The sequence below is a fragment of the Chenopodium album genome, chromosome 1 (genome assembly GCF_948465745.1).
Source record: "Chenopodium album chromosome 1, dcCheAlbu1.1, whole genome shotgun sequence".
NCBI lineage: Eukaryota > Viridiplantae > Streptophyta > Magnoliopsida > Caryophyllales > Amaranthaceae > Chenopodium > Chenopodium album.
In genome coordinates, this window is record NC_137834.1 from 43,320,940 (window position 1) to 43,393,028 (window position 72,089).

The window sequence follows — 72,089 nt, forward strand, 5'->3', positions numbered from 1 at the left end:
TCTTGAAGGTTCTTGATGAACAACCTCACAGATTCTTTCTCGCTTGGTACTTCAATCATCTTAGCAGAGGTTTCTCTCCATTTTTTAAAGAAAGAGGTAAAAACTTCATTCTCCTTCTGCTTGAATGTTACACTTGTACCTATCAATGAAAGCGTTCACTATTGACTCCCAAGTAGAGGTTCTTTCTTTCTCAAGGGAGAAGAACCATTGTTGGCAAACAGTTTCAAGAGATAGAGAAAACAAAGAGGGAAACACTTTCTTATCGATACCCTTAATGCTCATTATTGTTTAAAAAGCTCTTAAATGAAAGTAAGGGTTGTCAGTTGCTTTGAATTTCGGGATGTCGTTGACATTGAACTTCTGTGGAAGAAGATCCTTGTCCACCGAGACCCCTTGTGAACTAATGCCTTGAAACTTGTAGTCACTAGACAACTTGTTCAAGCTTTCTTGCATGAGGTACATCTGTTGCTGTTTCACAGGGTCATTGATTTTGAGGGTTAAAACCTTCAACGCCTTAGTCACAGTAATCAATTGGTTCCTGAGTTCACTAACTTCCTCTTGAGTTGCCATTATCTTCTTAGCTTTCCTTTTTCGAGCGATTGGCTTGTCGAAAAGTTGAACTTGAATGAAAAGGTTGTCTTTAATCAAACGCCCTTCCTTTCTTGACCACGCGCTGTAAATTAAACCATTTTTGTTTTAATGACTTGACTCAAATTGACTTTGACTTTACGGGTTTATAAAAAAGCAAAAATAAGGTGTATATTTTTGGGAATCAAGTATAGGGTTCAAACAAGTGGTTTAATTGGAGGATTAATATCCGACTTACCCCCCTAAAAAATGATGGAAAAACACGCGCGTACAAGACTTTCTTAGACATGGTCAAAGTGTGCATACATATTATGTGTGCTTTATATGGTGAGTGCAAGTGACATGCTTTGAATCTTGTGTAAGACCATGGAACTTAATGCCTAGACTCGATTAAGGACTTAACAAGGTATTATTATTAATAAAAATTAATCGAATTTATTAGCAAACTATTCAATTAGATACAAAGTGATGACTCGAGCAATATACTGAACTGTCGTCAAAATGATAGGACTGGCGCCGCACTTTGAAGTGTAGCGCCAGACGACAGAACTTTCGCCAGGCGCTGCAGTCCAAATATCGGCGCCATTGCTGGAAAGTTAATCTGGGACTGCTTTCGGTATTATTACTCTACAAGGTATGCCTAAAGTCGTACTAATTCAACTCTGATTAAATTATTAGACTTTAATTACTCAAATTAATTAATTAGGCAAAGTTCTTTTAGTCATTAATCAGTTTATTTAGTCTTAACATAAGTCAAACAAACAGTTAGGAAAAACACATAGAGTATGCACAACAAATAATGCACAATTAGTCATGTAGGCACAATATGATGCAATGAGTTTGCAACCTAACCATGGCTCTAGTTCTCTAAAGTTCAGGATATGGGTTAGTCAAAGAGGGTCCATGGTTAATTGTCAGGATGCGCCGCGCGGAAGCCTTACCGTGAAGGGTTGGCACGAGTTGATGGGACACCGCGAGTTAAAAACTCGCTTCCATGGTTTGGTGAATTCAACATTCTCGGATGTACCCTTTGTTGCATAGAGCGTTCAATCGGGTAGATGGAGCATGAATTCCCAGAGGATTATGTCCATATGTTGAACACGTATGGGTTTTAGAAAAGTGAGAAAAACTCAATCAGGAAGTAGGATCAAGCAAATAGTGATAAAAACTGGTCAAAATTAGAACACATATTTTTGGCTCGGTATTGGAAAAACTTGGAGCCAGCGAACAGAGGTCGGCGCTGCGATTTGGCTTTGGCGCCTGACGACAGAAGATGTCGCCTGGCGCCAGAGTCAAATCATCGACGCTAGACTCTGTTTTCTGACGCTAGTTCATACATGCCTCAGCAGCTTTCTGTGCTCGATAAAATTTTCTAGTTGTGAAAGATATTCCTCAAATTTCCTACGTGTAAAAATCCTATGTTTTAACTCATTACGGATGGTCTTTCCAATGAGATCTTTTTATGCATATGACAATAATATTAATCAAAATTACGCACATGAAATACTTAGAATTTTTTTAGTCTCATCCACTCATTCTAAATCATTGCCAAAATAAATTTAAGGAATTAAAATAGAAATCCTCCCCAGTGGAGTCGCCAAAAACTGTAGGGAATATTTCAAGCATTACCCCTAGCTTGAACCCCACTGTGATCATACACTAAAATACGGTGGCGTCCAAAGGAATAGAAGCTAGAGCAAAAGATTCGCCAACAAGTTTTAGGAACTTGTAAACCGTTCACGAGGTGAAGGTTACACCCCTTAACGATCCAGGAGATCGTCAACTCCAATAGGTCTGGAACCGTGACTGGTAGTTCGGGGATGAAGGTACAAATCCAACCTAACAGAGATTGAACCTGCCCTAATAAGAGGCCTCTACTTTATTCTGATCATTTTCATGTGCGATTTCTGACTAACATGCAATCAATAGGATTAACCCTAAACCTGTTTATCTATGTTGGTTGAATTTAATGCACAAATTAAACTATTATTGGTGATTACTTGAATTATAATCATATTAACCCTAAACAAGATTATTAAATATCTTATTAAGCGTGATTACAAGTACCAATTCCCTTTAAACATGCATAAAAGGTGTGATCAAGCAATAACAATAAATATCAAGCAACATAATCATAATAATAATAATAATAACAATTATAATCATAATTATCATAATAATTAAATTTATCATGTTAAAGCATAATAATAGCAAGATCCTAGGCATGATACTAACATGATTAATAACAAACCCTAGCATCTCACTAAACATCAAAGATCAAATATATAGCCCTAACATGATACTAACAAGAATATTAGAAAGAAAATAGGAAGCATCGCAAGAATCATAATAAGCATATTTGATATTAGAAATTATGGTTATTACCCTAAACATGATACTAGGAATCATTATTGTCATTCAAAACATCAAGCATCCTAACATGATACTAGGAATCATAATAACAACCTAGACATGATTTCTATATCATAATATCAATAAAATCAATTAAAGCACTTACTTGGATGCCTCGTATCTCTTTCTAATAACAAAATACACACAATAGTAACTTCAAGGAAAATAATAAAATCAAAACAAACAATTAAATTAAATAATTGAAATAGAGATTTGGGACCAAACCCTTAGAAATTAAAACCTTTCACGTCTAGGGCGAAGGCAACTTCGAACTTGGCTAGGTGTTTCTAAATCTTGTGAATGCGGAATTTTGTATGGAAAAGCTAGAGAGAGAGAGAAATCTTTAAAACTAGAGAGAATAAGAAAATTAATAGTTGATGATGATGATAATTGATGATTGAAAACGGAGGTTTTAGGAGGCTATTTATAGAGAAAATCAGCCGGACGGATAGAAAAACGAATCAGAGTTTCGAAAAGAATAAAACAGATTAGCGTCAGACGCCAGACATTAGCGCTAGGTGCTAAGGCTAGCGCCAGACGCCAAGCATTAGCGCCAGGCGCTAATCCTGTCGTCAGGCACTAGAAACCAGCTTCACGCGTTTTCTTAATTTTGATAAAATTTAGCCGTACAGAAGGGCAAAATCGTATTTTCCTTAAAAACACTTCTTTTATTCTGATTAAAACTCTAAAAAGTCAACTAAAGTCAATTTATCAATGCTAATTAAATTAGGAATGAGAAGAACCTTCTAGAAGAATCTAGAAGACTAAAATAAATTGTAATTGCATTAGGAATGATAAATCAATATTAGGCCCTCCACTAGATCATTGGGCCGCACATAAAAATCAAACCGGGCCCAGTTTAGTAATTTGGCCATAACTTCCTCATTATTCATCGAAATTGGGATTATAATATATCGTTGGAAAGCTCTTTTCGAACCCGACCCAACTACACTATTATTGGCCCCTTGGCATGGACCAAACCAAACTGGATTGGCTGTTTTCTTAAAATAGGTTTTCAAAAACAGAGAGAAAGAAAAGAAATAAAAACTAACCGCAACACTAGACTTTCCACAGTTTCACTTCATTCGATTATGATTCGACATGAAAGGTACTCATCACTGAGTTTGGTTTTGGGGAGACACAAATCGGTGTCTACATTATGCTTTAAATATTTGTGATCATTTATATATGAATTATATGTTCGATGCATGTTTAGGATTTCGAATGTTGTGATGATTAATTAAGTTCACTTAAATCAACCAATAAAGAGACCCTAGGTCCCTAAATATTGAGTAAAATTGTCATTCCAAAACAACACTTATCGACCTATTGAGAGTAGCGATGGGCTACGCCAAAGCGAGGCATCACTACTACTCCCTAGACTCATAAGGCATACCGAGTATGCAAGTTGGTTTTGGTTGTACTCAACGATATGAGTGATGGAGTCTGACAGGGGAATAAACGCGTCGTCAATTGTCTATCCCTAGATCAAATACAATTTATACAACCTAAACAAACCTAATACGAGTATAAGGCAAGCATAGGGGTCGAACCACAGAGAACGGTAAACACCACCAAATGTTATCAACAATTAAGCTAGTCCGGAATAGGGGATAAATAAACTAAAGTCTAAAAATGCTAAAACAAGAAATAAAACATTAAGGGAAATGGTTTAGGTATAGCATTCACTTGAACATAAACAAAGGCATAGAAATTGAATTAATTATGAACTAAACATGCTCGAATATCGAAATTAAGAATCCAATCTAGCCGCCTTCCGGGGTCAATTGGCTTCTCCTAACATAGCCTCTATGTTTCCACATTAGAACCATATACTAGGAGGTACTATTAAATAACAATCGATAGTAATGAACCTTAACTAAGTCAACTTCCGTTTCTTGTTAGCAAAGATTCACCTTTAATCAACCAACAATGTGCACTTGCAAGAAGATTAAAGAATATCAAGCATATAAAGACTTTAATCACAAATAAATCAATTCTAAACCCTAGAACATGCTCAAGGTCCAACTACACCACAACCATCCCCTTAATGGGGAAATTACTCACTAATCATGATAATAACAAGATTAATCAACAAATAATCAAGAATCAACATGATCAACAAGCAATACCAACAACTAAAATAATAATCAAAATAAACAAATAAAAATAGAGGAGAGAGAGTAAGAAATTGCTCATTAATTGAAGATGAAGGTCTACAAAGGATTGAACAAGCTCCTTCTTCAAAATCCAAGTTCATTAATGAAGAAAACCTCACTTTCTCTCTCTACCAAAGAAGACTAATCCTAACCTAACCTAAAACTAATTAGAGAGAAGAATAGATAGTTATTCCATGTTTTTCTAATTACCCCAAAATTGGGTATTTATACTAAGCTAATAAAACTAGGAAAAATAGAAAAATAAAAGAAGGAAAATAAAATAATGAAAGAAAAGGAAAATAAAAAGGAAATAAAAATAGAAAAGAAAACAAAAGAGAAAAGAAATAAGAAAAGGAAAAGGAAAAGAAAATAAAAATAAAAGAAAAAGAAAAAAAAACCAAAATCCCCCCAAAACATCAGCTACCCCGATTCCCCTTTTCTTCCAAATTCATGGCTGCTCTATCATCATCAACCATCAGCAAGCAATCATCTCAATCATCACCGCTTATCATCATCATCTTCATCAAGCATCCAAGATCGTGGCCGTCCAATTTTCATTAAAAATCACGCGAAAAGCTCGTGAAATGGTTCGATCGAACCGTGGGTTGGTGCGGCCGAACTACGGGGTTGGTTCGGTCGAACCATGGGTATGTTCGACCACTCCTCTTCGATTAAAGAAACCCACAAAGTCTCTGTCTCGAAGTTCGATCGAACCACAAACGGTATGCTCGAACTTGATTGATTTTCAATTTGTTCTGAATTGCTTAATTGCGGGGCCGAAATGCTTGTGTGAATTGGTGGATTGATGTTGCCGGTTTAGGTGCGGCTGATTGCGTTGGTGGTTTGCGTGGTGCAGGTTGTGTTGCTGTTGGTGTTGGTGGCGTTGCTGTTGGTGTTGGTGGAGCAGGGGATGTGCGTGAATTGGTGGGTGATTGTGGTTGTTGTTGCTGTTGTTGGTGGTTGAGAACGCTGGTGCGGCTGGTGGTAATTGGTGGTTGATTGTGGGCGGTGCAGTGGGTTGTTGGTGCTTGCGGAGCTGCAGGCTGGTTTTGGGGTTGGGGCTGCACGTGAAGGTGGTGTGTGGTGGTTTGTGGGAGGTTGCAATTGGTGGCTGCTGTGTGCGGTGGCATTGATTGGTGGCTGCGGTGCTGTGAGAGTGGGGAGCTAGGAGCAGGGGAGATAAGTATGTGCTTGGTGTGGTGGAGGATAGGTGTGGTGGGGTGAAGGATAGGTGTGGTGGCAGCAAGGGCAGCAGCTTGACTTGATTGACTCGGGTCTCGAACATCCAATGCAAACCACTTGACTTTGAAATCCGTGCTTGAACCCGAAAACATACCTACACAACCAAAAATACACATTGGAGAATCGGGACATAAAATAAGATAAATGAAATAGAAATAAATAAAATGAAAATAGATAAAGGACGAAATAAAATAAAACCAAGACAAATAAAATAAAATAAAATAAATAAAATAGGAATAAATAAAATAAAATAGAAAATAAGAGACATAAAACTAAACTAATAAAAATAAAACAAAAACTATACAAGCAAATAAAGTAAAATAAAATACGAAAATAAACTAAAGCTAATAAAATAAAGAAAATAAACTAAAACGCTCCAAAACTACCAAAAAAACAAGAAACTTTATTAAAGAGAAAACAAGAGAAAGAAAGGGAAAATAAGATAAAATAAACACGAAAATGACTCTAAAACTACTCCCTAAGAGTGACATTTATGTCACTCATCAGAGTCCTAACATGTCGTGGCAAAGTGAATAAATTGTAAATAGAGCATTAGATGCGACGATTTATTCAACCAATAGTAGCTTGGAGCCATTAGAAAAGTGTTGCTTACCTTGGGAGATTGAATGCTAAGACAAGCCAAAGCATGCTTAGTCACTCTTTGTTTCATTGGATCTTGGAATCGACTTATTCTCTCCAAATGGGGACAAATTTAATGCGTGGATAAGACGTTTAATAAGATTGAAAATTTGAATGAATACCTTTTAATTTTTTGAACTTATTATGTTATTTACTTGATAAATGGTTATACTTTGCACTCATATTTGTAGAATTCCAAATCAAACTGTATTGTTTTCCATATTTGGTAAAGGAAATCTTTGAGAATGGTTCTCAAAGAAAAGTAAAGCACTTCTAAATTACAATTCTCATAAATAACTTTTATAACAAAGTCCGAAAGGACGGTTGGACATCATGTATTCAAAATACTAGGTAGTTTTGATAAAACATGAAGTATTGAGTTGCAAACTCAAATTGTCAATATTAACAACCAACATATCTTTTCGCTTAATACATTGATGAGTAGGACTCATTGATGTAGTAATTCAAGCGTGAATTAAAGGAAAAGATAGAATTTTGTTTTACGGCGCATTAGATGCTTAATTATGCCCTACAAAGTATAAAAGTCAAAGACTCTTACAGAAATGGTTCTTAAATATTATGAGATAAAGTATGATAAGAAATATAGGAAACGAGGAACAAAGAAAAGGAATGAAATTCCATTTTACTATAGAATTCATGTTATTGAAGTTAACTTAGCAACTCATTATCTTCACAAAGTATCGGATACTCCTTGAGTGTTCCACTTTGAAAGTGACTTCAAACTATTGAAGATAAGCTAAGTTATCGACTTACAAGCTTAGAATGAAGCAAGTGGTGCTACATCAGTTGTAAGGTCGTATGCTTTGTTTAAAGAACTTTAAGCTAAGGCTGGAACAAATAAATGGTTATTGTGTTCCATAATCAGCAATTGATCCGTTTAAACATGGAAAGACTCACATTCAAAGCAATGAGCAATAGTTGCAAATTTATTTGAATGGCATGGTTTTCTAAACCATGAGTCAAGAATGCTTGATTATAAACAAACATTTTCTTAACATGATAAACTGGCAAAAGCTCAAAGTCATGGGCATGATTTGCGTTCCGAACATCTTTATCAATGTCACATCGACAAGAACGTACTCAAGGCTCTATTAGATAGGCTTTTGATAGTTTATCGATTCGGAATGGTTCTAAGATAAGCAAGTCTTACTTGTTGAAACCGACAAAATAAAGAGTTATTGTTCTTAGTATAGACAATTGACTCCGAAAGCTAAAGAGGATTTATTTACTTCAAAGTTTCACAAAGAATTTGAAAGAATATGGCTATATTCATCAAATGTGAACAAACTTGACCTTGAATAGTTCAAGAGTTCAGCGAAGTACAGAATTGACTTGGCAAGATATCAAAACGTCTAGATTAGATCGAGCAATTATTGCTTGAGCCAAGCGTTGATAGGTTGTCGTACACCTGTTAAAAATAAATTCCTAACAAAACCAACTAACAATGTAGTAGGGTAAGTAGGGTCGAATCTACAGAGAGATGACTATTCAATCTAGCTTTCAAGGTATGGAGAAACTAAACTATGTCACAAAATTGGGATAGACATACATTCTAATTGAAATAGGGAAAAATAAAAAAAAATTAATAAAAAGACCTAGGGTTATGTTTCACCATGTTTATAGTTCAAAATCTATCAAGTATCAATAACAATTCAATCAATCAATTATCTAGAGCAATTGCTAAGCCTACGATCGGTCTTAACGCTCTCAATTCAACATATGTAGTTCGGTCGCTAACATAATCAGATTGCTAATTAATCAAACAATTGATCTTTCGATTCAAACTCTTATTAAAAATAATCAATCGAACAATTGATCAAGTTGCAAGATTAAATTAAAAAAACATTGTAAATTAGTGAACTCAACAATTAAAATATCAAAAACATCAATCAAGATTCATAATGTAAATATGGATTCCCAAACCATAAAAATAAACTACTCTAGCATGAAATAAATAATAAAAACTAGAAATAATAAAGAAAGCATAATTAAAAGTAAAGAAATAAAATTACCTCTATAAATTAAAGTAACAAATTCAAGGACAAATCCATGGAAGGACAAATCCATGGAGGAATCCATGGAGTTGTCCATGAAAAACTAGGGCTAGAGAGAAAATTAAAACAAACGTAAAATAAAAAGTATAAAAAGGCCTAAGGGAAAATAATAATCCCTTCAAGTATTTATATTATCCTAAACCTAAATAAAATAGGAAAATAAAAATAATAACAGAAGTTTAATGATTGGTCGAATTTAAGAGTTGTAGTCCAAGTAGGACTCCTCATCAAATACGCCCACCACCCATCGGGCAATGGGTGGCCGATGGTCGGAACTCCACAGCTAGCTGTAATACTCGACCATCGGGCGATGGAAAACCAGGGCCCCAAGCAGCAGCTTATGCTTGCTCGCACAGTACGGCCATCGCCCGATGGCTGGGCGATGGTTTGGCAGCTTCATAGGGTCGCCTTTAAAGGCTTGTATCTCAAGATCTAGGAAGCGTATAGGAACGTGAGACCCATCAATAGAAAGATCTTCAAGTCTAGTTTCCAATGCAACTTGATTTGCATCAATCTAATATGTAAAACTCAAGATATGATCAAAATAGTGATCAAAGTTCATTTTTGATACTTTGCAAACCTTCGTTTTTCTTTGTTTCTAACACAAATTCATTTCCGTAAAGTGCATAACGACCATTGTGAATGCTATATTCATGTCTCACGCATATTAATCTCATACTAAGCTTCCACAAACGCATATCCTTCATTGAGCGACCTCGATTTATCAACTTTTTATCCTTTCATTGTCCAATTCTCCCAAAACCACTTCAAAAGCGTCTAAATAGTTATACAAACTACCTGAAACATTAAGAAAACACAAACGAAGCGTAATAGAGCACAAAATGGATCACATAGTGTGTCTTCACGGAGACCTCGATGCCATTTAAAAATAACTCGAACAATGATGGATCACATCCCTTCTTATAAAGTTCTTGAGATTTGCACGAAGGACTAATGTTACACTAAACAAAATGTCAAAGCTAAGAAAGGACGCCATATTCAGTTATGAATAGAATTAACTTCTAAATGACTTTTCAAGTATATGTCTAAAACTCTTAGCCACAGTGGGAGTTCACTGGCTTAGTGGGAGCTAAGTGACTCAGTGGGAGCTCACCGGCTTAGCAAGAGCTAGGTGGTTGAGTGGGAGCTTAATGGCTCATTAAAGGCTAAGATAGCTCAAGTGGGAGCTAACTGTTTGTTTTACAACGAACTTTTACCCAAAGACAATATACATGTCTCTTTGTAAGCATTCAACTGAGACCACGGGCATTACCTCCACAACCTAATTGAGAACATAGTGTTTGTTTCTCTAAGTGGTGTCTTTCTTGAAAGTAACACATTTCCAAAACGACAAGTGGGAGGAAAATGAACTCGATGACAATAGAGCTAAGCAACAAACTAGAACTAAGAATCTCGGAAGACCTTAAAAGGGCTTTGTGAGAATACTTGATCAAGAATACTCAAAAGGACTTTACAAGTGCCTTTAAAGAGAATTCATTTCTCGCAAAACTTTTGAAAAGTTGGAATAAGATCAAGAAAATCAAAGGACTTTGGAAGCGCCTTGAAACTCAGTGTTTGATGCAATAACCCCGTATAGGTATAGAATTCACCAAAGCGTTGGATGAATCCTATAAATTTTCTATTAAGTAAGAAATAAACCTAAGACTTACAAGCATACTATTTACTATTAGATAGTAAGGGAATAATGTCTTGTAAAATAGCAACGACAAATCAAAATTCCGAATAATGGTTAGAGGCCATAAAAATCCAAAATAGACTCCATGTTTGAAAATCATGTTTTAAAACTTGATTTATTTGCATAAAGGGTGAAAGACCCATCGATTGTAAATAAGTTTTCAAAGAGAAAACTAACAAATGTGGAAATGTATATGTATACATAGTTAGATTGGTTGAAAAGGATACAATTAAATTCACGGAGTTGATTTTAATAAAAACCTATTCATCAATCGGAATGCTAAAGTCTTTTCGTGATTGTTCTAGTAAAATTGCACATATTAAATATGACAAAATAGATACCAAAATCGCCTTCCTAAAATAGGATTTTGGAAGTGGCTATGAAAATAGTCTAAGGGTTTTGAAAATCTAAATAAATGCTAGATTTGAAAGCAAGCTCAAGGAATCCATTGTGGGATTAAAGAAAGCATTGCATATAGGAATTGGAACGTGTTTTCTCATGAAATTAATAAAAGGATTGACTAATGGAGAAAAATAGAAATTCTTATGAATAAGAAGTTTAGTGGGAACAAAAGTAAATTATATATAAAGGTCCAACAAAAAGTTTACGAACTCTATTGTGAAATAACTGTCAAATACTAAATGCTTATATTTGAAAGTATTTTTGACAATGGACCAAACAAAAAAGATACTTAGTGCGTATTGGGTTTTAAGATCTATTGTATAAACTTAAAAAAAATGTTTGAACGTGTAATGGAATTTAGCGTGTTAAACATGAATTGAAGGACTTTGAAAGACTTTCGACCCGTATGTGTAAAACTAAGTAAATGTTTGAACTAAGTATAAGCCAGGCTAAATACTAAGTCGAACAAGAAAGACTCTAGTAAGAGACTTTCAACCGTATAACATAGAGAACCATTTAAGCAAGACTCTGTGAAACTGAGTGAGCTAAAATGTCACATGGATGGAATAAGATTGAGAATTACTCTGCAACTTAATCCATCATGTATGCTATCATATGGAATCGTCGCAAGACTTACTTGCTTAGAGTATGTGAAGTGTATATGTAGTACCAATCAACCTGAATCTTTGTAATAGATCGTTAGATTATGGCCAAGAACATCCAAGTACTTGGATAAGTAAAAGGATGAGTTCTTGACTTGTGGAAACAAATACAATTTGAGAATTGATGGTGCAAGCACAAACCTTAACAAGGATTAGATCCTTAACAAGGAAGCCGTTTATAAGCACGAGCTAACAAAGAGTCGTGGCTTGAGAATGGTAATATGGATGTGCATCCATGTGTAATGTGCGGGAATTTAAAGTAAATTTCCATGATCACAAGTGATTAGGATATCTCAAATCCCTGTGAGTCGTTTGGTGAGAAACCCAAGCAAAGTGTCATCAGGAAATCTACTAAAATATATGTTGAGAATATTGTTGCCTTAAAGGCGATAATAAAGAAGATGTTCTATGGAATGTTCATTGTTGAACGTTAATGATTGTAGGTTGTCAAGTTGAAGATCTGTAGACACCCAAATGTGTCTCCCCAAAATCAAACCCAGTGATGAATACCTTTCACTTCATTTGATTATCAAACAAAGAGAAAGTGTGAAAAGTCTAGTGATGAGGATGTTTTTATTAAAATAACTCTTCTTTCTGTTTTTGAAAATATTTCTTTTCTAACCTTATTTATAAAAAACGTGCATTCCAGTTTGTCCATGATAAGGGTCCAATAATAGTATAATTCGATGGGGCTTGAAAAGACATTTCCAACGATATATTATAAGCCCAATTCCGATGAATAATGAGGAAGTTATGGCAAAAACACTAAACTGGGCCCGATTTGGTTTTTATATGCGGTTTAATGATCTAGAGAAGGGTCTATTATTAATTATCATTCCTACATCTATTAGGATTGATTATAGTCTTCTAGAATACTCTAGAAGGTTCTCTTAAATCTTAATGGAGTTAGGATTGATAATTATGTTTCAAAGAATTTGAAATTGAATAAAACTACTCCTTTTTAGAATCCTTGTTTTGTACGAAGTGGAATATATTCAGATTTTATTTTTGTGCCTCATAATATTTACCCAAATTTTATATGGTTGGATATATCATCAAATTATCTTTCCAATGATGTATTATAATATTAAATCTGAGCTATAACGAAAAAGATATGAATTAGATATGAAACTCTATCCAAAACTGACACCCTTCCACTATTTCGGCCATATCTTTTTATCTACAAAAGATTTTAATCTGATTACAATTGGGTTATAAAGTATACTTCAATATCTTTCCAACGACATATTATAGCCTTCCGGATCAAAAGATATGATAAAAACAAAAAACGCGTGAAACTGATTATTAGCGCCTGACGACAAGCATTAGCGCCTGGCGCTAACCTTCAGCGCCTGGAGCTAATGACCAGCGTCTGGCGCTAATCACGTTTTATTCTCGTTGAAACTCTTATTCGTTTTTTTTATCCATCTGGCTGATTTTCTCTATAAATAGCCTCTTAAAATTCTGTTTTCAATCATCAATTCTTATTCTTTCTAATTCTTTCTTCTCACCAACTCTCATCAAGAAATTCTTGATTCTCTCTCTCTTTATAACCCTAGCTTTTTACAAACACAATTCCTCATACATTAGCACTAAACACACCTAGCCAAGTTCGAAGTTGCCTTCGCCCTAGACGTGAAAGGTTTTAATATTTCTAAGGGTTTGGTCCCAAATCTTTATTTCAATTATTTAATTTAATTGTCTTGATTATTATTTTCCTTGAAGTTACTAACGCGTGTATTTTGTTATTAGAAAGAGATACGAGGCATCCAAGTAAGTGCTTTATTTGTTTGCATTGTTATTATGATATATAAATCATGTCTAGATTGTTATTTTGATTCCTAGTATCATGTAAGGATGTTTTATTGCTTCCTAGTATCATGTTTAGGATAATAGCTATAATTTCTAATATCAAATATGACAATTATGATTATTATGATGTTTCCTATTCTCTTCCTAATATTCATGTTAGGGCTAAATATTTGATCTTTATTGTTTAGTGACATGCTAGGGTTTGTTATTAATCTTGTTAGTATCATGCCTAGGATCTTGCTATTATTATGCTTTAACATGATTATTTTAATTATTATGATTATGATTATTATAATTAATATTATGATGATTATTGTTTTGATTATTATTATGATAATTATTGTCTTGATTATTATTATGATTATTATGATCATGATTATTATTATAATTATTGTTATGATGATTATTATGTTGCTTGATATTTATTGTTATTGCTTGATCACGCCTTTTATGCATGTTTAAAGGGAATTTGTACTTGTAATCACGCTTAATAAAATAATTAATAATCTTGTTTAGGGTTAATTTGATTATAATACAAGTGATCGCCAATAATAGTTTTATTTGTGCATTAATATTCAACCAACATAGATAAACAGGTTTAGGGTAAACCTATTGATTGCATGTTACTCAGAAAGCGCACATGAATACGATCAGAATAAAGTAGAGGCCTATTATTAGGGCAGGTTCAATCTCTTTTAGGTTGGATTTGTACCTTCATCCCCGAACTACCAGTCATGGTTCCAGACCTATTGGAGTTAACGATCTCCTGGATCGTTAAGGGGTGTATCCTTCACCCTGTGAATGGTTTACATGTTCCTAAAACTTGTTGGCGACTCTTTTGCTCTAGCTTCCTTCCCTTTAGACGCCACCATGCTTAAGTGTATGATCGCAGTGGGGTTCAAGCTAGGGGTAATGCTTGAAATATTCCCTATAAGATCTCAATAATGAAAATGAGTGGGAGCCATCACTTGGACAATAAATCCTAAATCACATATAATCCATGGCACTCTCAAATTTTATCATCTTATTATGAAAGTGATCAGTAATGAAGATGCTAAGATTAGCAAAGTAGTTATAACTAAACCTATACAATAAGTGAACGACAACATTCACAATTGCATGAAAGAAATCAAGCATATTAGATCGATATGGGTGTGATTTCTATAGATGTTTTATAAAGAGAGATACTCTTAAAACATTCGGAAAAACCATTTATCATAAGATGAACCATTCCGATTATGGAGTAATTTAAAATTTCATGCAATTTTTTGTCATTTCGTTTGCTATTTAATTGTGGTTTAGAATTAAATAATTAGTCCATTCGATTCTTGGAATATTCAAAATAGGATATCAAGACCAGTCTTGGTAAGGAAACACCTATTAAGTGAACATTAAATATTATAATCAAACATTATCCCTAATCGAGGTCATTTAAACGATGGACGATTAATGACCATTTGACATTAGTGTGTAGTCTAATTTATAGCACCGTTTCTTGAGCTACAAGGACATGATCGTCATGAATCATTTGCACAAGTATTGGTTTAGAACCATACTGGATTGACCTATGAGAATACTTTAAGTGATTAAAAATTGTCATAAGTATACTTCTCATTAATGCTATCGGAACCTTTTTCCTTGACCATGAGTATTGGGAGCTTTCTTGTTTGAGTACTAGTCCGCTTTGATGATTGTCAAACCGTAATAGGACATTATAACGGCATCACTCGGGCGGCTAGGTCCTCTTAGTAAGAGAAGCTACATTACAAGACTGGAAATGTCCCCCTACTAAAATAGAGAAGATGTCTTTGTTGTTTACAAGGCCTCTCGTAGAGCGAGACAGTAAAATTCATGGATGTGCTCGAATGGAATTTAGAAATCATCTGTTTATTGACAGTCAGACTCGGAATCGAGAAATACTTCTGGACGTAATAAGGATGAAAAATAAATCTTACCTTAAAGTTCATGAAGAGTCATTAAGCGACATAGGAAAAGGGCTATACATTAAAAGCACACTTGTCCTGAAGGACAAGTGGGAGATTGAAAGGAATGGTGTCCTTCGAACAAGTGTATTATTCTGATAGTGGGTTCAGAATTATTATAAATCTAATATATTCAGTAAGGTCAAGTGATTGGAATGCCTGGGTGGAGGCCGCTTCCGATCAGTAATATTAATGCATAATTAATATTACATCTTAATCTTAACTGAACCCTTCGGGTCACACCCAAGCAACTAACGAGCCGAAGCGACGAATTAATTCGAAAGGAATTAATGAGTCGACCAAGTAATTTATATTTAGACGTCGAAAATTCGAGCTTGGAGCGTCGAAACCGAGCATTGGAGAATCTCAAATGTCGAGCAATAATATAAGAATTGGCGAGACGGGAATGAAAATGCTTCAAGTAACAAGCAAAAACCCTAGCCACGCAAAAACAAGGGAAGCGACCAAATAGGAGTGTGCCACGTGGCAGCACGCATGGTAGCATGCCATGTGACAGCGCACGTGGCATCCACGTTAGTAGCCACCAGGTGGCAGCAGCCACCAAGTGGCAGCATGCCACGTTGGCAGAGCGCCATGGTGGCAGCGCTTGTGGCAAAAAGCGGGTCGTGGACCCGGGTGACGGGTCATGGACACAGGCCAAAAGAAAGTGGCCCAACCGAACCCAACTTGGGGCTCATGGTTGGGTGACACATGGTTAGCTCACAATCCATGTGAGTTGCCTTGGAGACCAAGTGAGAAAGTGGTCCTCACCTAACCATGTGACACTTGTTACTTGTTCCTTGGTTTATTTAACTAAGGGTTGAATTCATCAATCTTTCCATGTGGGATCTTTTTGTGAAAAAGTCCCACATTGTAAGATGAGTGGAATTCACACGCAAGCTTCCCTTATAAATAGCTAAGGCATGGCATGGGATTTTTCACTTGAGTAAGAGTTGGAAAAATGATCACTAGTAGTGAAAACATTTGAACTCATGAGTTGAAAAAGGTATCACATTTGTGAAAGCCTTTGAACTCAATTACTCGGGTTTATAGGTCGGGTCCTGCTAACCCAAGACATTGGACCTAGTCGGTGATCGTGTTGCGGGTGGATCATTGTTGGAGGCCTTCGTAATTTCGAGGCTAGCTTTCAATTAAGAGCCCTAGTGGTCGGGCGAAGTACGCTCCAAAGGTAATCTTATTATCTTAATCTTGTCATTAAGTTTATTATGTTTATGGTTTTATTTATTGCGAGTGCGGTTTGTTTTTGGGTTTATTTCTGTGGTGAGTCGAACTCACCAAACCCTAACAGAAGTTTGTTCACCAAGTTTGAGCTGACGGAGCTGCCAGTCCAAAGGTTGGACATTGTATGCTGCCTGACCCCCAAAGAGGGTCGACTTCATGAAATGTAGAGAATACGGATCGTAGACCATAGGGGGTACGTACGGTGCATTCCCAATCATCTAAGGGTCAAAATGGACAGTATTACCGCCTGTATGGCTCTCATGCAAGGATTGAGTATTCCCTGCATATGTGTTTTTGAAGTTGACTGGAAAGCTCGAAGTAGAGGTTGACTCAGACAGCTACTTACTTCTCCTGAGCACGATGATTTCCCGGTGTCAAGGGTAGATATTTTGTTACCCAGCGGTTGATACTCCCAGTAGGGTTTTCTCGGACCCTTCTAAGGCAGAAGGATCTTAATTAGACCAGTCAAGCGTTGAGGCTGCCTTGTCCTTTGGATGTGGAGTTAGCTGCTTGACTGGCTTCCTCCTCTCTTGAGGAGTATTCCTTGCCGACTGACCCTTGCTTAGGCGAGCCTTATTTTTGGTGATCAGATTCTTGATTTCACCCTTGAAACTAGTCATGAATTTCATGAGTTCGTCCCTGGGGAGGATCCGCTTGCCATCTGGGTTTCCCCTTCCGGCTGACCAGGGGGCCTGCTTGTCCCCGCCTGGCTTTCACCCCGTTCCAGAGTGTCTTTGGGACAGATGCGCCTAGAGATGAGTGAGCCATCTTTGGTCATGTATGTTTCGACCTGGGGATCTTCGTCCTCATGGTTTGTAAAGACATCCGGCTGATTAATCGAAAGGTCAGGAGGTGGTATAGAATTTGGAACCATCCTTGAGGTACTCTCCCCACTGACGGCGCCAAATGTTTTGTGTGTTTTTGTCCCGTGAGAGAGTTACAGCTCTGGTTGCACGCGCCCTGTACTTGCAAAACAACGGAGACTCCGGGTGTTTGGAGCTCCGCCTCTGACGATCAAGTTAGTACTTGAGTGAGAGTTGGAAAAAGTGCGAAAAAAGAGATGAGATCTCGAATTCCGAGATCAGGTGTTCGCTGATGTGAGAGAATGTAGGGTAGGTGTAATAAATGATTGAATGTGTCCCAAAATTGGGGGATATCTCCCTATTTATAGGGTCATTGGGGAACGTGTCCTCTTTTAGGTCATTTGACCTAGATTTGGTGCGTTGCGCCGTTTTGCGGCGTTCTTGGGAATTGGGCTTGAAAGACGCAATTCTTGAAAGCATCTGAGGCTGACACGTGTCCACTGACAATTGGCCCAAATGGAACTACCTATGCTTGATACGTGGCCCTCTCTAATTGGTCCACATGGACGGGGTATTTTTAACCAAAATTGTTTAAAATTCAAATTCTCTCCTTTTATTCTTAATTTTCTTATATTTTGACAATGACATGTGTTAGGATATTATTAGCTTTCTCATTTCTCATTTAATTAAACAAATTTGTAATTTTACCTTTCTCCTCTTTTTTCCTCAAGTAGCTAAAATCTTATGTACTTTTTCCCATGCAACTGATGGCCATATTGCAATATTTAAGTAATGTAAAAAATTATCTTCTATAGGCGTAACATTTTAGGACAGTTGATTAAGAATACAAGCATCAGCATGTACTTATGTACTATGAGCTAGAGGGAGTATAAAATTGCCCTAATATTTGTGGTATTTATCCTTTCCAAAAAAATTATTAAAAATAGAAAACAATAAAAATAAAATAAAATTGGTGTCTTCAACTGATCAAATCGAAAATTTCTTTTGAATTACCTCAATCAAATTAGAAGATAACTCTTCAATATGGACAGCCATGATCCAAAGGACCTTGATGTTTTTAATTTTTTTTTCTGGCACAGTTACAACAAATTGTCTCACTTTCTGCAATCTGTAGATATTTGATGCTTTAGCAGCTTGTTGTCTAACTTCCTTAAAGCTGAAGGGCTTGTAGCACCAGTCAAAATTTTCTTTCTGCTTTTATCCTTCTCCGATGATGCAGCAAATAATAAGAGTGGTCTGTATGGAGTGCGGGGAACCATCCATCCCAACCGTAGGATGGTCCAAAGTATCCGAACCAAAGTAGATTTGTGTAGTGTGTACACTATATCGTGATTGAAGGAATTGAAGAATAAGACAGGACAAAGACTAGAAAGGGACCAGAGTGCACTCAAAGCTTTGTTAGCCATCTCTCCACTTCATCCAACTTAATTGCAATTTGCAACTTGGAAGTGAAACAACCCAAATTCTTTGACTTGAACAAACCAAAGTAACTATGACCATGTCAGTTTGAGACTTTGAGAACTAGGTCATGCTATGAATTTGAGGCCTCTGATATCAAGAAAGGTATGCATTAGGTTAAACTCATGTCCAGCCACCGCCTCAACAATTCATCACAACTGGACATGCCAACAATGAATAAGCAGGTAAATATCATTCTACCTAGTTATTAAAGGGCTGAAGTGCTGATGCTTCTCATTTGCATCATGTAGTCAGCCGAAATATATGTTACCTCAACTCTACATTTATGGTATGTAAATGTGTTGGACACTCGTTCAACAACTAAGAGAGTGGAATCCTTGCCTTGGACAATTCAATTTTCAGCTCATCTCCTCAACAAATGTAAAAGGTGAGGGAAACGACAATAGAGAGCTTCTGTATATCATACAAGCTTAAAAATTAGAGATGAAGATTTTTAACTATAACTTGCAAGAAGCTGAACACATTAACTTCAAATGTGTTTAACCATATAAAGTGGGAAAAGTTTGTACAAATGTCTCTAAATGGAAAAAGAGTTATATGAATGTCGTATCTTCACATATGCCTCCAATTTATTGTGTCCAAAACTTTAGGCCCTATGATATCCAAGACTAGGAAATGTACCGAAACTTACACTCATACCCAATTCCAGTGGCATATTTGAGATATTTTAAGTGCACGGCATGTTCCAGAATTTTCTGACTTTATTATAGAGAGAAATTTTGGAAAAATACACCTGATACTAGATCATTAGCTCAATCTAGGAGAATGGACAATGGTTATTCCATAACCAGCAACACCCCATCCCAATACGATTCATATCAATATCAACATCACACCAGTCAATTGCAGAACAGGGACTCGGAAATAGCCAAATTACTGAGTATTTTTAATAACAAGACTCAAGTTCCAAACAAAACCATACCAAAGTTTGAGTAAAAATAGTACCTATCCTTGTACACTACTTCAGTTAAATTACAGGTCACAGAATGTTTAAAATTAGAGCGTCTAACTTGCAAAAGTTCACCATTATAATTTATCAGATTTCACCCCCTCTCCCTCTTTTCAACAGAAATAACAGAGAAACGACATGAACACAGACTAAAAACATTAATTCACATAAATTCTCGTTTTCCACATAACAATACATCTATACACTAAGAATTTCAATGGGCTCTATATCCATAAACAACCACCACCATTGCCGGCATGAGCCCAGCGATACTCAATCTTCACAGAGCGATGCCATAAGTTCACGAGGGGAATCCCAAATTGGGAGATTAAAGTAATGTTCTTTTACCTTCTCCTCCTGGGCATTGCACAAGGACTCTGCTATATCACAAAGTTGCTCAAAGCTGTGTATTATTGCTTCCTGTGCTTCAACCTTAAAACACACAAAACATCCCCAAATTTAGTTGTAATCCAAATACAATGATAGAATATTCTGCAATAACACTACTAGCACAAACCCACATCACAAACACAAACCAAATTCCTCCAAATTACCAAAAATTCATTTGGTAATTCCCTAATGTTGAATGTCTATATTCAATTAATACCATCTCAAAGCAATTTTAATTCCAAATTTCGATTGAAATTCCACATTTTAGTACTCCAGTAACCAAATTATAATAATTTAATCTACAAAAACTTCAACAAAACCTAAAAATCTCAACCCTACAAATTTCAAAACTAAATACCTCAAACTACTAAATTTGAAATTGAAAAATTCAAACAATAAATTAGGTTTAACCTTAGAAAAAGCAATCACAAATTAAAAGGCATAAAACCACGAATTATTGGATGGTTACCTGCAAAAGAAGCTCATCAACCAAAGACCCAGAACATTTTTCGACTGAAACAACAGATGCAGACCCTTTACCACCCATTTCAAGAACCTTCCAACCTTCTCCCTCCTCGTCATCTTTCTCCTTAACCTGTTCAAGCTTAGATTTAGCACTATCTTCCATTGTCTTTAAGGTGTTCGACAAATTGTCCCAGAGACAAATTTCGGTTTGATATTTTTCCTTTAAGTTGCGCAAAGTTGCAAGTTTTTTCTTCCTTCTTTGCTTGAGTTGAAGAGCAGGATCTGGTACGGGATCTGGCGCACGAGGGAAGGAAAAAGGGTCGATGCGACGCTTCTTGCGCTTGTAGACGAAGCCATCGTCGTTGACGATTTCCCAGTCTTCGGGATCCCAGAAGGTTGTAGGAGTTGTGGTGGAAGCCGCCATGGATAAGAGCGGGAAAGAGCTTACACGCTGCTTAATAAAAATGGTTGTGATTCATTCTGTTCCATCAGTACGCACTTTCGAGTTTTGTACGAGTTAATTTTTCCTCCGTTTTTTTTTAAATAAAAATTATCAACCCTAAAATAACCTTTTTTTTAAAAAAAATGTTGTGTCTAAAAAACCACCTTTTTATGATGATACCCCATTAATATATTTGATAAACTTTGGGCGTTTTTATTGTTAACTTGGCTTTCTTGTGATTGACATTGCATGCTAGGGATGATATGGTGGCTGGGTGATTTTGAAGGAATTATGTCTTCAATAAGTGTAATTACTAGATATATCAAGGATCACAATTATGGAGATAATTAGTTCATTCTATAGGATGGTCATTGTTTGGTGCTAGATATGAAAATGGATCTTTAGGCTAGTTAAATAGTTCAAAGTCTTATAGAATGGATCATATGAGGTCACACACAAGAGTATTGAGTTAAACAAGTTAGAGGTCCATTATTGGGCCTGATGAGTTTATGACATGCCACAGTGATTGTTGGGCTAGGATAGTTTGATGAGATTAGAATGTTTTGGGCTTGACATGGATTTATTTAGAGATAGGATCTTTAAATATAATCCATGCCTAGGGTTTCATGATATAACAATTAATTCAATGTTAATTGTGAACCAAGCAACAAACTCCCAAAATCCCAATTCTCTCCCTCTCTCTATCTCCCTCTCTCTCTCTCTCTCTCTCTCTCTCTCTCTCTTTCTCTCTCTCTCTCCCTCTCTTTCCTCCCTTCTCCGTACGGCTGGCCCTCATAGGCGGCGCATGTGGTGGTTGTTTGGGTGGCTCGTGGTGTGCTCGTGACTCACATCTCCGTTGAAGGTTGATTGAAGTGTTCGATCACAACTAACTAGCATTAGTAGAGGTTTGATCCGTGCTCGTGGACTTAGTAGAGGAATCACACGTGGGGTTCTTATTCACTCTCCTTATTGTTCTTCCTCGATCATACGTGGAATCACGCTACAAAGGTATTAATTCTCATTCTTTATATGTTATGCATGATCTTGGGATTAGGTGCTTTATGAATATGATTCATGTTTTCCACAATTAGTACCTATAAACTCCTACAATGGTATCAGTTAGCCTATGCATGTACAAATTGAATATTAATTATTTGATAGTACACAATTTTAATTCAATTAGGAGGGATAATAATTTAATTATGAGTCAACTATTATTTTAAATGTGATTTAACAATATAGAATCATTAAAAGTTGTTTAATTCGTTCCGAATTAGCCATCAAGAGAACCGAATTCTAGTCCTAATAAGTTCGCAAATTCGAACCCCCTAACCCTAAATTCGAAAATTCGAAACCCTAAACCCTAATTTGTGAAATTTGTGCTTTGGTTTTTGATTTAATTCGATTGCTATGTTATTAATGAATTTAATCCATTTAATTTCATGTTAAATTATGAATTTTCATGATCAAATTATTTAATTTAAGAGTTAAATTGAATTGGGATTAATTTCATGAAGAACCCTAATTTCAAGATTGAATATGATTTAATTGTTAAATTAGTTGGTGTAGACACCTAAAAACTGTCTCCCCAAAACCAAACCCGATGATGAACAACCTTTCACCGTCATTATTGGTCGAGTTGAGTATTTAATCTTGGAGTGCTTAAATCCATATTTCCATTTCATAAAACCAACCCAACTCCTATCCCATTTCCCCAAACCATAACTTATTTTCCTCTTTTCGTGCCTTTAAACCCAAAATAATTCATTTCGTGTCCTTTAAAATCATTTATTTCGTGTCCTTTTTATAAAAACGTTTAGTCCAGTTTATTTTGGTCCATTATCTGGGTTCAATGATTGAGTATTTGGATGAGGTTGAAAGAGCTTTCAAACGATATACTATAAGCCCAAATCCGAGTTATAACGAATAAGTTATGGCCAAAATATTAAGCCGAGCCCAAACCGAACCTAAGTCCACCTTACCTACGACCCAATGATCATGTGAAGGGTCCAAAAGCTTTAATCCCATCCCTAAACCAATTAGGATTAATTAGAAACTTCTATAAGTTTCTAAAAGATCTTAATTATCCTTTTTGAAATGATAAGATTAAAGAGTTTGAAATTGAATAAAACTCCCTTTTTTTAAAGTCCTAATTCTATTCGAATCGAAAAACGTTCAAAGATAGACAGATAATATTTTTTGTTCCTCACATTTTTTATCCAAATTTTATATGGTTGGATAGCCCTTGAAATTATCTTTCCAATAATCATACAACTAATATATAAAGCTAAACTTTTAGCCAGGTCACGAGAAAGTGACAATTGGCGTTCTAACTTTTCGCCAAGTGTCGCGCCATGTTGGATAGATTTAGATAGACTTCATAGGATAAAAAAAAATTAATTAAGAATTTTATTATTTCAATTAAATTTGGATAGAGTTTTAGGATAAAATTGTTAATTTAGAGTTTTATTTTCGATAAAAGACCAATATTTCAGATGTACAAATTGAATTATAATCTTATTCAAAAAATATTACAGATTATAATTTTAAAAAATAATTATATAACTTTATTTTTAATATCATAATATTTTTTGGAGCGAAAGAAATAGTTCAAAACATAAAACATCCAATTCTAATATATATACTAATCGGTTAAAATAATATAATTCACAATCTAATACAATTTTATTACTATATAAACCTATATCGGACTGGGTCACAAAGGTTACGGCCAAGAAATGTTCAACCCTTATCCAAAGTTTTGGTTCGGTCAACCCAAAGTCCCAAAAGACTTTGTACATTGTTTTTATTAAATTTATGTTTTTTTTTTTGCTAATTTTTAATTTTTTTATGTCATTTCATGTATATTTTAAAATTTGACAAATAGATTTAAAATGTATCTTAAATATTACACAGTAATAAACAACCCGGGCATCATACGGGGCACAAAACTAGTATGTTATAATATCAACGGCTATTTCACCAAATGCCACTGAGTTATTTAAAAATTCACCAAATGCCATCGGACTTTTCAGAATTCACCAAATGCCATCTAGTTTTTTAAAAATTCACCGAGTGCCATTAATGACCAACGGCCGTTAACTCCGTTAGTCATTAGGGATTAATCATGACACATGTCATGATATGATTGGACCATTTATCTTAATTCATAAAATTTTAAAAAAAAAACAAAAAATAAAATTAAAAAAACCAAAATTTCCCAGCCACCTACCCACCATCGCCAAACCCTAGCCGCTCCCCTTATCTCGCCGGAAAACGGCCATTCACCACCTTAACCACCAACAATCGACCGGCCGACCCTTAGGTGCCCCACCTGACCCACCGCCGACCCCAAAACCCTCCCACACAAACTGCCTCGACCCCATAAACCACCAACATCGAAATCGGTCGCCTTGCCTCCGTCACCAAAATCGCCAAAATCAAGCACCCTCTCCTTACCTCCGTCGCCAAAATTGCCGCTCCTTCCTTTCCCACCCTCGAAATCGGTCGTTTCGACGGTGGGAGAAGAGAGGAGGGGCGTTTTATTGGTGGTTTTTGGGGTCAGGGCGACTGTACGTGTGGGTGGTTTTTGGGGTCGGGGCGGGCAACGTGGGTGGTTTTGGGGGTCGGCGGTGGGTCAGGTGGGGGGCTAAAGGGTCGGCCGACCGATATTTGGTGGTTAAGGTGGTGGCCGGCCGTTTCCCGGCGAATAAGGGGTGGGGCTTGGGTTTGGCGGTGGGGGGATAGATGGGAAATTTTTGTGGTTTTTTTTTTTTTAATTTTTTAATTTTATTTTTATGAATTAAGATAAATTAACCAATTATATCATGACATGTGCCATGATTAACCCCTAATGACTAACGGAGTTAACGGTCGTTGGTCATTAATGGCACTCTGTGAATTTTTAAAAAACTGGATGGCATTTGGTGAATTCTGAAAAGTCCGATGGCATTTGGTGAATTTTTAAATTACTCAGTGGCATTTGGTGAAATAGCCGTAATATCAATTCTGAACTATAACGGAAAAGATATGAATAAAATGTCAAACTCTATCCAAAACTGACACCGTCTCACTATTTCGGCCATAACTTTCATTCTACAAAATATTTTAATCTGATTCTAATTGGGTTAGAAAGTAGACTTCAAGAGCTTTCCAACGATATCTTATTTATCTTATTCCGATATCTAAATCAAAAGATATGATAAAAAACAAAACCGCAAAAACTGCAGTCTATCGAGTTTTATTCCGATTTAATTCGAATCTTATCTTGTTTTTTCGACCCTTCTTTTTTCTCTATAAATAGAGGTCATATCTCCCCTTTTTCAATTATCAACAAGCTTGATCATCAAATAATTCTGTTCTCCCTCTTTAGCCTAAACACTAGCTTCCTCATTCTTTCACTATTTTTTCCTTTAAGCACTTCAAGGAGTCCATATAATACCCAAAGTTTTATACTTAAACCAAGGCGTGAAAGGTAAAGTTGACTAAGGGTTTGGACTAAATCAACTCTACTTTTTATTTAATTGTTTCAATTTGATTTATATTTTAATTGAAGTTACTAACAATTTATTCATGATGTCATGATGTAGCAATTTAAAGAAACGTGCGGAATGTGAGTAATCAATTAATTTAATTACTCTTATTTTATTTTAATATTTCTAGTATCATGATTAGGGTTATTTTATATTTGATTTGACTAACTCTATTATTGTTAAATTGCTTCCAATATTAATGTTTACTCTATTGTTATAATGATCACTATATTGCATGTTTAAAGGGAATATGTAATTGAAAATCACGCCTAATAAGATAATTTGGACAACCGGTTTAGGTTCCTTTTTAATCTTGTTATTTAATTCAAGTGATCACAAATATTTTAGAATTATGTGTTGCATTAATATTTAACCAATTTAGCCTAATAATAGTTTGGAGCAAATTGAATATTTTGTTTGTATGCCTTTGATATCGCAGGAATCACTTTTCACTATAAGAATCGGGTAGAGGCCAATACGGGCGAATGTGACTCCATGACTCACTTCGTACCATCATCCCCGGTCCTCCTTTCGTGGTTCCGAACCATATGGAGTTAGTAATCTCATGGATTATGAATGGGGTGTAACCTTCACGGGTCAATCGTTGTTGCCTATCGTTGTCCCTTTATCGTGGTTGCCTTTTATGATCCGTGAACGGTTTACAAGTTCCTTAAAAACTTGTTGGGGGCTCCCTACTTTTCTTGTCCCTAATCGTATACGTTAATTCCCACTTCCTAAGAGTGCCAAGCATATTCACACATGCTTTAACGTAGGCGCACATCGAACGACGCCTACAGTTGGACCACATTAAGTTAATTTAATTTTAACAAAAATTGTTATATTTTATTTAAACTAAAATAAAAAAAAGGTTTTATGATCGGTAGCCGCGACTAGGTGGCGCAGCCACGGCGGCTACCGCTATAGGTGGTCCGGAGGGAGGGTTGCGGTGGGGCAGCAGGTCGGGTCAGCAAGGGTAGCAACAATTCAAAGGTTGCGCGACACTGCTGCTGCTATGCACTGCTGCAGAGCAGCGTTCACTTCACGGTGTACGGCCACTATGGCCGGCCTTGGCTGGCCTCACCATGGTGGCTGGCGCAGTGTTTTTAAAAATATAGATATTATTTTATTACAATAAAAATCATATTTCAAAATTAAAATTAAAATTAAAGGAAATAAGTTTTGACTTTCAAAAGATAATTAACAAAGTTAAAGTGGTTAATTTTGTTAAGATTGGATAATTATGGAGCAAAAGATTCTATATGGATAATAATTGATTAAATAATGAGATTATCCCATAATTATTTTTGGTTAATAATTGATTTTAAATTATGTGATTGGCTAGGCAATTAGGATAAAATCTCCTAAATTAGTTAGGATAATCATGGAAAATAAATATGATTTATCTTCCATAATAAAAATATGATTTGATTCTATCTCTTACCTAAAATAGAGTATATGATATTTTATGATTGGTTAGAAATAATGTGTGACATTATCTAATTGCAGTAATTAATTAAAATATGAGATATTTAGAGTCTTGTTTCTTTAATTATGAACATTTGATGTTGTAGTTTAGGAAAACATGATGAATGATTTATTATGTGGCACTTTATAATATATAATATTATTTATTGCTATATATAGACTATTATGGCCCATAGATTCTAAATACGATTTGCGCATCGTTTCGTATTTTTGTAATCTAAATACGGTCAGCGTACCGTTAAGTATTTTTGAATTTTTTTTTTATTTAAGTAGTAGATAGAATAGAATAATATTACAGGTTTTAATTGATCCAAGAAGCCAATGGAGTGGAGGCCTAAAGGAACAAAATGGATGAGATCCATGAATATTCAAGTGGGAGCCTTTTCGGCTTTAATAGTTTTCTTAAAATTAAGGGGCCATACTATGTCATGTTTTATTTATGCATAAGTAGATTATGCATGTTAGATTTAATTTATGTTGATTGATGATGCGCTAGAGTTCACTAAATAATCACAACGTAATAAATCTAGGTCCCAGTAATATTGAGGTTGCTTTTCCAATTGGATACCCAACAATGCTTAGATAGTGAGTGATAGGTCAGCCTCCGCAGAGTGTCACTTGTTATTTTAGGCATTGTGGGGTAGATCACGTTCTACATATTTAATTGGTTGTACTCAACAAGCTTACCTAAAGCGTTTAGAACCTTGAAGCTAAGGGTAATAATTAAACATGTGATGGGTAATTATTCAACCAAGAATTACAAGAGTTGTAATCAGTAAAGAGTTTACTCACCTTGAAAATGTAATGCTTGATGGTAGGGCCTCAGTCCGGTCAACTATTACACAAATAAAGGGTCTTGGGATCATTTAATTCAATAGGGATCAATTAAATTTGAATAAAGGCTTTAATGTTACCAAACTTATATCTCTTATGGTACTTTAAATTTATTAAACATAATTATTGAACTTTGCCTCGTTTTATTTTTTGTTTGTAGATGAATAACCTTAACGACAACACTATTTTGCCAAACAAACTGATTTTAAGGCTGAATCTCATAAACTTCAAGGAATGGGGAAACGAGCTGAGAAATGTTCTCAAAAGTCAAAAGCTTGAAGCTCGTTTATATATACCCATTGAGAGCAGGTATACAGTTGGCTTTACTCCTGAAAGGCATGCGAAAGATGTTTCAGATGAAGAGAAAATTAGGAATCTCATATTGGAATCTATTCCAACTTGTTGGAAAAGAAGATTTAAGAACTATGAGTTGACCAATCTACACGAGTGTCTTCGCGCCATTTGTCGAGGTAGCATTGGAAGACTATAAAGTGGAGGCTTCAACGACTATAATGTAAGAGATGCCGTTAATTCGATACCTCAGATTTACTACTATTGGACTGACAGTGTAAGGTATGAGACTTACAATATCAATTGTAAGATAATGGATAAGAAGCTCATCCCTGGTCAGTTACTTAGGACCTATGTCAATTAATTGATTGTATTATTCAATCAGATGGATATCCTAATGAGGCTATTCGATGATGACTCTGCGCATGACAATATCTTGCTCTCGCTCCATGATGGATTTGATCTTGTCAAGCTTATTCATGATGATGAAGGCTCGACAGTGACATTAGTCAACCATTTGGTCAATGTAAGGAGGGTGATCCCATTGTAGGGGGTCCTTCCTTAGATGCTGATATGTCTATTTTATATAGTATTTTACCCCTGTCCCTTGGTCATAATAAGTAGTGTTTTTGGCTCTTTAGAGCCACTTTTTTTACTAATTGGTGTTTTCTAGTGTTTTCGTAGATTTGGTTGACTTTTGTAGGGATTTGCACTTTTAGAGCATTTTCCCGAGATATTATGGAGCAACTACGAGCATTAGAGAAGCACGACCAGTTTCTATAGCCCAGGGCAGGTTAGAGCCATCGAACCGGTGATTAAGGGCTCGGTATATGTGATACCGGCGCATTTGCACCGAGTATTCAAGTCCCGAAGAGGAAATCCGGATTGATTCGAAGAATTAGAGCCCAATCGAAGTCCAAATAGTGGCCAAAGAATGCCGCCCGGCCAAAGGAGCTACCACCCGAAGGTGCGCCCGGCCGGGCGGGGGAAGCAAGGTCGGTGCCCAAACTCGCGCCCGGCCGGGCGCGAGAATCATACCTGATGAGAAAAAGGCGCGCCCGATCGGGTGGTGCCTTGCCCGATCGGGCACGTGTTATTTTTAGGAGTTAATTATCATAGTTTAAGTTTGTTTTAGTTTAGGATTCTTGCTTAATGTGAATACTTTTCCGTTAAGCGAGTTTAATATCTTCTTTACTCTTTCTTAATTCTTCTCTTAGATTTTCTCTCTCTACTTAGCTTTTAGATTAGTTTTCTCTCTCTAATACTTTGTTCTTAACTCCACTCTTAATTCCAGATTACTTTGGTAACGATTTCTCCTAATTTAATCTTAGTTATTTATTTTAATTCTTTCATCATGTCTTATTTTATTGCTTTGATTAGTTTAGATCTAATTATGTGTGAGTAGTTTTATTTCTAGGGTTTGTGGGGATCCATAAATAATATGAAGGGGTAATTTATTGTTATTGATTATCAATGCTAGATAAATTTCCTATTGATTGATTTAATGCTCTGTGACTAGATTAGGCCTGATCTTTTATGCATGAGTTTGACAATATTGATTCGAGATTCGAGAGATGAGAATTGATGTTTAGGTCTAGTTTCAATAGGCAGGTTAATTTATAAATGGTTAAGATTCGAGAGATGAGATTTAATGCCGGTAGATTAATTCTGTGATTGTAATACGTAGCGAAAGCCCTTTATGATATGACTAATTATGCATTGATGATTGATTATAATGTTTTACCCTGGAATGTTATTTATTGGTGAACTTATGCCCTAGGCCTTTATTCATTTTTTTCTCTTTACTCTTAATCTCCGTAGTTTAGTTCCCTTTGATTGTAATATATTGGTTACTTTATAATCTAGACTGCTTGAATTAATTAGGAATAGAAAGACCAGTTTCCCTAGGGATTCGACCCTACTTCCCTATTTATTATTAGTTAGTGGTTTTAGGAATTACTTTTGATACGACTTGAGCCTGTCAAAATTTGGCGCCGTTGCCGGGGAAATGGTTTTATTTTTATTTCTGATGATTTTTGTAGTCTAGGTTATTTCTTTTTGTCTCAGAGAACGTTAGTGCTTTGAGGCAAGTCTCATATTTTCTTTTAGTTCTTTGTTTATGACCAGGTGTTCCAGATCAGGTTACATTCCATTCGATCCTGAGATCGAACGATCCTTCCATAGACAGAAGAATTTTTACAAGCAAATTCTGGCGGGTTCTGGTGATAATAATAATCACCGAGATCCTCCAACTGATTCTAGCGATTTAGAGGTATCTTCATATCCAGAATCAGAGATGACGGCTCCAAAGAAGCTTAGTGATTATTCACAACCAACGCTTACAGATTTTCCACACCTTACTCCCACTCCAGCTCTTGATGGGGTACAGTTTGAGATTAAACCCCAATTTATAACGATGATAGAAAGGAAGAAATTTAGTGGAGCTAAGGGTGAAGACCCAAATTTTCATATTGCAGACTACTATCAGTACTGTAATACCATCAGGCAAGCTGGGGTCACACAAGACCAAATCAGGGAGATTCTCTTTCCTTTTTCTTTAACTAGAAAAGCCAAATTATGGTTTAATGGTTTAAATAGAACTGCACTTGGTATAAATGTCTAGGAAATTCTTGTGAATTTTTATAACAAATATTATCCTGTAGAGAGAATAGCTGTACTACGAAGTGCAATTCAGAACTTTGCCCAAGAAGCCGATGAAACTCTATATGAGGCTTGGGAGAGGTTCAAGGACCTACAAAGAGAATGCCCCCACCATAATCTAACACAATGGCAGTTGATCCAAGCCTTTTACAATGGGATTAGAAATTCATCTAGAATAATATTAGATTCTGCAGCTAGTGGGAGGTGGGAGGTTTATGAACCTTAATGTTGATGATGCAGGTCAAGTTATCGAAGATATGTCGATACATAATTCCCAATATGGGAATCCTAGAGGCTTTGCTAACAAGGGGAATCATAATGTTGACTCTGTATCCTTTTTGCAAGCTCAATTAACCTCTATCGGCCAGAAATTAGATAATCTTAATACTGCAAATGTAGCTAATGTTTCAGCAATTAATAATAATGCTAATGAGGCTTTTTATGAAAATTGTGGAATTTTAGGTCATTGGGAACAAGATTGCAAGAGTTCCGTGGAGCAAGTCAATGCCTTTCAAGCTTATAGGCTAAATAACCCATACTCCAACACCTACAATCCTGGGTACTAGAATCATCAGTACCTTTCCTACCAGAGTACCAATGTTAAAAATCCACCACCACAAGAACCACAGGCGCCACAACAACAACAATAGAAATATTACCACCCCAATGCTGGCTAGAAGAACCAACCACAACAACCCTCCTCATCTTCCGACCCTGCTTTGGTAGAAATTAGAGCGATACTGGCTAAAATGGAGAGTAGAGATGCCTAAATTGATTCGATCCTAGCACACAATAAAATTGTAGATAATTAAATTGCGCAAATTTTCGCTACTCTGTAAGCCCGTCAACAGGGAGCCCTGCCAGCATAGCCGATCAGACCTACGAATCAAGCATATGCAATTACTCTAAGGAGTGGTTCAAACTATGAAGGGCCCCATATGCCTAGAGATGATGAACCTGTTTTAATAAATAATGCTAATCTTGATTCCGTTAAACCTGACAATGTAGCTAATAGCCCTGCAGGGCTAAAGAGTAGTACTAATATATCTGATTTTACATTGCAGGGTACGACTCCAAGGAAGGTAGCAGCTCCAGATAAGAGTAGTAATGCTCCAAAGCCAGTTATCAAACTTCCATTCCCCAATCGTCACTTGAAAAAAATTTGGATAAGCAGTTTGGTAAGTTTCTGGAGATGGTTAAAGAATTGCAGGTAACAGTTCCCTTCACTGAATTAATTACACAAATTCCTGCATATGCAAAATTTATGAAGGAAATATTGACAAGAAAAAGGTCTATTAGTGAGGTAGAGACAGTAGCTTTCACTGCAGAGTGTAGTGTTGTACTTCAAAATAAATCTCCACCTAAACTGAAAGATCCGGGTAGTTTTTCTATCCCTTGTCATATTGGAAATCTAATGATTGATAATGCATTGTGTGATTTGGGTGCTAGCGTTAGAGTTATGCCACTATCTGTGTGCTCCAAGCTAAATATGGGTAAATTAAAAACTACCAATATTACTCTACAAATGGCCGACCGTTCTTTTAAATACCCCTTAGGTGTTTTAGAGGATGTTCCTGTTAGAGTAGGTAAACTTTATATACCTGTTGATTTTGTTGTTCTTGATATGGCTGAGGATATGCAAATCCCAATTATTTTGGATAGACCATTCCTTAACACTACAGGAGCAATCATAGATGTGAGATGTGGCAAATTAACACTATCAGTAGGGGGTGATAAAATTATTTTTAATCTTAGTAATATCCCTAAAATCCCCATGACAGAGGAGAAGTGTTTTAGTGTTGTTGTGGTTCAAAATTGTTCTAACAAGCCCCAAGCTCTTGTAAAAGATCCCTTGGAGGCAGTATCTTGTGTTGCATCCTTTACAAATGAGATAGACAAAAGGCAAAAGGAAGTTGCAATAGAAAGAGCCCTCTACACTGTCGGTCTTGGCTTTGAGGATGAGAAGGTGGAATTAAACGAGCAAGTTGTGGAAATTGAGCCTACGGTGAGTGTTATGCCAGATCGAGTTGCAAGTGCTAAATGTAATGACAATTTTAAGCAACCATCGATCGAAGAGGGATCCTTAGTGCGTAGCATTGAAGAACCCCCAGTCCAAGTCAAGGAAGATCCACCAGATGAAGTAAATTGGCGTCCCACAGGGTATGTCAAGAAGCCGCGTCGTGGCCTAAACACCGCTCAACCGGGTGAGAAACCACCCGACCAAGCGTCCTAGTTCTTGTACTTGGTAAGAAGGTCGTGCGGGACCTAGATAAACCAGTGCTTTGCGGGAGGCAACCCGTATTTTTAATGCTTTTTTTAGACTAGTTTTTCTTTCTTGTTCTTTTGAGAGGAGAGAGGAGGGAGTTTTGATGAGATTTATGAGTTTTTGTACAGGTTTGAAGGAAAAGAGTTAGCCAAAAATTGAAGAAAAGAAGAAAACAAAAAAATCGTCCAATTAGCCTCGGGCCCGACCGGGCGAAGCTCGCCCGATCGGGCGCGAGAGTGAGGTTTTAAAAAGCTTAATTTTCGCCCGACCGGGCGAAGGCTCGAAACTTGACGTATACGGACATTATAGATTGCCCGACCGGGCGAAGGACGCCCGACCGGGCGCGAAGAAAAGAGGAAAAATCGGGCAAGAGATCGCCCGATCGGGCGCGAGAGCAGCGAACAATAATTAAATTCCAAGATCGCCCGATCAGGCGATAGCCCGCCTGACCGGGCGCGACAACCCCCCGCGTCCTTCTTCTTCTTTCTTCTTTCATTCCTCATTCCTGTTCTTTTCCTCCATAACTTTGTCTCTCTAAAACCTTAAAACCTCTACCTTCTCTCTAAGATCTTCTCTTTATTTCTTAACCAAATCCAATAATTTTTACATATTCTTAATCCTCTCTTCATCCTCTACAATCCTATATAAAAATTTTCAAATTTCATTTAAATATTTTTCACATCCATTTTTCTACTATGGCTTCAAAGAGGGCTCGATCAATTTTCGGTAGGAGTTCTAGCTCGAGGGAGGAGTACGACCCAGATTTGCAACTCTCCTATTGGCCAACAATCCGTATTTCTAGCCAGGAGCAAAAGGAACAGCTAGAACACCTTGCCGGGAGGGAGGTAATTCCTTCACGGTGGTTACACCGCCCTACTCTAGAATCTAATGGTTTGTATGATTTTGTGACAAGGGAATAAAACGTCGTCAATTGTCTATCCCTAGATCAAATACAATTTATACAACCTAAACAAACCTAATACGAGTATAAGGCAAGCATAGGGGTCGAACCACAGAGAACGAATAAACACCACCAAATGTTATCGACAATTAAGCTAGTCCGGAATAAGAGATAAATAAACTAAAGTCTAAAGATGCTAAAATAAGAAATAAAACACTAAGGGAAATGGTTTAGGTATAGCATTCACTTGAACATAAACAAAGGCATAGAAATTGAATTAATTATGAATTAAACGTGCTCGAATATCGAAATAAAGGATCCAATCTAGCCGCCTTCCGGGGTCAATTGGCTTCTCCTAACATAGCCTCTATGTTTCCACATTAGAACCATATACTAGGAGGTACTATTAAATAACAACCGATAGTAATGAACCTTAACTAAGTCAACTTCCGTTCCTTGTTAGAAAAGATTTACCTTTAATCAACCAACAATGTGCACTTGCAAGAAGATTAAAGAATATCAAGCATATAAAGACTTTAATCACAAATAAATCAATTCTAAACCCTAGAACATGCTCAAGATCCAACTACACCACAACCATCCCCTTAATGGGAAAATTACTCACTAATCATGCTAATAACAAGATTAATTAACAAATAATCAAGAATAAACATGATTAACAAGCAATACCAACAACTAAAATAATAATCAAAATAAAGCAAATAAAAATAGAGGAGAGAGAGTTAGAGATTCTCATTGATTGAATGTGAAAATCTACAAGCAAGATGATCAATCTTCCTCTTCAATATCCTAGCTCAACAATGGTAAAACCCTTACTTTCTCTCTCTAAACTACTCTAATCCTACCCTAAACCTAGAGAGAGAAGCTCTCCTAAAAACTAATTAGAGAGTAGAATAATTAATTGTTTTTCCTCTCCCCCCTTTCTAATTACCCCAAAAATGGGTATATATACCAAGCTAATAAAATACTAAGTAAATAAAATAAAAGAAAAGAAAGTAAAAAGGAAAAATAAAATAAGAAACTAAATAAAAAAATAAAAGAAAGAAATAAGAAAAAGGGAAAAGAAAAGAAAGAAATAAAAATAAAAGAAAAAGGAAAATTAAAACAAAAAATCCCCCCAAAATCATCAGACCCTTTTCCCCTCTTCTTCGACATTTTGGCTGCTCTAAAAATGGGAGATGATCCCCTACTTTGCGCCTAACCAAAATCCATCATCAAGCTTCCATATGAAATCGCCACCGTTCATCTTCAACAGCACTCATCGAGCATCAATTCAAGCCGTTGATCTTCCTTAATAACCACGTGTGAAGCTCATGGATTGGTTCGGTCGAACCATGGGTTGGTATGGCCGAACTACGAGGTTGGTTCGGTCAAACCATGGGTGTGTTCGACCACACCTCTTCAAATTACAAAACCTCAAAAGTTCCTGACTCGTACTTCGACCGAACTCTCAACGGTTTGCTCGAACTTGATTAATTTTCTATTTGCTCTGATTTGTGATGCAATGGTGGGCGATTTGTTGCTGTGGTTGGAGAAGTGGAGGAGATGCGGCAGGGGGCGGTGCGCGGTGGCCGGAAATTGCGCGGCTGCTGCTGTAATTGAAGGTTGGACTGGTGGCATGGCTTGTTGGAGTTGCGGGTGTAGGTGGACGGTGGTGCAGGGGTTGTTGTTGTGGGTTGCGATTAATTTCGGGTTGGGGTGCGTGGATTAGTTTGGTGGTGTGGTGAAGGTTGTAGGTGGAGCTGGTGGTTGCGAATTGTTTGGTGGTTGATTGTGGTCAGGTGTTGATTGGAGATGGACGTAATTGTTGTTGTGCTTTGGTGTTGATGGGGTGGCTGTGAGAGCTGGAACTGCTGGATGCGAAGGTGAGCTGGTGTGGCTGGGTTGTGGTTTAGTTGGTGAATTTTAGAGTGGCTGATTTGGGGTTGACATCGGCTGGGCAGTGCTGCTATGGTTGGAGATTGCTGGTGGCTGCTGTTATTGCTAGAGTAGGGGAGTTGTTAGGTGGGTGAAATTGGTGGGTGATGGTGGTGGTGCGGCTGCTGGTTTGTGTGGTGAAGGGTAAGGTGAAATGTGGGGTGAAGGTTAAGGGGCAATAATAGATTGGTGTGTGAGCATGTCTTGGGAATTTGCCTTGGACCTCGAACCCGAACACCTACACACAAAACCGAGAATAGAATTGGGACAAAGAATAAAATAAAAGAAATAAAATAGAAAATAAAAGAAATAAAACTAAACTAATAAAAATTAAATAAAACTATACAAGTAAATAAAATCAAATAAAATAACAAAATAAATTTAAAACTAATAAAAACTATGAAAGTAACAAAGAAAAGGAACGAAATAAAATAAATCGAAAGCAAATAAAATACGAAAATAAACTAGAAACTAATTAAATAAAGAAATTAAATTAAAACATACTAAAACTAAGAAATAAACTAGAAACTTTATTAAAAAGAAAATAAGAGAATAAAAGGGAAAAATAAGGTAAAATAAACACGAAAATGACTCTAAAAATACTTCCTAAGAGTGACATAAATGTCACTCATCATTTTGTTAAACAATTTTTGAATGACACAGGAATGAGGAAATTCGTTGACATGCACTATCCTACATACCGTGAATTAACATGTGAATTTTTATCTTCTTTGAAAGTTGTAAATAGTAGAAATGGACCAAACTTATTTTTTACGTTGAACAATATGAATATTAGTTTGACATATGTTGAATTTTGTAAATTATTTGAATTGAATTCTGAATTACCATTCCAATGGCATGCTGATTACAAAATGGGTGATATTTATCATGCTCTAATTGGTTTACCTACCCCCGCCCCCAACATGCTAGTACAAAACCTATCCATCACCCTATCCCAAAAATCTGGCAAAGATTTGCGGGTTTGTGTTTTCTTGGTAGGAACGAGCCTCATAACGCCCAAACCAACGAACTATCTGTTATAGGACACTATGTGTATGAGTTTGGTAAACTGAACATAGGTAGATACATCATCCACCACCTGAGTAGACATGCCACATCTAGTTTTCAGTCTGGTACCCCTATTCGTATAGGAGGCCTTATCACTAGGATAGCAGTTAAAAAGGCCGATTTTGTTGAGAGTGGACCCCACCATATGACCAACTGTGGACCGGATACCTATATGATTGCTAGGTATTTTGAGGAGTTGGGTTGGGTACGTCTGGATAGTGAGCAGACCCCCCACTGGTGTATTAGGACTGGGACCGAGCATCCATTGCCCATCTTTTACCTACGTAGTCCTGATTTGACCGCCTTTCCCCCCGGGCAAGCATCCTACACATACGACCTTTTAGTTGCCCATGCTAGGGGGCAAGCACCACCAGTACCACTACCAGTTCCACCACCCCAACCTGAGCCCGAGGTAGCGCTTTCTCCACCTCGAATGTCTCACTCCGTCCCCCATGTTGACTCTGACCTAGTTTGGGACCTTTAGAGTATAGGTCAGGCTTTATGCCTTATCGAGCATTCCCACACTGACCTTAGGAGGATGGTAGGCTCCATTGACCATAGGTTAGGGTACCTTGAGAGGAACCAGGGTAGAGCTCTCTACCCTATGTATGATGATTATGCTCGTCGGGGAAACATTCGCGACGATGCCATTTACCCTGACTGGTTTCAGCCTCCACCCCAGGGATACGATAGGGATCCCACTGCCCATGGTATTTATACTGACTATTCTTCTTTCCATGGGTATGGCCAGGACATTCCTTTCGAGGGATCGCGGGGGGGGGGGGGGAGAGTTTTCATGCTAATTATTTTGGTGGTAGCTCTTCTGGTGCAGGTGGCAGCGGAGGTGGAGGTTTCGACTCCATGGATGAGGATGATGAGGACTAGCTATGCTGGGCTAGTTCCCGAGCCAATGTGGACATTGTCTGATTCTGGCTTGGGGGAGATTTTGGATTTGGTACCTTTCTTTTTCTCTTTTCTTTTGTTTTTGTTGTGTTTTTATAGTTCAGATTTATTGTTTTCTAGGTTAGTTTCATTGCTTTCTTATATATGAAAAATACAAAAAATTTGAAAAAATAAAAAATCCAAAAATACGTTCCAATGAATTGTAAATCATGCTTCCCTGTGCCATATACTTGGAAAATATTTTTTTGATTCTTGGTATATGATGATAAGCTTTGTGGATTAGTTGATCATGATTTGAAGTTTGATTGCTTAGATGTCCTAACATGCATCAATTTTGTCCAACTACTTGTGAATATAGTGCTTGACTAGTTGATTTGGTAAGGAATGTGTGATAGTTCTTGGTATGTCAATGAATTTGAGTATTGACTTGCAACTATAAGTAATGTTTATATGAATCATTATTATGCACATTGTGGAGGACGAAGACATTTGTTCTTTTAGGTAGCCTTCAGATGATTGTAGATACATTTGTTCCCTTCTTGCTACCCATGTTGTTGCCTTGACTTTTTGTTGTTTATTAGCCACATTACAAGCCTATTTTGCCTCGTTGGTTACTAGTCCCAAACTTGGCTTGGGGGAGCTATTAGTGAGTGAGGTGAGGGAGTTTGTAGTGTGCTTATTATTTGCACAATTTGGGTGGGTTCTGAGAAGTTATTTTGTTCTTGTCATGTTTATTTTTGATGAGTTTGAAAGTTATATTTTCTTGAAAAAAAATAAAGTATGATGTTATGAAAAAAAAGAGAAGTTCAAGAAAAAAAGTGAAGAAAAATAAATGAAATTCAAAAGGAAAAAAATTGTTTAATGTTCAAATGTTCTGGTTGGAGGATAATCAAAGAAAGAAAATAAATTGAGTTTCAATGAAAAATTCATGTTTGGAAAATAAAGTTTGTTTATTCACTCCAGTTCTTCATTATCATATTTTTATGAGTGGAATTGTAAGTGTTGGGATTGTTGTTTGTGATTGGAGTATATTTGGTAGATTTTTGTTAGAGTTGGTTATGTAGGAGATGTTGAACATTATTTGTTTTGATCATGGGTTTTACTAGGATTTTCTCCCTTAAGCATAGCTTTTCTCTCACTTGTTCCCAAATGATTCCTACCCTTTACCCTAGCCTTACATTACAAGCTTTAAAGACCTTCCGACCTTTGTGCATAGAGTTGTATGAATGTGAAAGTGTTGTTTATCAATGCAAGTTATGATTTGACATATTTCGATTCGACTAGTAGGTTGAGCGTACATCTTTTTATACACACGAGAGTGTGAGTTGGGAGGGCATTGTTCACATAAAGGGGTTGGTTGGAGAGCGATCGAGTACATCTTTTACTCGCCACATAAATGACAGTTGAGTGTGTGAGCACTAATCTTTAATTCTATATGCTCTTGTGGTTTGCTCTATTTGACAATTGTTAGGGAGGAAGGGTGATTGGACGGATTTGATTGGTTGACTTTGAAGCATGTTTATTGGATTTACCTTGAATTGTTTGTGCTTGATTTTTACTTTTTGAGGTGAAGCATATTTATTTATTCATTGATGAGATCTTTGCTTAGGGACAAGCAAAGGTTTAGCTTGGGGGAGTTTGATATATCTATTTTATATAGTATTTTACCCCTGTCCCTTGGTCATAATTAGTAGTGTTTTTGGCTCTTTAGAGCCACTTTTTTACTAATTGGTGTTTTCTAGTGTTTTCGTAGATTTGGTTGACTTTTGTAGGGATTTGCACTTTTGGATCATTTTCCCGAGATATTATGGAGCAACTACGAGCATTGGAGAAGCACGACCAGTTTCTATAGCCCAGGGCCGGTTAGAGCCATCGAACCGGTGATTAAGGGCTCGGTATATGTGATATCGGGGCATTTGGACCTAGTATCCAAGACCAGAAGAGGAAATCCGGATTGTCCCAAAGAATTGGAGTCCAAACGAAGTCCAAATAGTGGCCCACGAATGCCGCCCGGCCAAAGGAGCTACCGCCCGAACTTGCGCCCGGCCGGGCGCGAGAATCATACCTGATGAGAAAAAGGCGCGCCCGATTAGGCGGTGCGTCGCCCGATCGAGAGCGTGTTATTTTTAGGAGTTAATTATTGTCGTTTATGTTTGTTTTAGTTTAGGATTCTTGCTTAATATAAATACTTTTCCGTTAAGCGAGTTTAGTATATTCTTTACTCTTTCTTAATTCTTCTCTTAGATTTTCTCTCTCTACTTAGCTTTTAGATTAGTTTTCTCTCTCTAATACTTTGTTCTTAACTCTACTCTTAATTCCAGATTACTTTGGTAATGATTTCTCCTATTTTAATCTTAGTTATTTATTTTAATTCTTTCATCATGTCTTATTTTATTGCTTAAATTAGTTTAGATCTAATTATGTGTGAGTAGTTTTATTTCTAGGGTTTGCGGGGATCCATAAATAATATGAAGGGGTAATTTATTGTTGTTGATTATCAATGCTAGTTTAATTTCCTATTAATTGATTTAATGCTCTGTAACTAGATTAGGTCTGATCTTTTATGCATGAGTTTGACAATATTGATTCAAGATTCGAGAGATGAGAATTGATGTTTAGGTCTAGTTTCAATAGGCAGGTTAATTTATAAATGGTTAAGTCGAGATTCGAGAGATGAGATCTAATACCGATAGATTAATTCTGTGATTGTAATACGTAGCGAAAGCCCTTTATGATCTGACTAATTATGCATTGATGATTGATTATTATGTTTTACCCTGGAATGTTATTTATTGGTGAATCTATGCCCTAGGCCTTTATTCATTGTTTTCTCTATACTCTTAAACTCACTAGTTTAGTTCCCTTTGATTGTAATATATTGGTTACTTTATAATCTAGATTGCTTGAATTAATTAGGAATAGAAAGACCAGTTTCCATGTGGATTCAACCCTACTTCCCTATCTATTATTAGTTAGTGGTTTTAGGAATTACTTTTGATTAGGTGATACGACTTAAGCCTTTCAGATGCCCATGGCCATTTGATAGAGGAATAAACATGTCGACAATTGTCTATCCCTAGATCAAACACAATTTATAACAACCTAAACAAACCTAATACGAGTATAAGGCAAGTATAGGGTCGAACCCTAAGGAGTGAGTTGGTATTAACTTTAGCCTAAATCAAGCTACTTCAAAGATTGTAGTGAGAAAATGGTTGGTACTATGGTAACAAAGCTAGATTGATCAAGTAATTCAAGAAAATAAACACTAGGGATGTAGGTTCCACATGCAAGTTCAATAATCATGCTAATTGATAATTCATTCAGTTGATTCAAGCATTGCAAAGGACAAACAATAGTAGGAATAAAAAGAATTCAAAAGCTATCTCCTAGAGGCCAAGCTAGGGGTCATTATGAATGGCTAATCAAGGAAAATCACAATCAAACTCAATCAATCAAAACAATTCTCAAATTGATGGTTCATGTCATTAAGAATTGCAATGCAATTTAGATTAATCTTATAGGTTGATCACTCCTAATCACATGCAAAACTATGTCAACCATTTTAATTGCAACAATTCAATCAATCAATGATCATCAACTAGCACAAATTATCAATCTAGCATGCTTCCCCTTCTCCCTAACAACTAATTGACTCACTAATCATGGTGTAACTCAAGAACAAATCACTAGAAATTGCATTGGTCATCATTCTAAATCAAAATCAAGAGAAAACAACATTAAATTCAAATCCAAGGAAATCAAACAATCAGACATGAATCTAAAACAAACAAGTAAAGAGATGAACTAAAAGAAGAGATTCTCACTAATATTAATGATTGAAGATGAAGAAATCCAAGCACAATTGAACCAATGTTGAAATACAAATCCAACTCCAAGAACTTCTCTCTAACTTCTCTCTATAAAACTAAGATAATGAAAATTATCTAAAAGTTAGTTTTCAAAAAGGAATTACAAGTGTATTTATAGGCAAAGAAGGAAAACAGGTTCTCCGCGCCCTCTTTAAGGAATCCCGCGCCCGCGGGGAAATGGGTACGGAACCCATAACAAACTCCGCGGGCTGTCTGGGAAACACCCGCGCCCGCGGCAATGGCGCGGCGAATCCCCTACTTCCAAAGAGTAATCAAAGGCCCGCGGTCTCTCTAATCAGGAGCGCTCTCTCCAGTCTACCCGCGCCCGCGGGGAGCCTGCGACCAGATCGCGGAGAGTTCCTGGTCGATTTTGGCTAATTTGATGCAACACATCTCGCGCCCGTGGCCTTCAGGACCCGCGCCCGCGGCAACCTGGCAAAGGCTGATGCTTTCTCTAAGGCCTCTCCAAGCCATCTCCAATCCCTCTCCAACCAGATTGCTTCCTCCTTGCTTAGTCAATATAGCTGATCTTGATCCCTTTGCAAAGACAACTCCTAGGTACCTACAAGAGCAAACAAAGGAAAGGAATAAAAGGGAAAAAGGGCCAAATAAAAGGAAAACACGAAGAAAACACGAAAAACACAAAGAAAGAAGGAAAGAGAGGAACTAAAGGAAAAAGGACCAAAAATAAGAGAAGAAAGCATGAAAAAGGGATGAAATCATCCTAAAAGACTACCCTATGAGTGCCATAAATGACACTCATCACCATTTAATAGCCTTGGACTTTACACTTGTTAAGGTGTAGTAGGATTTGAATTCCTGACTGTTTCGGGGACCTTAAATTAGAATTGATTCTATCATTACGCTTTTTCATAAGAAACAAGTAAGAGTCGCCAATGAGTTTTAGGAAAACTCATAAACCTCGTTCATGCTTTTCTTCCATGTGGAGTTCATGGAATAATTAGCATGAATCGTAAGTTTACCCATGCCCTAATTGGTTACATAAACCAGAAATGAGTTCGAGAGCGAGGGTACTAAAATAATGTTCCCTTTAGGGGGAATCTCTATCCTAGCCCTAGTACGACCTCTACTAGCTCTTCCTTTTTTACAATTGCATCACTAAACAATATATGCAACACGATACCTAAAACTAAGTTAGTTTATTTTATTTACACACATCAATTCAAGTAGGAATTACATTGCAACGTCGTTATTCTTTATTTAATCAAATTCGTGAATAGGACAAGAAATAAATAATATTCGCCTTAGCTTAAGTAATCAACCAACAATTAAACATTCAATTCTAATCTTATTTAACGTAAGTATCTATGTGGAATTGATTAATTAAACCTTTTAAAGTGATCAAGCGACACTAATTAATTAATTTAAAGTTCTTTTAAACAAGAAAATAAAAGTGATTTATCTAAGTGTTCGAGAATTTACCACTTCTCTTTGCTAGATCTCCATTTAGAACACTTATGGACTCCTTCTTGTTTGGGAACCTCCACCGTAGTAACAAAATATCAAAGGGGTTAGTGTTTAGGACAAGAGGGGTTAGGAAGCACAAGTTTACAAGTTTTCTATCAGAGTTTCGGGTTGATTTCAGTCTGTTTAGGCCTCGAATTAAGCCTCTATTTAAAGGGAATTGGTAGGTTTAAGGTTTTGAACATTCTGTCGCAGCAAGTGTCGTGCGCAACTGGGTGAGTTGCGCGCGGCAACCCTGCACAAGTGATTGAGCTGCGTTGCCATAGGCAGCGCAACCAATTGTCTTGCGCGCAGCTTCATGTCAAGATTTGATTTTCCAATTTTTTAAAATTTTGAATCTTTCACGAGCGGAACTCTTGCCGTTACGTTGAGCGTCACGCGCAACTGAATTAGTTGCGCGCACCAGCCTAGAGCGACTCCTGGAGATGCGCGCGTTATTTTCTACGGCAGCGTTTATTTTAACCTAGACGCTCCTAAATCCGTCATTATTGGGTTTTAAGCACGGGCCTAAGCCTAATTATGATCGGATTTAGTTAATTGGACTTTGTTTCTTGGTTTGGGCTAGTCTTTTTGTGTTTTGTGGTTTAACTAGTTATCCATAAGCATTCTTCACTTCAATCCAACCGAAGATGGTTTTATTTATTGTCATTGCACTTTCTGTCGGGGCAGTTGGACTTTTTTTCTTGGTTTGGGCTAGTCTTTTTGTGTTTTGTGGTTTAATTAGTCATCCATAAGCATTCTTCACTTTGATCTAACACGAAGATGGTTTTATTTATCGTCATTGAACTTCCTGTCGTGAAAGGAGGCCAAAAGTAGATGTCTACAGTTAGCCCCCACTTTGATCGAGTCTAGAATAGACGAGGATCAAATCAGTCAAGGAAATAGTTCCGAGACTCATTCTACGAAGTTCTCAAAGAGTAGAGATTCTTTCTGAAATGTTAAGGATGTAGAAACGATCCTTGATTCGCTAAGTGTATGAAACAAGTAGCTATTAAGGCCAAAAAAGTTATTTATAGTCTTAACTCGCTAAAGAATCTAAATTGATCCTTTGCTTTTGTAGAACGCTTTTACAAGTAAAGGTGTTCTGGGTGATGTCAAATCTGAGAAGAGATCGGTTTAAAAAAGGGAGTAAAGGGGATGATTTTCTCTCAATCACGTCATCGTTGGTCTAAAGTCCCTCGATATGTCATTGAAACTTTAGCCTAACTTTAACAAAGTAAAAAGATGAAAAAGGTGTTTTCGGCATTCGAGCCTAAACGTTTCGGCATTTGAGCCTAAATGTTTCGGCATTCGAGCCTAAATGTTTTGGCATTCGAGCCGGATGTCCACAAGATAGAAATACATGTCTCAGGACTGGAGGCACATATCCAAATCCAGTGAGAGAGAAGAAAGTCAGTAACTCTCTCAACAGTTTTTTCCACAAGATAAGTAATGTGTCTCAGGACTGGGGGCACGTGACTACATAGGTATGTCATCATCTCGTCGCTCTTTATACAGGGGGTGGACGGACACCCTAACTGTCCGGTAAGCTAGTAAGCTCACTAACTACCGTATTTGCTTCCAATCAAGAAGTGTCTGCTCTTGATGGTTCGGCGCGCCTGTCGACTCGTGAGCTAACGCCTAAAGTAATTCTCTACCTTTTAGTTTCGAGAGGTAATCTCACAAAGCTTGGGCTGAAGTGAAATTTTACACAAGACCTACGCCATACAATTTTACGCTTTATGATACACCTTGCATTTTTATGCTGCATGATGACGCCTTCCTTTTTGCATTGGACGTGAAAAAAGAAGAAAAACCGGCATTTATAACGTCAGTACAGTAAAATGACAAACCCGTCTATGTGAGCTTTTACGTAAAGAACCACTACGGAACGTCTTAAGACACATTTACGAAAAACGTTCAAAATGTATGCTTAGGAAAGCACAAAGCACGGTGCGCATGCAAAATGATGCAAAAAACTAACAAAGAAAAAAATAAACTACATAATGCAAAGCAATAAAATATTTTGATAATTTGCGCCATTATGTCTAATAACGAGCAAAACCGTTGAAAAATGATCAAACAGATCAAAATCTGGATATCGATTATTTTAGTGACTAGTATCCGCGCGCAACTCAGTAGGTCGCGCTGGCCAGGTGCGCGCAACATTCTTAGTTGCGCTAGTCTATCACGCGCAACTGATTCGGTTGTGCGCGACGTTTAAACCAGCAAAAAGAAATCGCTGAGCGCGATTTTCAATTCGCATTCTCTCTTTTCTTCTTTCACTATTTTCAACCCTTTCTCTCTCTAGAAAGCTCAGTTTTTCTTGTTTTTCAAAGCTAAAGGAAGTAGGTGTCGTCCCTTATTCATATTTGCCATAATCAAATGTAAACTTTTTACTAAATTTCGTTCATTTTTGGCTGAATTTGGGCAATTTTTTAATCGTTAAAACCCTAATTGTCCATTTCATGTTGTTATGCTATGTTTAAGGAGTGTTTTGCAACAATTTTCATGAAAAACGGTTAAGTATTGAACCTTGTATGAGCATTTCTTTTGTTTAAGTTCGTTCTTGCTTTTTCCTTCGAATTTTGCTCGAATCTATTGCTTTTTCTTGCTTATTTTGGTTGCATTTGCTAATTATGAAGTAGATTATATTATTGGAGCTAGTATTACTTTCATAATTCACATTTTGCCAATTTTGAAATTGAAAATGGCGCGAAGCATACTCTTAGCTTGTTTTTTGCCATGTTTAAACCTCAAAATTGTTTGGTAGACGATAATCATGTTTGTATTACTGTTACTCGTCTAGGAGTAATTGATTCTTTGAGATTTTGAAATACAATCCCTTGAATGCTTAGTTGAAACTGGTATAGGATGGCTTTTGTGGGTGTTAGAAGCCCCAATTTACCGAGTTTAACTGCAAGTATCGTAGCCCCCAAGTATGGGTGGTATTCGATTTTTGTGTTTTGCCCTATCGACAGCCGTTATGATGCCAAAATGGGTCTAGGACACGTATATTAGCTTAGTTTAGAAAGAAATAAACTAATAAAGAAACCTTATCCAATCATAGCATGGACTCGCCTCCATTCGTCGATGCTAAGGAGATTCTAGGAGGTCCTAACGAGGCGGTCTGCCCTCGAAAGAGGGTGACCCGTCCTCGTGAGGAGGTTCGGTATTGATGCGTTCCAGCCGATCGACGTCGCCAGGAGAATGTGGTTGGGAGGCTCCTCACAACTGGGACCCTAGGGTCCTTAAGTGGGACCAAGACCATCATATCTCGATCAAAGGGTGGCGCGACATCGTGAGTCCTTTGCGCCTTCGTTTTTTCCTTTTTTTCGTTTTTTTCTCCGTTTCAAACCATAACCGTTTTTTCATTCTTATTATTTTTACTTTTCCTTAAAGTGAGCCTAGAAAGCGTCTATACGGCTCTGGTGACCTGTGGGCCCGTTTTAAGAGTTTGCCCGAGGTGGCAAAGGAGGTTGTGGAGCTTTCAGGGATCAGCCCCCAGCTGGCGGCTCTTCGGGATTTATCAAGTCAGCTTGCGTCGTCAGCTTTCCACCGTGGATTGCTAGAGTTTTGGTGGGATTCCACCAACACTTTCTTTTGATATGACCAAATCATATCAAAATGTCTCTTATTTTGAATTTTGAATGAAATAAAATGAGCTTTATATTTTTTCTTTTGATACGACCGAATAATAGAGATTGCCTACGTATTCGTATTACAAAATCAGGTCTTTGTGTAGTTCTTTTGCAATATTTATTATTATTATTATTATTATTATTATTATTATTATTATTATTATTATTATTATTATTATTATTATTATTATTATTATTATTATCATCATCATCATCATCTCAAAAACAAAAGTCATACAACCTACAATAAATTAGTGGGAAGCCGAGATACAATCTGGGCCCCCACTCCTCTAGCTATAGCAAAGCCTACCCTAGTGAATATATGAGCTGCAGCACGAGCCCCAATGTCTTACGTCATTGAGAAACTTTGAATCTGCTTTAGCAACGCAACAGCCTCCTTCTCTAAATCCCCAAGCGAAGAAAAGGAGAAGGGAATGAAACCATATCCAATCGCCAGACAACGAGCTTTATACTTAACCCGCTTCCGATGAGCCGCATCAGCCACAACCCATCCCGGAACAAAGTCAGGTAGCCCTGTTTGTGTCAAAGGAGAAGACCCTGTGAAGTCGACACATACATCACGACCACGATCCCATGAATAAAGTAACACATCGGCAGGTCTGAGGGCCCCGTCATTCCCTCCAGACAATCCTATGTCAACCTTCTTTCTTGCTGAAATCCCAGATCTGTAGCAAATATAAACAAAGGTATCCCGAACAACATTGTGCCGATGTTTAATACCAACAATGCCAGTACACGACACCGCATGGTCGCCGAATACTTCCCCAGTAAAAACCCGAGAGCAAGCAGAGCACGGTGTTGAGACAGAGAACAATGGAACACCCATCCGACGACGTTTGGGTGCTTCCTATGCTTTCTAATATCATATCAATAATCACGTTAAAGCATAATAATATTAATAGCAAGATCCTAGGCATGATACTAATAAGATTAATAACAAATCCTAGCATGTCACTAAGCAATAAAAATCAAAGCTTGAACCCTAACATGATATTGATATGATAATAGAAAGCATAGGAAGCACCCTAAACATGATACTAGAAAGCAATAATAACATTCTAACATGATTCTAGGAATTAATAAATAATAAACATGCTTTGATGCCTTGTGCCTCTTTCTTATAAAAAAATACACGCGTTAGTAAACTTCAATAAAATAATAAATCAAAGAATTTAATTAAATAAAAAAGAAAGAGTTAAAAAGTTTAGACAGGATTTGGGACCAAACCCTCAGAAATTATCAAACCTTTCACGTCTAAAGCGAAGGCAACTTCGAACTTGGCTGGTGTTTCTAAAGCTAATAAGTGCGGAATTGTGTTTGTAGAAGGTTAGGCTAGAAAGAGGGAGAGAGAATAAGCTTTAGCTTAGAGAGAGAGAAGTGTTAGAGAATTTTGGTTATTGAAAACGAAGGGCCAAGGACCCTATTTATAAGAAAATAGTCCAGAATTGATAGAAAAGAGTTAGAGTTCGAAAAGGAATAAAACAACATCCTGACGCCAACGACAGAGCTCGTCGCCAAGCGCTGCATTGTAGCGCTAGGTGGCGAACCTGTCGTCAAGCGATGCAAGAGAATTCCAACACGTTTTCCACACGGAATCCCTTCTCAATATAATTAAGTCGTAAAATCCGTGTTAGAGGTAAAATCGTATCTTTCGTAAAAATACTTATTCTATTCCAAGTAAAACTCTAAAACATAATTATCAATCCTAATTCCTTTAGGATTTAAGAGAACCTTCTAGACAATTCTAGAAGACTATAATCAATCCTAATAGCTTTAGGAATGTTAATTAATAATAAGCCCTCCTCTAGGGAATTGGGCCGCATATAAGAACCAAACCGGGCCCAATTTAGTATTTAGACTAGGGGTGAGCAAGCTGGGTACCTGGTCAAAATTTTAGGACCCTGACTTGGAATTGGTTGGAACCAGGTCTTAAAATTCGGATTCAGAATTGGAATTGGTTCAACCGCGTCTTAAAATTTAGGAATTGGTATTGGAACCACCGGGTACCGATTTCGGTTCCGGGTACCCACTTATGTATGTAATTGTTAAAATATAATACAAATTATAACTCTTATTTTAGTTTGGTTCATTTTTAGCGTTTAATAGTTATATTTATATATGCATTAAGCTATTTGTATATATGTTAGGTATTAATAATACTTTTTTAATTTACAAATTAGATACATTCAACATATTTTTATTATTTAAAATTTATTTAGTATAGCATATATTAGGTAACCGGGTACCCAACCGGTTCCGGTTCCAAAAAATTGAGAATTGGAATTGGAATTGGTTATAACCGGGTCCTTAATTTATTACCCAAAATCGGAACTACCGGGTCCAATTCCGGTTCCAGACCCGCCGGTTCCTAACCGGTTCCAATTCCGGGTACCCGGATTTTTTGCTCACCCCTAATTTTGGCCATAACTTCCTCATTATTCATCGGAATTGGACTTATAATATATCATTGGAAAGCTCTTTTCGAGCCCCATCTAACTACACCGTTTTTTAACCCTTGTCATGGACCAAACTGAAATTTACTGGCTATTTTCATAAAATAGAGCAGGTTTTCAAAAACAGAAAGAAAGATTTTTTTATAAAAACTAACCGCAACACTAGACTTTTCACACTTTAACTTCATTTGATTATGATTCGACGCAAAATGTATTCATCATCGGGTTTGGTTTTGGGGAGACACAAATGGGTGTCTACAGAAGCCCCCCTATTTGACTGAGTTTGGAGAAAATGACGTTTCGAAAACAAAAGTCCAAGTAGCGATAGGGACGGAGAATTGTTCAGAACGTTCTGCAATCCCAAATCATTCTTGTAACGCCGATACCTGCAAACTAGCATTAGTTAAAACAGATAAGAGAGTTAAGAAACACCTATCTTGCACCGTCGAGCACACGTCTCTGAGGTTAGCCGATTTTTGTTGCATTGTTGTGACGACCTCCTCAAGATAGGGGATATCGCTCGAAGACCGCTCTACTTGTAGCTGCCCCCAATTTCCGCTTTAATAGTCTTTTGCAATCTAGGAAACGCCATCGAAGATAACACTGCTTGTAGTTATCCTCTCTCGTTTGTGACCATCCTCCGCAATCTAGGGAACACGATCAAAGATAACTCTGCTTGTAGCCATCTTCAAATGTTTGACAATCCTCCACATCCTAGGGAACATCTTCGAAGACCATTCTTCTTGTAACGATCCTTAGTTTTGTTGTGATATTATTCTAAAGAAAATTATCGAAGACCCCCGCTTGTTGATCCTCCATGCTCGCTTGTGAAGGGAATGGTGTGCTTCGAACAAGTGTATTATTCTGATAGCGGGTTCAGAATTATAAGAAAGCTAACATATTCTGCAAGGTCGAGTGATCGAAAGGCCTGGGTGGAGGCCGCTTCCGATCAGTAATATTAATGTATAGTTAATATTACAACTTAATCTTGACTGAACCCTTCGGGTCACACCCCAGCAAATATACGAACCGATTCGACGAATTAATTCAAAAGAAATTAATTCGTCGCCCGAGTATTAATTATTTTAACGTCGGAAATTCGATCTTAGAGCGTTGAAACCGAGCGTCGGAAGTCGAGTCAAACTAATAAAAGACGAGTCACGAAAATAATAAATCAACAAGACCAAAATACCCCTAGCATCAGATGTAGGAGTTTATAGGTACTACGCAGCGGAAAAACATGAATCATATTCAATCAAGTACCAATCCCAAGAATCACATGAATAACACACAAGACACATAATCATACCTTTGACACGTGAATTCCAAGAAGCTATTCGACAGGCAAATCAGGGAGAGAATAGAGCCCCAAGCATTGCTCCTCTACTTAGTCCACGAGATTCGAACGAGCCGTCCACCAATACTAGATTGGTCGAGTGATTGAGGAAAACCGCGATCACCACCTTTATGGACAACCGACCACCGCACGAACCACCACCACCACCGACGCCTAGGAGGAGAGAGCCGTGTGAGAGAGAGGACTTTGAGAGGGTTGGGTTTTGTGTTTGCTAATTAGGGTTTGATCACACTGATCAGTTAATTCCCTCCTTACTGCAAACCTAGGCACCTAGTCTATTTATAATCTCATTATAATTAGACTAGGGCACGAAGCCCAAAACTTCCTTGTCCACTCCATATGGCCGGCCACCTAGAGTGATGAGGCCCATGATGGGCCTCGTCCTCTAATGCTCGATCTAGCCCCTTTGTGTGACCTTATAGGATCCTTCCAATTGGGCTTTGGCCTATTTTACTAGTCCAAAGATCGTTAGTACCTCTAGCTATGGAAAAACGACGACCCAAATGTACGAACTTAATTATCTCCATAATTTGATCCATTTATATATCTAGTAATTGCACACGACGAAGACATAACTCCTTCATCGGAATGCCCGAGCTAGGGGCATTTCGTATAGCATGGCGACTAGCATGCACACCAAGCCGAGCCTAGGCTTGCTGGTGCGTGCTAGCGCACCAATGCTAGCACATCATGCTAGTTGTGCTGGTCCAACGCGCGCAAGGTGCAAGGCACTCAGCTAGAAGCCCGCATCATTGATGCGCGGCTTGCAGGCCGAGTGCGCAAGCAGCCCGCACAAGCAGTGCTAGGCGTGCTAGGCCAGCAGCGCCAAGCAGCCTGCACAAGCAAGTGTTGGGCGTGCTAGGCCAGCAGCGCCGCGCAGCCCGCACGCTTGTGCTGGGCCTGCTGGCAGCCCACTTTGGGTTGCCTTGGTGCCCAAGTGTGGTGCTATATGGAGCATTGTGAGGGGTAGCTTGAGGCATGAAGTGGCGGTTTTAGGAGAGAGAGTGGGGAGCAAGTTTGGTCCCCCCTGCTCCGAATGGTCCTCACCTAACCTCTCTCATAAGCTTGTCACTTGTTGATTTATTACTAGTTTGATTATTTATTTTATTTTTTCTTTAAAATAAAATGTAAAAATCAAATTCTCCCACATTGATGGGAGAGCTTTTTCACTCTCTTGTTTTCCCTTTAAATACCCAAGTTGGGGTATTGGGAAAATCACTTGAGTGAGAGTTGAAAAAGGCATCACCATTGTGAAAACCTTTGAACTCATTTAATCACTCGGGTTTTGGTCAGACCTTGCTAAATCCAAGGTAGCACACCTAAAAAGTCGGTGTTCGTCCTTTGTGGGTGGATACCGTTGGAGGCTCTCGTGTGAGCGGGGCTAAAAGCTTTCAAGTAAGAGCCCATCTTTGAGGGCGAAGCACGCGTCAAAGGTAAATTACGATTCTATCCTTTTATGTTTATTTGTTATGCTTTATGGTTTTATTAATTGCGAGTTGTTCTTTGGGTCGGGGTCGTTTCCGCGGTAAGTTGGACTTACCAAACCCCAACAGTGATATCAGAGCCACGCTCGCTTATTTTTAAAATCATAATATTTTTTCAAGGTGATTTTTATGGCTTAATTTTTCTGGTTTAAGTTGCTAATTAGATTAGTAGATCGTATTATCTATTTTAACCTCGTATTTAAGCTACCTTCCGCCCCGAACCCATATTTCGACCAAAAAATAGTGAATTTTGGGTGGAAAACGTGTTCTGGAAATGGTTTTACTATTTTAGGGCGCGGTTGTTAGCAAAAAAAAAACGACCAGAAATGCTATTTTCGAGGGTTTTTTCGTTTTTACGAAAAATTTTAAGTCTTTCTAACCTTGAAAATTAATTGCATATTTATGGTGGTTATGTAATTGGTTCAATACTTATTTTATATGCAATTTTAAACCTCTTTAAGCATGGTTACTTTGTAGTAATTTGTGCTTGAATGCTTGGTTTTATTTTTCACAAAATTGCAAACTAATTGCATTAAGTGTAAAATTGTTGTTCTTTGAGGCTTCCAAGTATTAAAGATTCAATCTTTAATTATGTTCAGTGATTGATACTTTATATTACTAAATTCCATGAATTTTTGTTAAACATTATTGATTTAAACATTTTTTAGTTGATTGGAATCATAAAGTTTGATACTTTGTGATAGAAAAATTGTTTATCTTCATATTGGAAGATATAATTTTTCAAGGATTCACAAGTATTAAAGTTGGAATCTTTATTGAGTTTATGTTAGTTTTTCCAACTTTCTCTTATTTTGTCAAAACTCAAAGTTAATTTAAATTAATTAAATTAATAATGAGTATTTGCCCTATTATTTTTATTGCACCAAGTTAAACCAATTTAGTTAAAGAATGGTTCTTGGGAATTGTTTTGGTTGCATGCACTTTAAAAATTTTATTTGAGTTAGACTTACTTAAATTTTAATTTTGCTCATTAAAATTAGTTCTAAAATTAATTTAGAATTCATTTCGAAAGTCACGCAAAAAATTTTGGGGATCAAATCCCGAGGCTAATGGCACGCAAAACAAGGCATGAACACCCTTGGCTAGCTGGGCTGCATAGCAGCCCGCATGTGGCTGCAATGCCCTGTGCGTGCAGCCATCACGTGGCTGGTGGGCGCGGCCGCAAGCAGCAGCAGCACAGCAGCACGCTGCCATGTGCGTGCATGTGTGCTGTGTTGCGTGCACTTGGGGCTGCTGTGGCGTGGTGATGCGGGGCACGAGCACATGGTGCATCGTTTAAACATGGTGCATGTATTATGTAATTAGGGGTATTCGTAGACGTTTCTCGGGGAGCCATGTAGTGCAATGAATTCGTTCAACATGACTATCGAGGGCCACGTTTTTTATGTGTGAAAGTTTGCTGATGTGGGCGGTGTAACACTTAGCGACATCGGGCCCACTCCCGCGTTCATTAAGCATCTAACGGTTGTGCGAAATGTGAGCACTCCGTGTCTTAGTGATAGGCACTTAGACACTTTGGACTACGTAATTTTGCTTAAAAATTGTCGTTTTAATTATTTTATTAATCTAATTTGTTTCAATTATTTTAATAAATTTCTGGAGGCTAGGCCTCGGTTTTGAGCGGCATTGGCAAAACATATTTTGACAAATTTTGGGAATTACTGGCTTAATTAATTGGATTAATTAAGTTGGATGCGGAATTTAGTGGGAGCTTCAAATATTAAATTGCGCTTATTTACATAACCGGTTAAAACAACTTTGACTAGTTTTAATTAGGCGTGTTAATTGGATTAACCACCTAGATTAGTTACTAGTTCACGCGTGTTTTATTTTCATTGTTACTTGTTTACCATTGTAAAATGCATGGGCCATTCACAAATTGTGAATGGATGAAGGAAATGTATATTCTCTCACAGGTTCTATGAAATGGCAACTAGTGGGGCCCGATTAGGATAGAAAATACGGACTGCGATCAGTGATGTATTTTTGTAAATCTAAATACGGTCTGCGTACCGTTGAGTCTTTTTGTACCTTAATATTTAGATTAGTCCTAATCGTAGATACTAGTAGTTGCTTTTAATTATGGTTAAGTCTTGAAGATGGAGTTTCTTGGAAGACGTAGCCATGAAGTTGCAAATGAAGACCTTTTTAAGATTTGAAGATCTCAAGGGGTCATGCTAGTTGCCAAATGCATCTATATTTATGTTTTTCAATATATATATATATATATATATATATATATATATATATATATATATATATATATATATATATATATATATATATATATATATATATATGTTTATGTATATGAATTATATGTTAGATGCATGTTTAGGATTTTGAATGTTGTGATGACTAATTAAGTTCACTTAAATCAACCAACATAGAAACCCTAGGTCCCTATATATTGAGTAAAAACTTGCCATTCCAAAACAACACTTACCGGCCGAACGAGGGTAGTGATGGGCTATGCCAAAGCGAGGCATCACTACCTCTCCTAGGAAGTAAGGCATACCGGGTATGCAAGTTGGTTTTGGTTGTACTCAACGATATGAGTGATGGAGTCCTAACATGTCGTGGCAAAGTGAATAAATTGTTGAGAGAGAATTAGATGCGATGATTTATTCAACCAATAGTGGCTTGGGGCCATTAGCAAAGCGTTTCTTACCTTAGGAGATTGAGTGTTAAGACAAGCCAAAGCATGCTTAACCACTCTTTGTTTCTTCGGATCTTGGAATCGACTTATTCTCACCAAATTGGGGACAACTTTAAATGTGTGAATAAGACGTTTTTAAATAAGTTTGATTAAAATGCATGAATTCAATCTTATTTAAATTTCATGAATGGTTTTTCATTAAAAATTCTTTCAATTATAGAATCATGTCATCAACTATCGACAACAATCTTATGTTCCCTGAACTTCCCGAGAAGTTATCATTTAGCTTGAACTTGGTAAACTTCAAGGAATGGGAAGAGGAAATCCGTTTGACCCTCCGCAATTGCTACCTAGAGCACATCTTGGATACTCCCATCTCGAGTTTCTACTCAAAAGGGATTATGAGCGATATGGCTCATGAGTTGCAAGAGAGTCTCTCGACTCATGGCAAACTCCATTCCAGAACAGTGGAAGAAGAAATTCTCCAACTACCTTCCGGATGTACTTCTCAAAGCTCTAGAAGATGTGGTCAATTTGAGGGTAACAAAGAGCGACAAGGGCAACTATAATGGACTCGTGGAAAAGTGACTAGGTCATTGTCTAAAATGAGGATCAGCCACCGCAAGATGGATGTCTTAGCAAAGAAAGGCAAGAAGTATAGGCTAGGGTCTATAGTGAAAGACTTAGACCCGGGATACCACTTTAAGCCCATGTGCAAAAGATGACAAGGTTATTTAACCATCTGGAATTGATTGGTAAATCGGTGGAGGATGAGCAAGCGGCTCATATGCTTCTAAGCTCACCCAACTCGGGGTATGTTGCAATTAAGATGTGACTTACTAACAATCGGAACAAGCTGTCCTACAAGGAAGTTGTTCAAGAGCTCCAGAAAACCTATTCTTGCAAGATGTATGCTCTAAGGCTTAAGAAAAAGGAGTTCAAAAACAAGGCGAAGATGCGCTGCTTCTATTGTAGTAAGCAAGGCCACTACAAAAGAGAATGTAGCGAGTATTTTGAAGATGAGGCCAGAGGAAAGATAGCCTCAATCTCAGGTATCATCTACACACTTGAAAATAAGCAATTTATAAGGTATTAGATACTAAAAAAAATTGACTCATTTTATGCTCTTATTTCAGGAACGGAATGAGCGATGTTTTTCAAGTGGTCATGAGTACACAAGTGGAAGATGAAGAAAATATATCCAAAGAAAGCTTGTAATCTCATGTATTTTGTCTAAACTCTAAAACTTGTTAAGTTTTATCTACAATACTTTGATCTTGCGACGTTGGACGTCATTTTAAACCTTGATCACAAGACCTTTTGTTAAAATGTCTTGTTTATATTTATGGAAATTACACCTTTTGTGTGTTTGGACAAAATTGTTTATGATAATACCTAAAGAGCTAAGACCATGGAGTCAAACCAAACTTACTTGTGGCATTGTCGTCTTGGCCACATTAACATCAAACGCATCAAGAGACTTCTACAAGAAGGTGTTCTTGACTCATTCGATTTAGAATCGTTTGAGAATTGTGAGGGATGTTTATTAGGCAAGATGATTAAACAACCATTCTCCAAGCTAGGAGAAAGGGCAGGAGACTTATTAGGTCTAATACACACTGATGTGTGTGGACCAATGAGCTCAACCACAAGAAATGGACACCGATATTTTATCACCTTCACAGATGACTATAGTAGATATGGTTATGTCTACCTAATGTCACAAAAATCAGAAACATTTGAAAAGTTCAAAGAATTTCAGAGTGAAGTTGAAAATTAGCTTGGCAAGAAAATCGAAGCCCTTCGATCGGATCGAGGTGGTGAATACTTGAGCTAAGAATTTGATGACCATGTGAAAGAAAAAGGTATACTTCCAGAATTGACACCTCCGGGAACTCCTCAATAGAACGGAATATCCGAAAGGAGAAATTGAACCTTGTTGGACATGGTACGATTAACAATGGGTCTTAGTGATCTTCCTTATCACTTTCTAGGGGCACACACTTCTAACTGCGGCACTAACACTGAACCGTGCACCATCAAAAGCTGTAGAAAAGACTCCATATGAATTATGGACAAAGAAACCTCCTAGGTTGTCTTTTCTAAAGATATGGGGATGCAAAGCATATGTCAAGAAATTGATTTCTGACAAACTTCATCCCAAATCTGACAAGGTTTACTTTGTGGGCTACCCAAAAGAAACCAATGGGTATTATTTCTACAACAAATCGGAGAACAAAGTGTTTGTTGCTCGCGATGATGTCTTTTTGGAGAAGGAACACCTTTCCAAAATGACAAGTGGGAGGAAAATCGAACTCGACAAAGTTCGTGAGGATGAGCAACAAAATCAGAATGATAGTCAAAGTGCTCAAACAACATCTGTTGACGTAGGTCAAAATGATCAAAATGTGCAAAGTCAAACCAACAATGCAAATGCTCAATCCATCACCCTACGTAGGTCTTAGAGGCCGAGATCTCAACCTGATAGATATCTTGGTTTAGTGTTAACTGAGATATCAGAGGACATCCTGATTATGGATGGAGATGAACCGGCAACCTACAAGCAAGCGATGGCAAGCACCGACTCTGCTAAATGGCATGAGGCCATGAGATCTGAAATGGATTCCATGTTTGAAAATCAAGTCTAGGACTTGGTTGACATACCCAAAGGTTATACACCTATCGGATGTAAGTGGATTTTCAAGATGAAAACTGACAAAGATGGAAATGTATTCATTTAAAAAGCTAGATTGGTGGCAAAAGGTTAAAGACAAGTTCATGGTATTGATTACGATGAAACCTTTTCACCAGTCGCAATGCTTAAATCCGTTCGGATCCTCATAGCGATTGCTGCATATTACAACTATGAAATATGACAAATGGACGTCAAAACCCCCTTCTTCAATGGTATTTTGGAAGAAACTGCGTACATGACACAACCAGAAGGTTTTGTCGACCAAAACAATGTTGGGAAGGTTTGTAAGCTTAAGAAGTCCATTTATAGACTAAAGGAAGCTAGCAGAAGTTGGAATCTGCAATTCGATGAAGCCATTGGTAAGTTTGGTTTTATTAAGAATCCAGATGAATCTAATGTTTACAAGAAGGTCAGTGGGAGTGACATCGTCTTCTTAGTCTTATATGTCGATGACATATTGCTCATTGGAAACAGCATTTCGTTGTTAGAGTCTATAAAGGCCTGGCTTGGAAAATATTTCTCAATGAAAGACTTAGGAGAGGCTCAGTACATACTAGGCATCAAGATCTATAGGGATAAATCAAAAAGGATGATTGGATTGAGTCAAAGTACTTATATTGATAAGGTACTAGCTCGATTTGGCATGGAAGTGGCCAAAAGAGGTCACCTGCCAGTGTCACATGGCATAACCCTGAGCAAGAAGCAGTGTCCACAAACACCTGATGAGCGGGAAAGAATGAATCTGATTCCATATTCTTCGCTTATTAGATCAATCATGTATGCCATGATATGTACTAGGCTAGATGTATCGTATACCTTGAGTGCTACGATCCGTTACCAATCAAATCCAGGAGAGGCCCATTGGACTGCAGCCAAGAATATCCTAAAGTACCTGAAAAGGAACAAGGATAAATTCCTGGTATATGGTGGTTCAGAAGAATTAGTTGTTGAAGGTTATACCAACGCAAGCTTTCAGACAGACAGAGACGATTTCAAATCGCAATCTGGATATGTGTTCTTTCAGAAAGGAGGAGCGTTTAGTTGGAAAAGTGCCAAGCAGAGTACAACTGCAGATTCTACAACTGAAGCCGAGTACTTAGCAGCTACTGAAGCGGCTAAGGAGGCTGTTTTGATTCGTAAGTTCATTGGTGAACTTGATGTTGTACTCTCCATAAAGGGTCCAATAGCTCTCTATTGTGACAACAATAGAGCTATTGCTCAGGTCAGAGAGCTAAGGGAACATCAGAAAGTCAAACATGTCAAACGGCGGTTTCACATGATTCGAGAATGATGAGAAGGTGAAATCAGAATTTGCAAAGTTGGAACGGATGCCAATGTAGCCGATCCACTTACTAAACCTTTGCCTCAAGTGAAGCACAACAATCACGTTGAGGCAATAGGAATCAGGCATGTAGGAGACTGGCTCTGATTTCCCTGTTTAGTGTTTTAGTTAAATTTTGAACACTTAATGTAAGAAAAATCATTCAAGTTTTGGAGTAATATAAATTTCATGCAATATTTTATTACTCCGTTTGCTATTTAATTGTTGTTTAGGATTAAATAATGAGTCCATTCGATTCTTGGAATATTCAAAATAAGGTATCAAGACCAGTCTTGATAAGGAAGCACCTATTACGTGAACATTGAATATTATAATCGAAAATTGTCCCTAATCGAGGTCATTTAAACGATGGACGATTATTGACCAATTGAGATTAGTTTGTAGTTTGATTTATAGCACTGTTTCTTGTGCTACGAGGACATGATTGTCATAAATCATTTGCACAGGTATTGGTTTAGAACCATACTGGATCGACCTATAAGAATACTTTAAGAGATTAAAAAATCGTCATAAGTATACTTCTCATTATGGATATCGGAACCTTTCCTTGACCATGAGTATTGTGAGTTCTCTTGTTTGAGTACTAGTCTGTTTTGATGTTGTCAAATGTCTGCCGTAATAGGGGATTATAACGGCAACACTCGGGCGGCTAGGTACTCTCAGTAAGAGGAGCTACATTACAAGACTAGGAATGTCCCTATACTTAAATAGGGAAGATGTCTTTGTTGTATACAAGGCCTCTCGTAGAGCTAGACTGTAAAAAATGCATGGCCGTGCTCGGATGGATTTTAGAAATCATCTGTTTATTGACAGTCGGACTTGGAATCGAGATACACTTCTGGACGTAATAAGGATGACATAATAATCTTACCTTATATTTCATGAAGAGACATTACGTGACATAGGAAAAAGGGTGTACACTAAATGCGCACTTCTCCGGAAGGACAAGTGGGAGATTGAAAGGAATGGTGTCCTTCTAACAAGTGTATTATTCTGATAGCGGGTTAAGAATTATTAGAAAGCTAATATATTCAGCAAGGTCAAGTGATCGGAATGCTTGGGTGGAGGCCGCTTCCGATCAGTAATATTAATGTATAATTAATATTACAGCTTAATCTTGACGGAACCCTTTGGGTCACACCCTAGAAAATATACGAACCGAATCAACATATTAATTCAGAAGAAATTAATTCGTCGCCCGAGTATTAAATATTTAGACGTCGGAAATTCGAGCTTAGAGCGTCGAAACCGAGCGTCGGAAGTCGAGTAAAAATAATAAAAGACGAGACACGAAAATAATAAATCAACAAGACAAAAATATCCCTAGCATCGGAATGCCCCGAGCTAGGGGCATTTGGTATAGCATGGCGGCTAGCATGCGCACCAAGCCGAGCCTAGGCTGGCTGGTGCGTGCTAGCGCAACAATGCTAGCACAGCATGCTAGCTGTGCTGGGCCAACGCGCCAAGCAGCCGCAGAAGCAGTGCTGGGCGTGCTAGGCCAGCAGCGCCAAGCAGCCCGCACAAGCAAGTGCTGGGCGTGCTAGGCCAGTAGAGCCAAGCAGCCCACACGCTTGTGCTGGGCCTTTTAGCAGCCCACCTTAGGTTTGCCTTGGTGCCCAAGTGTGGTGCCATATGGAGCATTGTAAGAGGTAGCTTGAGGCATGAGGTGGCGGTTTTTGGAGAGGGAGTGGGGAGCAAGTTTGGTCCCCCCTCCTCCGAATGGTCCTCACCTAACCTCTCTCATAAGCTTGCCACTTGTTGATTTATTACTAGTTTGATTATTTATTTTATTTTAGCTTTAAAATAAAATGGAAAAAACAAATTCTCCCACATTGATGGGAGAGCTTTTTCACTCTCTTGTTTTCCCTATAAATACCCAAGTTGGGGTATTTGGAAAATCACTTGAGTGAGAGTTGAAAAAGGCATCACCATTGTGAAAACCTTTGAACTCATTTAATCACTCGGGTTTTGGTCGGACCTTGCTAAATCCAAGGTAGCACACCTAAAAAGTCGGTGTTCTTCCTTTGTGGGTGGATACCATTGGAGGCTCTCGTGTGAGCGGGGCTAAAAGATTTCATGTAAGAGCCCGTCTTTGAGGGCGAAGCACGCGTCAAATGTAAATTACGATTCTATCATTTTATGTTTATTTGTTATGCTTTATGGTTTTATTAATTGCAAGTGGTTCTTTGGGTCGGGGTCGTTTCCGCGGTAAGTTGGACTTACCAAACCCCAACAACTTGAATTTTGTTGTTGATGCTTTGGGTGATGACAATCCTCTTTTCTTCAGGAACAGTTGTTAACACAACTCTTGTATGATGTATGACAATCCGATTTAGGGAAAGTTGTCAATGCTTCGTAATAATCTATCCTTGGAAGTGTTGCCACGATGAAGCAATAATCCGTATCTCGGAAATTTTGCCAGAATCGAATTTTGGGAAAAGGTTCCAATGTTTCGTAACAATCTGTCATAAGAACTTTTTTACGATCGATAATCCACATCTTGCAATATAACTCTTGAAAGCAATCCACCTTGGAAATTGTCAATGTTATGCGACAATCCTTTTAGGAAAATAATGCCACTATTGACAGTCTGCATCTTGGAACATTTGCAAAAAAGAGTCGACCGACAATCCACTTCGGGAAAATTTGCCACTTACTGAAATGAATGACAGTCCACGTTGGGAAACCTTTTCCGCAAAAAGTAATAGAGACTTACGACAGTCCTTTGGGAAATTTTGCCATAGGGAACTGGGTGCATGACAATCCAATTTCGAAAAATTGCCAAGGTTTTTATGAATATATGACAATCCAAACTTAGAAAAATTTGCCAAACAAAGAAGGAGTACGACAATCCGAGCTTGGAAACTTTGCCAGAGGTAACAATATAGTCTTGGAAAAATTGTCTTTGAACGAGCTGCGCGATAATCCACTCTTGGAAATTAAATATTGTCAGTTTGAGGTGACAATCCAATCTTAGAAAAATTTTCGTATTGGTGATATGCTTGCTTTTGAACCAATGGCTTGGAGCTTGTAATGATCCAATGTTTAAGCGCTTAAGCTAAGTGAGATGATCGTCGTCAGGTCAATCACTTACTGCGATTTTAATCGAGCAGACTACTAATATTGTCAATTTTTCTTATAGGGGCTAACTGGCATACCAAGGAAACCGAAATTGCTGTATGAGGTCCGCATAATCCAATATTGGGGCCACGTATCTCGTCGCTGCACCGGCGCTCGCCAGAACATATTGTCGCCACGTTCTCGCTCTATCGCCAGGCGACAGATTTTGTCGCCAGGCGACATCCTTGTCGTCTGGTGCTGGAGTCAGGTTTATATTTGCGGTTTTTCGAAAAAAAATCCGGGAATGTTCTTGTTTGCTGGAATGTACCTGCATTTATATTTTGGACTATAGGACTTTGCTAATCTTTTAATTATCTTAGTGGTTGACCTAAGGCTTAGTGTTGCTTGACTCATTGAATAATACCTAATATGTTTTTAACACATATGATTTGTAATGACTCGACTCAAAGCGTCTTGACACACAAGGCTTGACATGACACAAGGTATAAACTTGACTTAATGATGACTCATTTCGTGTGACTCGTGTCTGCACAATGTTGACTCATGAAGTTCGATATGTACATGACTTGAAATGTAGAAAAACAAAAATTTTTGTCATTTTTGTGGAGGGTACCGACTTTATCTCGAAAAAGAAAGACGCGAAAAAGAAAGAAGCGAAATTTTTGAAGGTGCATGTTGAATGAGCTTAATCCGTTAACGTTGTCTCTCACAGTACAAGGATTGTAACATCTTAGACTATCCTAGTTGACTTGATAATGAAAGTATTTAGGTGACTTAGGCGCGAAGGCTAAGTACTTCATACTTTGTGATGGAATGATGATTGATGTTGATATGACAAGGCATGTTTCAGCATTGTGTTAAGATTTCATGACAAAGGGTTCGTAAGGGAGATCCCCTGGATATGATCAATTATGAAAGTAAATATGAATGCATTTTTGTTACGGCCGCACCTCGATGTGAGGTTGCCTACGTATCCGTTAGGAATCAGGCGGAACGTAGCTCTAGTCGAACCTTGCACAAGTGTGTGTATACCTCAAAAATGTATTTTTAAGGGTTGTAATGTGGTTAGGCTAAAGATTTGAAGAAGAAGAAGGTAAAGGCTCAAGACCCTAGATAAGCCCCCAAAGTGTGCAACCTTGCATTTGAATCCTTGTATTTTTATGCTTGAGTTTTCTCATTTTTGAATTCTCTTTTATATTTTTATTTTTTTTTGTTTTTTGTTTTTTTTTTTTGCTTTTGCATTTTTTTATTTGAATTTTTTTTAATAAGTGTGGGTAACCCCGATCATGCGGTTTATCACTCACATGGCATTTATTTTTCTCAGGCACGGTACCGAGCACTCGATAAGAGACGCAATCTGAGACGTGTTCATATCAAAGACATGTTCAAGTCAAAGACATTGGAACACTTGCCCTTTTGTACGCCTTTATTTTTTTCGCTATTTTAATCTTTTGATTCACTCAAGCTTTTGTTCTTTGAAAATTGCATAAGTTACACACCATCCCATCCCAAGGTTAGGTATATGTGGGTTGAAGAAAGAAAGGTTTATCGTTAGACGAGGATTAAAGTGGTTTATCAAGAAAAGATTGTTTATTTGAAGGGGTGAAGATGATATGATAGGCTACAAGGAGTGCCTCAAATCATTGGTATACCTTGTTCTTAGTTTAACATGGATATATATATATATATATATATATATATATATATATATATATATATATATATATATATATATATATATATATATAGACTTTGGTGCAATGCAATGATCATATGCAAGGAAATAAATGCTCATTTTATTAAAAGGGGAAAAAGAAAAAATCTATAAAGTAAATCTAAGGAAAAATAGAAGGTGCCTATGCTAGACTTATTGGGGAAAGAAAAATGAAAAAGAAATAGAAAAAGGGGTCATGAAATCTTGTCGTTGAAGCCCGCCTTGTGTCTTGTGCTTTAACATTACCTAGTCTTCTTGCTAGCTAGAGGCAATGGGATCTTGTTTGCTTCTATGAAATCTTGAATGAGATTTTGAAACCTGTAGCATTCATTCGTGGTATGACTGTTTCCTTGATGGTACTTGCAATAAGAGTTGGGATTCCATCTTGAATATTGATTTTCTAGCGTTGGATCTTTAGTAGGGCCAATAGGTTTGATTAATCCTCGATCGTAGAGACGATCGAAAGCAACATCATAGGTCATTCTAATGGGTGTGAACTCTCTTTTGGGTTTCTTTTTAGATCCTTGATTATCCATGGCTAAGACACCATTATGGTCAAAGGTACTAACATTGTTACTAGATTGGGTGTTTTCGGGAGAAGAAGGATTGTCAAAAAGTTGTACTTGAACGAAGGAGTTGTCATTGATTAAACGCCCTTCCTTTCTTGACCAAGTGCTGTGGAAAGGGAAATTAGGGAGAAGTTTTTATTATTTATTTTGACTCAATCTCTATTCAACATGGAAGAGAATGTGGAAGAAAATGGGAATAGATTGGATCCCCCACTCGAATGATGGAACACAACTCAAGCATGAACCTAAGACATGGTCATGATGACATATACAAAGTGTGTACTAAGACTACTAAGTGTAGGTGACATGTTAAGACTTGTGTCATGACCATGGAACTAAGTGCTTAAAAATAATTAAAGACTAAACATGGCTAATGCCATTAATAAACCGGTCAAACTGATTAGTAAACTATTTAATTAGACTCGTCGTGATGACTCGAGCAATAAACTGAACATTCGCCAAAACAACAGAATTGTTGTCGCACACTGAAGTGCAACGCTAGACGACAAGGTTGTCACCCGGCGTTGCACAACAACGTTTAGCGCCACAACCCAAACCTTTGCACCATTGCAGGAACATCGATCTGGGACTGTTTTCAGTATTTTTACTCTAAAGGGACATGCCTAAAGTCGTACTAAGTCGGTTTGATTAATTTATTAGCCTTTAATTATTCAAGATAATTAATTAATTTATTAGGCAAAGTCCTTTTTGTCATTAATTAGTTTATTTAGACTCAATCACAAGTCAAACGAACAAATGGTTAGTGTAAACATATATAGGTTATGCACAAACAAAGAATGCACAAGTGGTCAAGTAGTCACAATATGATTCAATGAGTTTACAACCTAACCAAGGCTCTAGTTCTCTAAAGTTAAAGGATATAGGTTAGTCAAAGAGGGTCCATGGTTATGAGTCCGGATGCATCGCACGGAAGCCTTACCTTTGGAAGGGTTGGCGCGTATGGATGGGACCCCGCAAGTTAAACTTGCTTCCACGGTTTGGTGGATTCACAAACTCGGATGTATCCGTTGTTTCCAGGAGCGTTCGATTGGGTAGATGGAGCATGAACCCCTAGAGGGTTATGACCATATGTAGAACACATATGGAATTCAGAAAAGATAGAAAAACTCAAATAGGAAGTAGAATCGAGCCAACAGTGCTAGAACCAGTCAAAACAAGAAGGTAGAGTTCTTGCTCGGTATAAGAAAATAACTCTGTCGCCAGACGTCAAAGTTGTCGCCAGGCGATGAGGCTGTTTCACAGGAAACGAACTCTGTTTTCTCAGCGCTAGTTCCTACATGCCTTAGCAGCTTTCTGTGTTCTTAGAATTTTCCATTTTTTGCAGTATTATTTCGATTCTAGTTGTGAAAGATATTTCTCAAATTTCCTATGTGTAAAAATCCTATGTTTTTACTCATTTCGGATGGTCTTTTCCAATGAGGACCCTTTTTATGCTTATGACAATAATGTTAATCAAAATTACGCACATAAAATACTTAGAACTTTTCGAGTCTCATCCACTCATTCTAAATCATTGCCAAAATAAATTTCAGGAATTAAAATAGAAATCCTCCCCAGTGGAGTCGCCAAAAAAATGTAGGGAATATTTCAAGTCATCTGACACTTCAGCCCCACTGTGATAATACACTTAAGCATGGTGGCGTTCAAAGGGAAGGAAGCTAGAGTAAAAGAGTCGTCAACAACTTTTAGGAACTTGTAAACCGTTCACAGGGTGAAGGTTACACCCCTTAACGATCCATGAGATAGTCAACTCCAATAGGTATGGAACCATAACTGGTGTTCGGAGATAAGGGTACGAATCCAATCTAAAAGAGAAAGAACTAGCCCTATAATATAGACCTCTACTTTATTCTACTCATATTCATGTGCGCTTTTTGACTAACATGCAATCATTAGGTTAACCCTATACCTGTTTAATCTACGTTGGTTGAATATTAATGCACAATTAAGACTATTATTGGCGATCATTGAATTAAAATCATATTAGCCTAAACAAAATTATTAATTATCTTATTAAGCGTGATTTTAAGTACAAATTCCCTTTAAACCTGCATAAAAGGCGTGATCAAGCAATAATAACAAATATATATCAAGCAACATAATAATCATAATTATAATAATCCTAATCATGTTAAAGCATAATAATATTAATAGCAAGATTCTAGGCATGATACTAATAAGATTAATAACAAATCCTAGCATTTCACTAAGCAATAAAAATCAAATCTTTAACCCTAACATGATACTAACATGATATTGATATGATATTAGAAAGAATAGGAAGCACCCTCAACATGATACTAGAAATCAATAATAACATCCTAACATGATGCTAGGAGTTAATAAATAATAAACATGCTTTCTACAAGAATAAAGTAATAGACTACATACCTTGATCCCTCGTGCCTCTTTCTAATAACAAAATACATACACGTTAGTAAAATTCAATAAAATAATAAATCAAAGAATTAAATTTAAAAAAAAAGAAAGAGTTAAAAAGTGTAAATTAGATTTAGGACCAAGCCCTCAGAAATAATTAAACCTTTCACGTCTAAGGCGAAGGCAACTTCGAACTTGGCTAGGTGTTTCTAAAGCTAATGAGTGCGGAATTGTGTTTGTAAAAGGTTAGGCTTCAAAGAGGGAGAGAGAATAAACTTTAGCTTAGAGAGAGAGAGAAGAATTAGAGAATTCTTGTTATTGAAAACGGAGGTCCAAGGACCCTATTTATAAAAAAATAGTCCGGAATTGATAGAAAAGAGTTAGAGTTCGAAAAGGAATAAAACAGCATCGTGTCGCCAACGACAGAGCTCGTCGCTAGGTGGTGAACTTGGCGCCAGGCGCTGCATTGCAAGAGATTTTCAACACGGAATCCGCTTCTCAATATAATTAAGTCGTAAAATCCGTGTTATGGGTAAAATTGTATTTTCGTAAATACACTTATTCTGTTCCAAGTAAAACTCTAAAACATAATTGTCAATCAAAATTCCTTTAATATTTAATAGAACCTTCTAGAAAATTCTAGAAGACTATAATCAATCCTAATAGTTTTAGGAATGATAATTAATAATAGGCCTTCCTCTAGATCATTGGGCCGCATATAAGAACCAAACCTGGCCCAGTTTAGTATTTTGGCCATAACTTCCTCATTATTCATCGGAATCGGGCTTATAATATATCGTTGGAAAGATCTTTTCGATCCCCATCCAACTACACAATTATTGGAGCCTTTTCATGGACCAAACTGAACTAGACTGGTTATTTTAATAAAATAGAGCAGGTTTTCGAAAACAGAAAGAAAGATTTTTTATAAAAACTAATCGCAGCACTAGACTTTTCACACTTTCACTTCGTTCGATTATGATTCGACGCGAAAGGTATTCATCACTGGGTTTTGTTTTGGGGACATACAAATGGGTGTCTAAACAAATTTCATCACCACCAATATCCATTAATCTGACGATCCTCCTGATAGGATTTCAATTACGCGGTAGGGACCTATCCAATTAGGCTTGAATTTCCCTCTTAGATCGGTTGGTGGACCCCTAACCTCCTTTAGTACAAAGTCACCTTCTTTGATATTTCTGGATCATTGGTAGACTTGTACATGATGCAAAGCTCTTAATCGTCATTCATCGAGGAATAAAAGCTCTTCAACCTCGCTCTTACCCATTCAGATTCTAGTAGCTTACTTTCGACTACGATGCGTAGGGATGGTAATTCCAGTTCGACTGGTTGAACTGCGTCCATTCCAAAAACTAAGGAGTATGTAGTTACTCCTATTGATGTTCGTATGGACGTTCTATAACCCCATACTGCGAAGTGTAGTTTATTCGTCCAGTTTTTATTTTCTTTTTTGTTTTCTTATTTTATTTTTCTTTTTTTTTTTGAGTTTGTTTATTTTTTCGAGGGGAGTAAGTCGGGAACCCTTTCCCTCCCTCGAAAATTTTTCGCATTAATGTACACATAGAAACAAAAATAATAATAATAATGACATATATACAAATGTGTCATATATTCAAAAAAATAATATTACAAAATAATATATACATAAGTTTCCTAAAAAAGAAAAAAATATAATAAATATGTACAAAAGAAATCAGGGTGCTCGGCGACTACTAGACGGTTGCTGCACATCCTGCAAAATCCAAAACCAAGATTAATACATGAAATGTAATAACTCCATTGCAAAGGTTAAAAAGAAATAAAACTTACCGCGATCATCTGATGATCACGGCATGACAAAGTCATGAGGGCTCTCCGATAAGCAGCTCGGAAAGCACGTAAAGTCCTCATCATGTCATTCACGGTCTCTCGCGGAACCTATTCCAAGAATACAAGGACAGTTAGTAAACAAATGTATATGAAACAAAAAATAAATAAAAATATTTAAGTGCATATACATAAAAGGCATACAGACTCAGCCGTCTCAGGTACGAACGGTATCCCCTCATCATCCTCGGCCGCTGGAAGGGTCTCACGAATTAGACAGCATCGGTATACGTGATCTCCGCTGTAGGAGGCACCCAACCACCTAGCTCGACCCGCTAAAAATACATGTGATAAAAAACGATAAAAGTGTCAAAATTCCGAAAATTAAACAGAAACACGAAAAAAGAGAGTTAGAAAACTAACCGGAACAAAGGCCGGAAACGGAGTCAGCCAGGATGCTATAAAAGCTGGATGAGAAGCATCCAGCAACACCAGCTGCTCCGCTGGATAACCAAGGATTGCCTCAGCTCGACCCTCGGTAGACAACAGGTCCGGACGTAGCATCCGGATCAGGGGATCCGCATGATCCAAAGGCTCCTCTGTCGAAAGCTGCCAGAGAACACGCTCGCCTAAAAACTAAACGTCAGTCCTCTGGAACACTGAGAGTCCCAAATAGAGGGCCCGGAAACGGCAAAGAACAATGCCAGACCGGATAGCCTCAGGGACTCCGACGATCAAACTCCAAGGATGGAGATCGATCTATAAAATACAACCACATGAAAAATTGTTAGAAAATGAATAAAATAAAAAAACGAAAAGAGAACATGTAGTTGGAATACTCACCGACGCACGAGTCGCCGTGAGAATCCTCTAGCGAAAGTTGCCGACAAAAGTAGCTCGTCTCCACTTAATCTCGACCAATCTATGGCCGATAGGAAAACGAGTAGCCCCAAGCACCCTGGGGTCTAAGAAAGGCAGGTACGAATATCCCCAAGCCTAAAATCGAGAGAAGATAAGCCTAAAGAAAAAAACGAAAGTAATAACCGAAAAAGCTTAAAACACGTACCTACAGGATACGACCATGCTATGTAAGCGAGATCCGAGGCACCTCAGTAGCTGCCGCGGAATCCATGACCCGGGTCGCCTTGCCCATAGCCGTAAGCATACGGGCATACGACACCTCCACCCAACTTAAGTTACCTACTAGCCCCAAATCGTTGAGACAAATAAGTAACCCAATGGCGAAACGCTCTCCTCGATCACTCAAGATGGTGACGGAAAGAACGTGGGCAATGTATATCCGAGCCAGCAGCTCAGGTGTACACTACCGGTCAAGCTCGTCAGCCAACAACTCATCGGCAAGAACCGAGTACGGACAAGATTGCGCGTACACGTAAGGGGCCGACGTAAGACAGTCCCCCACGAGGTCGCACAATCTCTCGTCTGACCCCTTAACGAGCTCTATAACTACAAGCTCGCCTCCAACAAGAAAACCCGTAATCAAGAAATCGAAAGGGGTAACCGTCATCTCTCCCCATGGAAAGTGGAAAGTGTTGGTGGAATCCCACCAAAACTCCGGCAATCCACGGAGGAAAGCTGACGACGCAGACTGGCTCAATAAATCCCGAAGAGCCGCCACCACGGAGTCAATCCCAGAAAGTGCTACAATCTCCTTTGCCACCTCGGGCAAACTCTCAAAACGGGCTCGCAGGTCACCAGAGCCGTACAAACCCATGTCAGGCTCACCCTAAATAAAAAAACGGTTATGGTTTAAAAAGGAGAAGAAACAAAAGAAAAGAGAAAGAAACAAAAGCGCGGGAAAAAGTCACGATGACGCGCCACCCTCGGATCGAAACGTGGTGGTCTGGGTCCCACTTAAGGTCCCTGGAGGCCCAGTTGGGAGGAGCCTCCCAAACTACCTCCTCCTAGCAACGTCAATCGGCCGCGACACATCGCACTCGAACATCCTCTCGAGGATGGGTCACCCTCTTCCGAGGGCGAACCACCTCGTCCGGACCAACGACAAAACTCCTCGGCATTAACAAACGGAGGCGAATCCATGCTATGACGGATAAAATTTCTTTAATTAGTTTATTTTATTTCCTAAACTAAAGTAATATACGTATTCTAGACCTACTTCGGCAGCATAACGACTACCGATAGGGCAAAACACAAAAATCGAATGCCACCCATACTTAGGGGCTACGATACCTGTAATTAAACTCAGTAAATGGGGGCTTTTAACACCCACAAAAGCCATCCTATACCAGCTTCAACTAAGAATTCAAGGGATTATATTCTAAAATCTCAAAGAATAAACTAATTCTAGACGAATAACAGTAATATAAACATGATTATCATCTAACAAACAATATTGGAGTTCGAATATGGCAAAAATGGGCTAAGTATACACTTCGCTCCATTTTTTTTCAGATTCAAAATTTTCAAAATGTTAATTATGGAAGCAAAACTAGTTCCAATACTACAATTGTTGCATAATTAACAAGTATAACCAAAATAGGCAAACAAAATAACAGAAAATCAAGCAAAAATTTGAAAAAAGAAGCAAGAACGAACTTGTAACAAGAAATGCTCATACAAGGTTCAATACTTAACCATTTTTCATGAAATTTGTTGCAAAACACTCCTTAAACATAGCATAACAACATAGAGAAAACAATTTCAAGAAAAATAAGCCAAATCGAAAACCCCCAAATTCAAAATTTGGGTTTAACAATTCGAAAATCATTCAAATTCAGCCGAAAAGAGCAAATTTTAGCAAAAAACTTACATTGGATTACGACAAATATAAATTGAGGACAAAATTAGCTTCCTTTAGCTTCAAAAATACAAAAAATCGAGCTTTTTAGAGAAAGAAAGGTCTAATATGGCGAATGAAGGAAAAATGGTGAAATGAAAAATCGCGCCTGCGATTTTCATTTTGCTGACATAAATGTCGCGTGCAACTTTAGATGTTGCGCGTGACATACCAGCGCAATTCAGAATGTTGCGCGCGCCTGGCCAGCGCGATATTCTGAGTTGCGCGCGGATACTGGTTACTAAAAGACCGGATTTTTTATTTTGATCAGTTTGCTCTTTTTTTTTTAACGGTTTTTGCTCGTTATTAGACGTAATGGCGCGCAAATC

At 37.6% G+C, this 72,089-nt stretch overlaps 1 protein-coding gene and 1 non-coding gene across 2 annotated transcripts; both read right to left on the reverse strand.

The window, feature by feature from the left end:
- Nucleotides 1-20,302: 20,302 nt before the first annotated feature.
- Nucleotides 20,303-21,563, reverse strand: LOC145582987 (uncharacterized). Its single transcript, XM_081640110.1, has 2 exons — nucleotides 21,023-21,563; nucleotides 20,303-20,595 (listed from the first exon to the last, which is right to left on the reverse strand). Exons 1-2 carry the CDS (start codon nucleotides 21,440-21,442, stop codon nucleotides 20,437-20,439), a joined length of 579 nt encoding a protein of 192 aa, XP_081496236.1. The 5' UTR covers nucleotides 21,443-21,563; the 3' UTR covers nucleotides 20,303-20,436.
- A 9,713-nt stretch (nucleotides 21,564-31,276) lies between these two features.
- LOC145565658 (small nucleolar RNA R71) lies at nucleotides 31,277-31,383 on the reverse strand. The gene has a single exon (XR_014095074.1). It is a non-coding gene; the product is annotated as a small nucleolar RNA R71 (small nucleolar RNA).
- Between the last annotated feature and the right edge of the window lie 40,706 nt (nucleotides 31,384-72,089).

Excerpts from the sequence above, each read along its gene's own strand:
- LOC145582987 (XM_081640110.1), bottom strand. The coding sequence starts at position 21,442 with ATGGCGGCTTCCACCACAACTCCTACAACCTTCTGGGATCCCGAAGAC. Across the intron at positions 20,596-21,022 it reads TTGATGAGCTTCTTTTGCAG|GTTGAAGCACAGGAAGCAAT; the intron begins GTAACCATCCAA and ends GTGTGTTTTAAG.